A 60948-nucleotide genomic window follows, 5' to 3' on the forward strand; every position below is an offset into this window, starting at 1 on the left:
GAGAAAGAGAAGCCAAAGGAAGATGAGGAGCAGAGATAAGCCATCCTGCCTGTGGACCAACTAGGGTGCACCAAACACCAGGCATGGGAAACCTACTTAGACCATTGTCTTAGTCCATTCTGTGTTGTTATAACAAAATACCTGGGTGCTGGTACATTATAAAGTAAAGAGGTTTATTTAGCTCACAGTTCTGGAGGTTCAGGAGCATGGTGCCAGCTGGTGAGAGCCGCACTGTAGATGGCATCACAATGGTGGAAGTGTGTACGACAGTGACAAACCATGCATGTGAAAGAGGCATTCAGGGAAGATGTCAGGTTCCTTTATAACAACTTAATTAATTATAATCAGATTTTGAGGGAACTAATCCAATCCATGAGACCTTCATTAATCCCTTTTGAGGATAGTAACCTATGACCTAATTACCTTCTGTGATTTCCACCTCTTGAAAGTCCTGCCATCTCATCCTTGCTATGCTAGGGAGCAAGCTTCCAGCACATGAACCTTTGGGAGACATGCTCAAACCACACACCCATCCTGCCTTAGTCAAGATGTCAGATGATTACAGCCTCGTTTCTGATCCCAGGTGAGACTAGCAGCCCTGCTCAGCTGAGTCCAGCCCAAACCGCTGACCCACAAAATCAAGAGTAAATAAAGTGGTTATTGTTTTTAAGCCATTAAATTTTAAGGTGAGTTGTTACCTAGCAATGGATAAAAGACATACCAAGCTAAAACCGTGTCTGCTCTCAAGGCCACATCTGATGATAGTTTGGAGAATCCCATAGCCACCTGCACACTCTCCTTGCTGAGCCAGACAAACTTAGAAGAGAAACAGTGACTTGTGTATTAGTTAACGTGCATCTGTTTCTCCCAGGGGCTGGACAACCTCAGGGCTATAACTCATTCTCCCGCACCTATTCATCCTGTGTATTGTGCTGAGCCAGGGTCTGGCAAACAGCAGGTGCTCAATAGAAATTTACCCAATTAGTGAAATGCCATGGGACTTGTTCAGGTTGTTCACATCTGCTGCTCAGATGACTGTAGCAGTCTCCCAACCAGTCTCCCCACACCCAGGCTTGCTCCCTCAAACCCATCTGCCATCCTAGGAAGAAGACTTTCTAAAATGCAAATCTATCCCAATGTAACCCCAAATTAAAAGATTTCATTGGCTTCCTAATGTGCTCACTGTTAAGTCTTATTTCTTTGTAATAATTTATGAACTCCTGCATTTGTTTTGCTTTGTTTTGTTTTTTAACTATGTTTGATCAAATCCAGGCCCTTGTGCATGCTAGGCAAGTGCTCTACCACTGAGTTGCATCACCAGACTTTAGTTTTTTTTGAGACGTGGTCTTGCTATGTAGCCCAGGCTGGCCTTGAATTTGGTGATCCTCCTGGCTCCACCCTGTGCTGGGATTATAGGTGTGTGCCACCACCTTGCCTGGTGAACTCCTACAAATTCTTGACCCCTATAGAAAGTCCCATCTATCCACTCTCTCTCTCCTGTTGCTCTCTGAGCCTAATCACAGAGATTTCTTTCTGTTCCTTTCAGTACCACACTCTCTGGTGCCTCTGGACTTTTACACATGTTATGCCTTCTAGCTGGAACACTCACCACCAATACCAACACCCTAGTTCCCATGCCTAGCTCTATCCAACTCACCCTTCAGGGCATTCAATTATCCATTTCTTCAGGAATGAGACACAAGGAAATGTGGATCAACACTGATTTCCCAGCAGTGGCCAATGATTTGGCTGAATGCTCCAGGAATCAGGAAGCATAGAATTGGAGGTTTGGTCATAAGGAAAATGGGAAGGTCTTTCGATGGACTTTTAGAAATGGTACAAAATGTGAAGACATTTGTTTTCCAAGTAAAATCTCACCGAAAGGCATTCATAGTAGAAAAGGCTCTCAGTATTCAGATGGACAAGATGGCACATTCTGTAGATGTCAGTCAACCTTTCTTCAGTCTCTCCAGTGCTATCTCAGTGTGCTCAGGTACACTGAGGACATGGTGGCCAGAATGCAGACTATGGGTTCAATAACATGGACCCACATGGTCAAGGTCAATGTGGTCAGTGCCACTGCTGAAGAGCCTACCTATTATCCACAGAGACAGATGCTAAATGCCTAATACAGCATCCCTCCACAGGGGCCCACCTAGCCACTTAATGACAGGTCGATTCTCTTGGACACTTCCCATCCTGGTGGGGACATGGTTTATCCTCATTGACAGAACCAGAATATAAGGTTCTGAAAGTAGTGAGGGTGGGAAGTAGTGAGAGGGCTTCTCTCACTGAGATATATTAGTTTCCTGTGGCTACTGAAATAAATTACCATATGTGTGTGTATATATACATATGTTTCATTGGTAGTGAACATGTGCAGACTTTTTTCTTGTCATTAGTCCCTAAACAATATAGTATAACAGCAATTTACAAAGCATCTACATTGTATTAGATTTATAAGGAAGGTAGAGATTATTTAAAATATATAGGAGGATGTGCATAGTTCATACATAAATATTACACCCTTTTATATAAGGGTTTGAACATCCACAGATTTGAGTATCTGCAGATGGATCCTGGAACCAATCTCCCAAAGATACCAAGGGACAACTGTACTTCCATGGAAATAAATGAAAAGCTATGGCACCAAAGCCATGCGGGACCACTAAGGATTCAGACCCTTCTGGAGTGGATCCACACCGGGCCACTTCACCATGTAAAGAACGCTGACTAGTTGAGGTATTGGCTGAATGCAAAGGGCACTGGAAGAAAGAAATTACACACCAGCCATGGCATGTGACCAACTACCAGATAGAAGTCTATTGTGGCAACACATCTTTTCTTCTTTGCTTGTATGTGACTTGTATGTATTAATTAATTTTTCTTCCCTCCTTCCTTTCCTTTACTATTTCATATAAGGGTATTGTAAATGATTACTAACTTGACTTTAGTGTTTAGTTGCAAGTAAGATTGTGAGTGAATTAGAGGAATAATTAACATCATCCAAATATGGATTCAGCAACTCCAGGAGATGGACACATTTGTTGGATTATGGGATTTTGTGTTATTCACATTGGGGTGGAGGAATAACACAAAGTGTCCTCATTTGTTTGAGGATAGTTTCTTCTTATTAGAGGGAAGCTACTGTTATTATATGGAGGCTTGACTCTGTGTGGGTTGATGTCTTTAGATACTGAGTGTCCAAGGCCTGGCCTGTGGCCTTTATTAAGTTCCAAGTGCAATACTGTGTAATACTGCGGCTTTGATAAGAAGAAGTGGTAGGGGGAGTCTGGGAATGAAGGCTTTCTTCTTCCTTTGCTTCCCATCCTTATCATCCACAGCCAGGTGGCAGTGGTTGATCCCAGACATCAGCTTTTTTCTGCACTTCCAGGTGACCCACACTGTACCCCCTAAAAGCACCAGTCTGAGAGTCCCTCCTCTTCAGATCTCCCAGTGCTAGCACTACTGGGATCCCCCTCAGCAAGCTTGTAGGTTCTTTTTTGTTGTAGTGTTTGGGATCAAACCCAGAGCCTTGCACATGCCAGGCAGGCACTGGCCTATATCCCCAACCCCAAGCTTGGGGGTTCTGATAACCCTAACTTGTTCCTATATTCTTGCAACTCAAGGAGAGATCACTGTATCCTACTACTTTCTCTCCACTATCTCTGTGTTCTATTTGTTCTTCTGGCCCTCCTACAGCAGTACAACCCACTCCCCACAGTAAATTCTCTTTGTTGGAAAACCTACCTTTGTTTCTATTTTCCTGACTAGACAAACTTTGAGAAAAGTGGTACCCACTTTTTTCGTCATCATGAGAGATCAACCTGCCTGAGAGGAAGGCAGAGGCAGGAGAGTTTGCATGTTTAAGCACCTAGATTTATCTGTGCATGAAACCAAATCTATCCCCTAGAATTTTTTATTCTCTGAGCTGATGTTTCATTTTTTGCTTAAGACATACGGGTTGTGTTTTTATTGTTTACAGCAGAGTACAACTGTTCCCACCCCAAAACCAAGAGCTTCACCCACAGCAACTGAACAAAACCAAAACCAACCACCTCCTACTGAAAACTTTAATGAAACCAATAAGTTAATAAGTTAACAAAGTGAGGTACTTGCATATCCGAGAACGGGGTTGGTGGGGGAACCTCGATCGTGGAAGGAGGGAGGGCCTTTTCCCATGTCTCTTTTGGTCACAGGGCGATCCTCTTCTCCTGGCCCTCTCCATAGTTCTGTCTCTAAGTGGGTGGATAGTGTGGCTCTCTGGGGACAGTGCAGTGCAGGTGAGGCTCCATCCAGGGCATGATGGTACATGCAAAGGGCATGGTAGGGCAGAGGCTGGGCACCATGAGGCTGAGCAAGATCCAGCCCAAGCCCTGGCGCTGGTGCATGCAGGTCTCTAGTATGAGATGCAGGCAGCCTGGCCTTAGTCCCTTGTTCCCTAGCACCCACAGAGTGTTACCCTTGGTCCACTACCCCTCACTCTCCTGCCACCTGCATTGGTTTTGCAGAAGAGGAACAAAGGGACCGGAATTGGGAAGTGGTACTGGGGGCCTGAAGTTGGATGGGCACTTATGCCAGTATGCAGGGCTGCTAACTGAAGTGAAGAAGTGGGGCAGAGGATGGTGCATGTGACAGCCAGGTGCACAGTTGGTATAGCCGCTAGATGCATTATTGTTCTCTCTGAGAGTTAGAGTAACTAGGAAGGGTGGTGGGCCTGGGGTTTCTCCACAGAATCCTGGGTCTGAGTTATGCTATAGGGACACTAAGGAGGTCCTTGGGGCAGGCAGAGACTGTAGCTAGAGCTCCTGGAGAAGAAATCTATCTTCTTGAGGAAGGGGAGTTGTTAGGTTCTGGGTAGGGCCTGGAGGGACCTGGGATCACTGTAAAGCTTCCTATCCTTCCCAGAGGGAGCGAGAAGCATCCTCTTAGTGAGCATCTCCCTGCAAGGCCAGCTCACTGGCATCTGTGGCAGAGGCCTGGGAAAGACCTGAGTGGCTCTGTGCTCATGTCTCAGGTGTGTGATTGTGTGCATCAGAGTGAGTGTGAGGCTTTCCCTATAGAGAAACTACAGGGCCATATTTGTGTGACTGTCCATGAAGCACTGTCTGGGAAGTTTGGGGAGAGTACAGAAATTTATGCTGTCAAAGGTGTCTGGAGTGCCAACAATGGGAATGGGCATCCAGCAGGAAGAGGGAGTTCCTGGGAGGTGACAACTGAAAATGGGATGAAAGGCCCCTGGGAGAGGGAAAGGGAGAACCAGATCCCATGCTGAGTGGGGATGGAGTGATAAGCCAAAGAATAGGGTTGGAGGCATGGCCAAGCAGCCTGAGACCAGCTACTGCTGGGGCCCATCTCCCAATGGGGGAGGGGCAGAGGGACCCCATGGGGGTCCCCAAGTTGCATATTTAACATAGTTTGCATATATGGTGCCCACCTGCCTGTGGCAGGGTCCTGTGCTTTGTGGGTACCTGTGGGGGCACCTTGGGCCCATCCCCAAGTGGGGTGGGGACTTGGCGGGAGGGCTTCCCTGCTCTGTCCGAAGGGTGGGCCAGAGACCTCACCTTGCATAGCTGGAAGCTGGGTCAGGGCCCAGGGCCCCACTCCCACTCCTGGGACAGTGCCCCTGCCGGGTGGGCCATGTCGGGCCTTGATGGAGCAGGCAGGGTACTGGGGAGCCCAGAGGCCACCGAGCAGCCGATGCTGCTGCCCTCCTCCACGCGGCCTGGCATCTCACGCTCCTGGGGTGTGGGCGGGGCGGTTGTCACCCACTGCAGGTTATCTGGCCCACCCAGACAGCTCAATACTGCAAGTGGCCTCTCTCTCCGCAAGGGAGCGAGTTCAAGTAAGAGAGGCTCAGTGGGCGGGTCCAATCGCCGGGCCGATTGCTGCCCTGTTCCTAAGAAGCCCCTCAATCCATGTTGGTGCTGACGGAACGAGAGATGCTGAGCGTCTGTGCGGAGACGGAGATGTCCTCGTGGTCCACAGGGCTGTGGTAGTCGGAGGTGATGTCGGGGTCGAAGAGCGGCAATTGCACGGTACCCAGGCTGGCTGACGTGCCAGAGCGTAGGCAGCGCGAATAGAAACCCAACAGCAGGTCCAGCTTGTGCTCGATGGACTGCACCTGGGGGCGGGGTGCGGCTGGGAGGCGGGCTTGGGGCGAGGTTCGACTCAGGGGCGGGACCCACTGGGGGCGGGGATTGGTCAGAAGGGCCGCGGCCGGAGGCGGGTAGGGGCGGAACAGGAGGCGGGGCTTGGTCCAGCGGGGCGCGGTAGGGGCGGGGCGAAGTGTGTAGGGGGCGGGGCGTATCTGGGAGAGGCGAGCCGAGAGCTGTGGCAGGAAAGGCGGAGTTTGAACTGAGGACAGTACGAAGCTGGGAAGTTGGGGCAAGTTCTTGGGAAAATTTAGCTGTAATTGTTTGAGACAGAGCAGAAGACAGACAACTGAGAGAAGAGGTTAAGTGGAGTAGATGGGATTTAGGTGGGCCTCTCTGAGATCACAGCATCCTAGGTCCGGGCTTAGCAGGAGGGCAGGCATACGCGGACCCTGCAGCGGGAGCGGGCGGGCTCTCTGGGAGGCGGGGCTTATATGTGGGGCGGGGCTTTGCCTGACAGGGCAAGCTTGGGCCCTGCTAAGGTGTCCCAGGCGGGTGCTCTAGGCTCTCGGCTGCAGATCTGAGAACCGCACCCTCCCTTTGTTTTGATCCTGAAGCCCTCCAGAGCTTCTCGGTTGACGGCCAGCTCCGCCATCCCAGAAAGTCCATCCTGCACTCACCTGCTTCTCCACCTTGACCACGCGTCCCATCATGCTGATTTCATCCACCACCTCTGAGTCGGAGGGCCCCTTTTCACCCTTCTCCCGACTCTTCCGGTCACCAGGTCCCCTACCCACGATCTGGTCCACCCTGTGGGGAAAGAGAAACATCAAAGGTCCCGGACACACGCTGCCTCTCCCTTCCTTCCACAAGAACTCTGGGTTGTCTACATCGGCGGGAGGGGCAGTTTGAGAGAGGAGGGCATTTTCCTGTCAAATGGAGGCCGAATTAGGGTGGAGAGACCAGCCTCTTGCTCTGGGGGTGTTCTCCAACTGAACGAGCAAAGGGACCATACTAAAGCATGATAAGTAAAAAAAAAAAAAATGCCTGATGGAGGAGAGGTGGAAAATGGTGGAGTGGGAAAGGGAAAGGAGGATGACACGTGGGAGTGTGTGCTGTGATGTAGACAAGAGCTGATCCCACCTTACTTTTCTGCTCTCCTTTGTAGCAAAATTCCTGGAAATGTTATCTTTATCCTCTATCTGAAATTCTTGTCCTCCCTTCCTCTCTAAAACCTACTCCAATCAGGCTTTCACCCCCCCACCATTTCACCAAAACTACTGTTACTATAAGTTCCCAAATGTACCCCATGTAGATAAATTCAATGACCAACCCTTAGTCCTCAGTCTACATGACTTAGTAACAACACTCAACACATCTCATCACTCCTCCTTCCTGCAAACACTTTCTTCATTTGGATTCCCAGTTATCCTACCTCCCTGCTTGCTCCTTCTTAGTCTCCTCGGCTGGTTCTTTCTCCACAATCTCTAAACATGACAAAACTCAGCCCCTGCCTTTACTTTCACTTGTTAGGCCAGGTCTTCAGTTCCATGATTTCAATTCCTCCATACCCTGTTGACACCATTTTCTCTCTCTCTCTCTCTCTCTCTCTCTCTCTCTCTCTCTCTGTGTGTGTGTGTGTGTGTGTGTGTGTGTGTGTGTGTGTGTGTTTTGTGCTGGGGATTGAATCCAGGGCCAAATCTTTATCTCCATCCCATATCTCTCCTCTGAACTCTTATATCTAACTGTCAGATCAACACCCCATTTGGATGGCTGATAGGCATAACAAACTCAGCCAGTCTCAACTCTCTTGACTGAAATTTGCTGCACTCATTGCCTTTCCATGTCAATAAATGGCAGCTCCATTTTTTTTCCTCTTGCTCAAAACAAAAGCATTGTCTTCATCCTTGATGCTCTTCTTACTCTTACACCCCATCAGGAGGGTTTTCTGATGGGGTGTAAGAGCAAGAATACATCTAGAATCTGACCACTTGTCCCACATCCACAACTGCACCCTAGTCCAAGTTTCCATGGTCCATAGCCTGGATGTCTGAAGAAGGCGCCTCACACAAATCTACCTGCTTTCCATCCTTTCTCCTTTATAATCCATTCTCAACACTTCACCCAGAGACCCTGTTGAAAGATAACTCAGATCTTGTCAGTCCTTTGCACACAGCTCCCTGGATGAAAGTCTGCATATTCCAGTAGCCTATAGGGTTTTCTATAGTTCAAGTGCTGTCAGTCCTCTCACCTCATCTCCTACCTCTTTTACCCCATCCATTCACACTGGCCTCCCTGCTATTAAAGCAGCACTCCAGTCACTTGTTCATCTCAAGTCCTTCACACTTGCTGTTCCCTCCGGAAATTCTTCATCTCAGCAGCCACAGGTCTAGCTTTCTTCCTTCAATTTTTCCTCAAATGCCACCTCCTCACTTATTTAATTTGCACACCCCAACACTCTAATCCTTACTCCTTAGCATTTATTACCATATGGTACAGTCTAGTTTTGTTTATTTATCACCATTCTCCTTCCACTAGGCTGAAATCTGCATAGGGCAGAGGCTCTGTTTTGCTTCTGACCATATCCCCACTGTCTGGCAAGTAGTAAATGACCAATGATTACTTCTTGAGTGAATGAATGTATGGGCAGTGAGAATGCAGGCTAGAAGGGAAATCTGTAGGTGATTTGGAGCCTGGTGAGAGGATTCTTCCTCAAGGCTGGGACTACAGAAAAGATCAAGACTCCACAGAAAAGAAGTGGATATAGAGGACAATTTGCCTATCCCCTTGACATGTGGGAGGTCAGTGATTATTTTAGGCCAATTGTTTTAGAGCCGGAGAGAGTCATTGCAAAGAAGTCTCTGAGGCATGCAGAGACATGGGGCTCATAGAAAGGGCCTATAATTAAGTTTTTCTTCACTCAAGACAGCATCCCCCTGCAAGCCCGCAACTCCAGTAAGTCATCGACCTCTAGGGGGCGTGCGCGGCTCCCTCCGGCCTCAGCCCTCTCCCTCCGCTGGGCTCCGCCTTCCTAACCCCTCCTAGGGTCCAGTTCCGCGCACCCACCGAGCCTGCAGGCTCTTGATCCGGCCCAGCATATCCAGATGCCCTGCCGAATACTGTTCGATGACGTCCTTCACATCATATGGTCGCAGCGTCTCCTTGAATTTCCTTTTGGCTACCAGGAACTTCAGAATCCTGTCGGGGCAGGGGGGTCTTAGAGAAACTGTCCTGTTCCAGTAGGGGATTCTTTTCCAGTCCCATCTTTGTCCCTTTGCCACTTCCTTGTCCAGCTCCAGTGTGTCTCCTGTTTGGGCCATCACAGCAACCTCTGCTGGGTGCCCCCACCTCCCTGCCCACCCACCCCAAATATTTGTTTGGTGGGTTTTGTTTTGTTTTGTTTTGAGTGGGACAAAGGTTTGAACTTAAGGCTTCATGCTTGCAAAGCAGGCGCTCTACCACTTTTGCCAGACCTCCAGTCCATTTTGCTTTGGTTATTTTGGAAAAGGGGGCGGGGTCTCAAGAACTATTTGCCCAGGCTGGCCTCCAACCTTGATCCCCTGATCTGTTTTCCAAGTAGCTAGGATTACAGGTGTGAGTCACCAGCACCCAACTTGTATGGTGTTTTGGTTTTTTTTTTTTTTTTTTAATGTGCCTGCAGCTGCAGTCCCAGTAGCCTCAGAGTTGTTGTAGGGATTGGGCCTGGTGTCCCTCAACTAGGTGGGACACAGGGCATCTGTGAACACTAACTTCTGATGATGACAGCTTGAGGGAAGAAATACTGCACAAATCTCCCACAAATACTTGGCACTGCCGTGGGGAGCCCTGAGCACCCAATGGAGAGTGATATTCAATCCCTAGCCTCAGGGCACCCAGGGCTCAGGGTGGGAAACTGAGAAGAGACAGGCAATTAAGGGGTGACAAGGGCCATGTTCAAAGAAGAGAAAGAGAACTAGAGTCATGAGACAGCCTCAGCTGTGAGGTCAGGGGACAAGCCTTGAGAGTGGCATTTTCTGGTCCCAGGGCAAGAGGCAGATGAGGAAGGAAGCTTCCCAGAAACAAAGAGGTATGGAGGCATTCGAGAGGGATGCAGTTCTGGGAGCAGGAACAGGGATACGATGAAAGAGGTCGGTCCCCAGAGAAGGAAGCAGTAGATGAGCCATGAGAAGGAAGCTGGGGAGGACTGTGAGGAGCCCCAAAAATCCAGGACGGGGAGGTCATTCACTCTGCTTCAGCATGACCACTGAGAGCCAGAGTCAAGGACAGGAAGAGACAGACCTGATCTTGGAGAGAGCAGTGGGATGGAGGTAGGGGTCAGCTTTGAGCAAATCAGGAGGTAGGACTGAAAGGCTTCCCAGTCCAGGATGACTCCTGTGGCTGGGGCCACAGATGGTCGTGCTACTGCCTAAAATGGGAGCCCTGGAGGAAGAGCAGTTTTGGGACATGCTGGTTGTGAGGAGTCTGTGGGGTGGCCAAAGATTATTGACCTGACCCTCACAGCTTAGGCACTGTGGCCACAGGAGGGCAGAGGGCAGGGAAAGCGGATGAGAGGATACCATGACTCTGATTTCAAAAGGAACACAAAGACAGGAGGCTATGAGCAGGTACTTGAGCCAGAGAAGAGAGGAGCTGAGTCTAGAAGGCCTGGGGCTCAGGGGCCTGTGGACCTAGAGCTGCAGGCTGAAAATGGAGACCAGGCCAGGACTCCTTGCCAAGGTGCTGGGGCCAGACCCATACTGGGCTGTGGCTATAGTACACAGAAGACTTTTTCCCACTTAACTGTTAAGGCACTGACTACAGCTGAGGCTTTCAAACTTTTCAGACCAAGACCTACCATAAGAGATACATTTTATATCACAAGCCAGTACAAGTACACACACACACACACACACACACACACACACACACACAAGTGCACATACATACACACATGCATGTATACATAAATAACTGAAATACAAATTTCATAAACATTATTTACCCTTAGTATGAGATGCATTCTCATATTTTCAATTTTTTTTTAATGTTGACCATAGCCCCACTAATTTTGTTTCTCTAAGTTGATTTCAAACTGCCTTGACCTATGGTTTGAAAGCACTGCCATGGAGGAAGTCTGGAGAGAAACAGAGAGAGACCAAGATACTCAAAGAGAGAGCTGGTAGAATGGCTCAAGCAGTAAGAGCCTTCCAAGTGTGAGGCTCTGAGTTCAAATCCCAGTACCACCAAAAAAAAAAGAAATTGAAATAATCAGGAAGAGGGGGAGAGAGAGAGAGAGAGAGAGAGAGAGAGAGAAAGAGAGAGATGCTGAGACAAAAGGAGCCTGGGACTGAGACACAGGAATCAGGAAAAGAACACATGGAGAACCCAGGAGAGACAGACAGGTGCCAACACAGAGAGGGAAAAGGAGAAGGAAAAAAGCCTGACATGAAGTGGGAGATAGACAAAGGAGCGAGAAACAGAAAGGTGGGGTGGGAATGACTGGAAGGACACTGCACATATGGGGACCAAAGGCAGCTGTGCCACCAGCCAATGAGCCAGGCTCTCTGGACATAATGCAGAGGAGCAAGCCCTACTGGGAGCCATATGCTACCTGCCCACCCCTTCTGCACTCCAGGTGGGCAGCAGCTGGCACACTGGGAGCTAGGCCAGGCCTGGCTAGGAGGGCAGGCCCAGATGGGGAGCAGCAATAGGCAGCAGGCGGAAGGGGTACTACCTCAGCCTTCACCCTCACCTGACAGAGCGGATGACTGTCTTCACAGCAGGCATGACATCGTCCACTGTGAGTTCACACTGGTAGCTCTTCTCCTCAGCTACTTCCTCTGGCGGGCCCTCTGAAAAGACAGGAATGTCCACATAGTCCAAGTAGTGGCAGCAGAAGGGGCCACTTCCAAACCCCACCTCCATTAAAGGTACTGATAGGAAGACAGAAAGGGCACAGACCATCCTGGAGTAAAAACTAGCCCAAGCTCCTGCATCCCTGGCTGTTGCCCCTTGCTACCCTACCCAGGATGGAAAACCCTAGGGTGCTACATGCTCATCTGTCCCTGTGGCTGGGCAGGCCAGATCTGCCTGGTGCCAGGAGAGTGGCAGCTGCTTTAGGGCACATCTAGTCTGGCCTGGGGCAGATGGGATACACACAGCCCTACAGGAGGTCCCACTGATCCCTGCATGCAGGACAGAGGGCGCTGAAGAAATGGCATTTAGTGTTCTGCTCATAATCATGTGCAGTCTTATTCTCTAACTAGGAGAGAAGGAAGCCCAAGAATGGTTCCTCTACCCAACTCTGCTGCCAGAGAGGGCCCTTAAAGATAGAGACAGCTCCAGAGCTGGTACCCTGTGCCAAAAGAGAGGTGACACTCTCCTCACCTCCCAGGAGAAGGGGGCAGGGAAGGGAGGTCCCAGGCATAGGCCATGCCCAGGCTTCCATGGGTCAGCATCCCAAAGACTGGTTTGTGGAGTTCTGTAACCTTCCAGGAAAAGGCTCTCTCAGCCTTTTCCTGAAAAAAGCCTGGGCATTTTGACACAGCATAAGCAGAGGTAATGTAGCTGGTCCCCCTCCCCCCAAGGCCAAAGGGGCTTCCTGTCCCCATTCTCCATCCTTTCACTCACACCCTCTTTTCCCAACTGGGCCCTATAGCATGTCTTGAAACTAGGAGGGGTCTTCCAGAGATCTGGGTGCAGACCTATCATTTTCCAGAAGAGGCTGCTGAAGCACAGAATGGAGTAGCCTCCTGTCTACATCATGGTGCAAATTGCAAGCAGAACTAGAACTCAAGAAAAGGTCCTCCTCTAATAGTGGAAAAAAGACACCCCTCCTTGCCCAGATATCCAGCCACATGTCCACAGGCTTGTCTGGGTATGAGGGAAGGGCCTAGTGTGGACTTTAGAACTGGACAGATCTACCTGGGGATACTCTGCTACTCACACAGTGAGAATCTCAATTTCCATGTCTGCAAAATGGGGCTAAAGCAGGGTCGTTGAGAGAAGCCAATGAGATAGTCTAGTGTGGGGCTGTATACAGGGCTTGTGACATGTGACAGACTCCTGCTCCTTCTGAAGCACCTTTGTAACACTGGCTTTTTGAGCACTTACTTACTATATTCCAAACACTCCTGTTTGCCTTCCATGGATCATCTCACTTAATCTTCACAATAATCCTCTGAAGCCGATACGACTATCACAACCCTCCCCCTTTTACAGATGTGGAAAATGGAGCCCAGGGAGATGAGGTCACTTGCCCAAGATAAGTAACAGAGCCAGAATTCAAATCCAGGCACTCTAGCTCCAAAGCCTGTGCTCTTAACACTACCAAATGCCATCCTCCACATTTTCACTTGAGGCTTCTACAGTTGGTGCCTGAGTTACAGCAAAAAAAAGTATTATGATGCCCATTTTATAGAGTGGAAGACCCGCCCTTCCATCTTCAGCAGGTCCAGAGCCCCAGACTTCGTGTGGCTCACCCTCCGCAAAAGTACGGGGCTTGAGTCTTAGAGAGGCCCGGAAGCGGGTGCGGTCGTTGAAGCTCCAGCTCTTCTGCACCTTGGTGGGGCTGGTGGCCTCGCCCACCTGCTCACTGCTTGGGGAGGTCGGCATTGGTGGAGGTGCCAAGTGCTGTTTGGAAGGACCTGTCCGCCGCTGGGAGCTGCCCATACGGATGCGGTCTTTGATACCCATCCGGCTGCTGGCAGGGCAGGACAGGTCGGAGAGAGAACCAAGTTAGCCAGTGCAGGGCAGGGGGTGAAGGAAACAAAGCTAACCTAAGACTTGAAGGTAGCTATTGGGCCTTGATTCCCTACGAAGCAGAGACTTCTTGAGGTATAGTGAGGGGAGCCCTGACCCCTACTAGAAACTGAATCAGGGTCAGTCAGAGCATATCCCCTTCCCAGCCCCACCTCCCACCCCACCCCCTTACCCAGAGAGATAAGGAGTGCACAAGAAACAGATGTCAGAGTGGAAGGAGTGAAAGAAACTCAGAAGGAAGTCAGAGACAGACAAGAGGACAGAAGATCTGGGCCTGGCCCAGGTGGGTGGTTTGGAGGGTGGAGATGGGGACCCTTTGCACACAGGCAGGCTGCTGAGGGACAGAGCTATCCCATCTCACACTGCTCAGGTCAGGGCTTTAGGACCTGGCACAGCAGTGCAGGTAGTATACTGCAAAACAAGTCTCCATCACACAGACTTACATGTGATGGTACCCATATCAGTGTGCAGTACGATGGTCTGCCGAGGGCCTATGAACGTCCAGGACATGCCCAGTGCCCACCATCCCAGTGAGGGCCTATGTTTGGTAACCTGTTTTTCTGTGGTCACCCCTGCCTGTTCACTGGGACGAATGTGGCCTTGGACGCCCTGGAAGACCTACCCCAACCCTCTACACCACCTACTGAGCACACATGTGCATGAGTGGATGTGTGCTCTGACTTCCCCTCCTGCACCCAGCTCCCTACCACATCCACAAACCTTGGAGGAAGACAGATAGGGGGAGGTTTCTGGCTCCCCTAGACAGGCCCTGTTTAACCAATACCTGGTAAAGTAACTCTGTGTCCAAGAGGTTCAAGAACCACTCTTGATGTTTGGGTGGGACCTATGCAAACATCTTCCACACCACGGCCTATTGCATCCCTGCTGCCTCCCCAGTAGTTTGCAACTAGAGGACCCCTGCAGACATGTTTGAGAACCTCCATCCCAAATGTCTGAGACCCTGGCTCAGAAGAGTCAGCCAGTCTCAGAGGAGGCCTGAGGCCCAGTAGGAGTGAAGGAACAGTGATGTCACCTACTCTCGGGGCTTTCGGATCAAGGGTTGAGCAGAGGTCAGATTCTGGTTTCAGAATTGGGTAGGAAGCATGGTCCCCCATGCCCAGGACATGAGGTAGAGGGTGGAGAACCAAGGTGCTGAGGTGAGGGAGTTCTTGAAACCAGGGGTACCTTCGAGAAGGTGGCCCAGATGTAGGGCCATCCTGAGGAGGAGGGCCTCTGCCCAGAAGGAGAGGTTTTAGGTCAAGGACTGGGGTCAGGGATGGCTACCAAAATCGAGCATGCTCTTTACCAGCCCTGGATCCCCTTGACACATCCCAAAGATTTCAACTGAAGTTTGAAGGCAGCTTCCCCAAACTTGCCTCTGTAGAGCCATTCCTGTGGGCTCTCATGCTGGCAAGCACCCCACCTGCCCATCCGTGCAACCCCACTCTGTCCTCCACTCCTCCAAGGGGGAGAGAAGGAAGAGGCTGGAGAAGACCCCAGCACTTCCAGCCAAGGGCCTGGAACTCTGGATCACTGCACCCAGCATATCAGGTGCCAACAGCATTCTGGGGAAGGGGAACCTTCCTCTCATGAGAAGTTGCAACAAGGCTGAGCTTGTACTCAGCAGGACTTTGAGAAGAAGCAGGCTGAGACTTGCACTAGAGGCCTTGAAAGGTCCCTTTCCGGCTCTGATTCTGTGATGGAGGAGGGAGTTTCTGGCCTGGTTGTGGGATTCTGTAACTTTCCAGCCAGTCAGAGGCCTTGGCTCCTCTTTAATGCAAGAAGACACTTTTTCCCAGGAGTGGCCCTGGATTCTAGCTTCTTGGGCAGGGCCCAAAAAAAGGTTCACATCTGCCTCTCTGGAGCCTGAAAGCTCACAAAAAAAAAAAAAAGAGAGAGAGGAAGAAAGAAAAAGAAAAAGGAAGAACCTGACACACAGTAGGCACCAAAAAGCTCTCTCCCTTCCCAGGTTCTTTGGAGCACACCAATCCTGCCTATCGGCCATGGCACTTTCAGTCCTCTGAACCACTTTATATAGGGGACTCCAAATCAGCCATCCCTATTTTACAGATATGGAAAGAGGGGAAACAATTTGCCTGAGGTCACAGAGCTTCCATGGGACACAAAAAGGCCTGGACATTTCTCTGATTTCAGAGACTGTGTTCTTTTTCAGGGACAAGTGGTCAGGGTGGAGACTAGGGCAGTAGTCCTCAACTGGGAGTGATCTTGCCTATCAAGAGACACCTGCCAACGCCAGGAGACATTGGATGGAGGTTACCCTGTGGGGTGTGCTCCTGGCATCTAGTGGGTATTTGCCAGGAATGCTGCTAAACATCCCATGAGGCACTGATAGCCCCAAGTAACAGAACTATCTCATTCAAAATTCCCATGGTGTCAAGGTCAAGAAACTGTGGGCTATGGAGCTGTTGGTGCCTAGAAGGATGGTATGGGCTTGGCTGCAGCTGTCCTGGGAGGAGGGAAAGCTCTGGCATAGGCTGCCCTCTGACCTCTGACTGCCCTGTGGGACCTGCCCAAAGAAACATGACTATTGAGTAGTGACTAGATAGTGGTACAAGCCCACATTTCTAAGGAAGGCTGCTTTGGGCATATAGAGGGGCTCTATCCCTCATCTCCAACTTCAGGGCTCCAGAGGCACCTGGGGGAACCCAGGGTTCCATAAACCCAGGCCTTTGGGAAAGGCAAAGAGGATGAAGTTCACACTGGACTATGAGTTCTCCATGACCCGGCCCTGCCCTCACCCTCAACTCTGACATCACATTCTCAAATATGGCTCCAATGGGCTATGGGCTTGTCTCCCATGGCTGTGTTTTCTTGCCTCTTTGCCTGGTCTGTGCTGCTCCCTCTGCCTGGGAGTCCTCCCTAACAGCTGCTGCTTCCAGGGCTGCCTCTGGGTTAAGTGCCCAACCCAGGCTCCACAGCCCCTCTGCTTCCTCCTTTCATTGAGCTCATCCCATGGAACTGCAATTACTCTTTGCAACTCTTTGGGGACAATGTTTTATTCATCATCATGTCCCCAGTGCACAGAGCAAGGCCTGGCACAGGGCAGGTACCACAAATGTAGTGGTGATACAGCTAAAAGAGCTGGGGCTCTAGAATCAGTGAAGGAAGGGCCAGCTCCAGCCCCTTTAGGCATCTGTGGGGTATCCAAGTGGGAAGAGGGGAGACAGAAAAACCCCAAGATCAGGCACAAGTCAGAGTGAGAAGGACCCTCAGATAGCCTCTAGTTCAATCTGCCCATTCCACAGATGGGAAACTGAGGTCCAGAGAAGGGAAGCAATTTGGCCAAGATCACACATGGGTTCTGTGGCAGAACTAGTACGCATCCCAAGGTTCCTGCAAGTGTCTCTTCTGGCACACTGGGTCCATGCCCCAGACTTGGCAAAGGCATCCCCAGGTAGGCAAGAGGCTCATTAGATCCAAGGCAGACAGCAGGCGGCAGGCACATGCACCTTGTCCTTGGCTCATCCTGTCCCCCTCTCCAGCCCCAGAAGTGAGGGGGCAAGGAGGAGTGAGGACAGGAGGAGCAGGCGAGGGGGTACCTCGGTCTCCAGCTGGCGTGGATCCGAAAGAAACTCCGTTTATTACTAAACATCTGGCTGGAAAGTTGAGAACAAGACACAAACAGAGGTTAGTGACAAAGGGGCAGGTGGGTAGAGCATAGGGAGCTGCCAGGATGGGACCAGCCTTCTGTGGCTGGTAGGAGAAAAAGATCCCCACCCAAGTCACCCTCTAGCCCCATCCCCAGAACACAGAAGCTCTCGAGCTTTGCATAAGGATCTCCTGAGAGCATGTTGAACTGCAGAACTCCGGGTCTCTTCTCCAGAGTCAGACTCTGAGAGCCTGGAGAGAGATCCAGGTGTTTGCATTCTGAACACACACCCCATGGGATGCTGATGCAGGCAATCAGGAGACTGTGCTTTGAGAAATTCATCACAAAACCCTAAGAGAGGAGATGCTGGCCTCCAGTACCCAGGAAATTCCTGCTCCTTGGAGCTTGACTTCCTGGGAACATGCTCGGTGTGGCCCATCCCCAAGCACCACTGGGAATGTGGTCAACCATATGGGCTGTGTGTGGGTGTGTGTGTGTGGGTATGTGTGGGTGTGTTTGGGGAATGTCCTGGTAGGAGTACCCACCCACAGGGCCCAGGAAGTCAAAATTAAAGAGACTGCTACTTGTCTTAGCCTAGTGACAAATCTAGAATTCCCATCTCAGCCCCCTGGGGTCCCTTGGAAAAAGGGACACTTGACCACCGTCACCACAAGTCCCAGACATGCAGACACTCCAGGACAGATGGGCAGAGGTAGAGTTTGTGGCGGCCAAGCCCTCAGCAGTAATCTGTTCCTAGGCTCAGGGAGCTCAGGGACTCGGGGACTGGAAGTGAGCCTGGAACCTGGAACCTGTGCCTTCCTAGTCAGTGTGGGAGACCAGGGTGAACTGGTGCAGGGTCCTGCACAAGGTAGCTGGAACACTAAACCTTTTAAGTTTCTACCTATACATCAGAGTTTGGCAGGGATGGGGAGAACACTGAAGGGCCTTCAGGCAGGGCTGGGGAATCCAAGTGAGGCCACATGATAGCCTTCTCTTCCAGGGAGCTTCCAATCTCCCTCGAGCTCCAGCCCTGGAGGGGTTCTCCCTCTTCACCCACCTCCTGTTCAGCCCTGGCCCAGAGTGTCCTCAATGAGGACAGGGAAGGGACGCTGCTCCCCACATTCTTTACACCAAAACACTCATCATCCCGTTCTCCAGACCTTTTCAGCCCAGGAACTCAGAGAATCCAAAGCTCCTGATCAGCCTAAATATCACTGATTTTCTGCTAGGGGCAGAGTGACTTGATGACTTTCTCAAGGACAAACAGCATCCAGTGACAGAGACAAGCTTCTACCATACCTTCTTCTGGGCGCTGAGGGGCTCACCTCTTCCCTGATGCCTTGTTCTAGGCCTGGGGCCCAGAATTACATGGAAGGCTCAAGGCCCAGATGTCCTCCTAGCTGGCTCAGGGACAATGTGTGATGATGAGGCAAAGCAACAAGGTAGGTGAAGGATGCTGGAGGCATGAGGGGGATTGAACCCTTGACCTCAAACTAAGCCCCTAAAGAAGCAGCCACTTTTTCCCATGCTATTAGTGGTTTCCCTTACCCCAATATGCCTGGAATTCCTCTATTAATGAACATTTGCATAGAATAAGCATGCTCTTTCTTGGTTCTTCTTTCAGGATGCAAAAGCTCCAGAGAGACAGGTCAAGGGGAAAGAGATGGCTGCAGGTAGCAAAGAGTACCTCAGTAAGGAAGAAGAGAATCCCAGGAGGACCCTGTGCACTAGCAAAGCTGCAGACAAGGTTGCATAGACAAGGCATTATTTGCTGGCTGAGTTTACGTAGGTCCTACAGCAGTCTTAGCCACAGAGCTCTTTTCCCAGCTGACATCTGGTTCCCAAGAGGGGAGTTCAGTGTCAAGCCCTCCTAGAGCGACATGCTGGGGGAAGGGGTTCCCTGCCCTCACACCCCAGAATGGTGCCCGCGATTACCTGAGCCGTAAGCACCTGGGGCCAGCGGCCTCCTCCTCTCTCCAGCTTCCCGGGAGGGATGGGGGTGCAAGGATGGAAGAGTGAGGGAGACGAGGAAACAGAGAAAGAAGAGGACAATGGCATGAATGGAGGAGGTGACAGGAAAGGATGGTACGGATATCTTCTCTCCCTCTCAGACCCTTGGAGTCGCAGGTGATAAAAAAGATGAGTCCAGCCTGGCCTCTTCAGAGAGGCCCTCAGTCTGTACCTGTCTTGACAACATGACAATCATGAGGCCCAGGAGACCCCAAAACAGGCCCAGACACCACATGGTGGCTGAAGGCAGGTCTGAGAGAGGGTGAGACAGAAAATGGAAGAAGAGGAAGAGAAGCAAGAGGAGGTGGCGGCCCCATGGGGCCCCTACCTTTCCCCAGGGCAGAAGGAGGCACTGCCCGGCCGGTGGCAGGTGGCAATGGGAGGGTAGCGGGAGGGCGCTCCATCAGGTACCGGCGCCCGCCGCACCTCCAGGGGCCGTAGGCCCCCATTTCGGGCCCGTTGAACGTGCTCAAACAAGAGGGCCAGCTCTCTGCAGGAGAGGGCGCCATCAGCCACAGACAGGGCCCTGGCATCAGCCCCCTCCCCCCTTAACCCAGTGGGTACTAAGCTCCTAAGCTCAGATCCTGCCAGGTCTTGATCCACCTTCTAGGGGTGCTCACAAACACCCCAGGCCAAAACAGATGGAGGTGGAGGGTAGGAGAGACTGCCTTTCTTCCTCCCTTTCTAAATGCTAGTTCCTAGGAAATTTTCAAGGATGCCAAATATGGTTGTGCAGGTTGGGCACAATTCAAGAGCACCTGCATGAGGCAGTAAGTGGGAGGTCAAATCCAGTTGACAGCTTATCAGGCCAACTGCCTGGATATAGAGTTATGCCCCCAAGAAGGGTAGCAGCAACCCAGAATTCCTCAGTCTCCCAATCCAACTCTGGATTGTAGCAGGGAGACTAAGGCTGAGGATGAAGATCTGGTAGGGTAACTAGCCCAGCTTCCCTCCCCTGTGGCATCCACTCCTGCTGCAGGATTCTTGGAGATTGATTTGGGATTGTAGCTGCTCTCTAACTCTCCGAGCATTTCCTATTGTCATAGCCAGGTACCCCCCAACCCCACCTGCCTTCCCACTGTATGGGTGGGAAAGCTGAGGTCCAGGGAGCAGAAGGCACAGTGGACCCAGGATCTCCAGACCAAGCACTGTTCCTTTTCCCAGGGGACCCAGACCATCCCACTCCAAGTCTTCCCTCCCTCACATCAGTTTCTAATTGTCCAGCCCCTGCCCCTCTTCCCTGCATGTGTCCTCAGGTCTGCTCCTGGCAAAGGAGGCTTCTTATCTAGCCACCATCTCTGTCTCTGAGGTGGGAGCTTGCCTCTGCCAGGTGGGGAGAAGGGGTGGAAGGCAGAGTGATGTGGGGAGCCTTTTCCAGTCCCTTTCTCCTGCTTTTCCCCTGGGAAGCCCATGGGGTGGGGAGGAAGCAGGAGGGGACCAGGTGCAGGCCAGTGGGATCACACAACAGCTACTCTTAGAGAACTAATGAGGCAAAGGAGTGCAGAAGCGCTGAGCACAGCAGCCCGGCCCAGCTGCACACTCCTGCATACCCGCCTGCCTGCAGGACTGAACCAATTGAGCAGGCTCTGCAGTCTTCATTCCTGCCCCAGGGCTTGGCCAGACACCTGGCCACATGTACCTTGGTGATGCTATTAATAACCCCCTGCATGGACCGCCCCCATGCAGCCTTGGCCTGGTGGGGAGTCAGTGGGGCAGGCTCACTTCTGGCCACTGAAGCTGCTGCCTGGCAGCAGCGGGATCATAATCATGCATGGGCTGGCCCATTCCACACGAAGCAACCAGCTGCAGTCCACCAGGCTGGTAAGGACTAACAGTGCTCCCACTCATGACTGAGGGGAGATGAGCTGCCTGTGACACTGCCTTGAGTGGCATCACCTGTGGGTAAGCATGTGACCTGCCAACCTTCCAGGAGTTGGAGCTCCTGGCGCAGTGCCCTGTGTTCACAGGCACGACAGGGTCAGGGACAGAAACTACCAAGGTTCTGAATGATATGGGACCAGCCCAGGATGCTCCCTTGGGGGCTGTCACCCCTCCCCACCCTCAGGGCTGAGACCCAGTTGCTTGTGCTCACCCGCCCACTCCCACCTCAGCAGGACCTACCTGAAGGATGGGAGGATGCTGTCATAGTAGTACCAAGTGGCTGTCAAGTAGGCCCGGCTTGAATCAGTGGAGTATAGGCGCCATGCGGCCTGGGGTATGGGGACATGGAAGGAAGGGGGCATCAGAGAAGCTCTAAGTCCCCACCAGCCCTCTGCCCCTGAGGGAACCAAGTCCTTGGCCAGCTAAGGATTATGTAGAGCCAGAGGCCAGTTCTAGCTCCATAGCCATAGCCAAGATACCAAGGCCTAGAGAGAAATGACTTCCCCAAGGTGACACAGCAGATCAACACCAGAGCCAAGAGCCTTGGGGCACCACGGTAACAGCTGGGGGTTTATTATTAGGTGGCACAGCTTTTCTTCTTTTTTTTTTTTTTTTGGTGGGACTGGGGTTTGAACTCAGGGCTTCAAGCTTGTAAAGCAGGCACTCTACTTCTTGAGCCACACCTCCAGTTCATTTTTGCTCTGATTATTTTGGAGATTTTGGGGAGGGGGGGTCTCTCCAACTATTTGCCCAGGTTGGTTTCGAACCTCAATCTTCCTGTTCTCAGCCTCCCAAGTAGCTAGGATTTCAGGCGTGAGCCACCTGTGCCCAACTGGGCACAGGCTTTCAATCCCAGCTCTGAAGAATGACCAGACTAAGGAACCTCTTTTTTAGATAGATTTTTTTCTAATTTTTATTATTATTTTTTAGTGAGACAGGGTCTTGCTATGTAGCCCAACTAGCCTTGAACTCTCCATCCTCCTACTTCAGCCTCCTGAGTTCTGGGATTATAGGCATGTAGCACCACACCTGGCCAGAACCTTCTTCACCTGCAGAATGGATTGGATACTGCTTATCTAACAGGGTGTTGTAAGGAATAAATGGGCAAATGTCTATCCAGTGCCAAGGTCAGTGCTGGCACATAGTAGGCACTTAATGCCAGTGCCCCTGTTAAACACTCGTGTTACTTCCATTATCACATCTGATAAATATCCACTCACTGTGTGTCTGGTTAATGTCTTTCTCCCCTTACACCTTAAGCTACATCTTGGTCACTTAAGGTGCCACGTACTGTGTCTGGCACATGCAGGTGTTCTGCAGATGTTTGGAAAGTGAATGCTGACTGAGTGAATTATTATTACTAAATTCCACTCCATCTTTCTCAGCTGCCTGTTGCTGCCTATGGACTACTAGGGACTGACGAGAGGAGGAAAGCTCACTGTCCAACTCCTCAGCATCCATGGACTTGCAGGGCTTCCTCTGCAGCAGAAGGAATGACGGTCCTTCTCCCTCCAGGTAAGGAAGAGCCAGGGAGGGACCATGAGCAGACTGATGAGCCAGAGCAAGGAGACATAGTAGCTACTAGGCAGGACAAAGCAGAACTGGGCTCTGGATGCCCCCCTTCTTTGGGTGCCTCTTGTCCTTAAGGGGCTGCCACCGCTGACCTCACCAGCCAGGCGCCTTCCCAAGACAGAAATATTTTTACTTCCTGCTTGCCTAGGTCCCTGGCATGGACTGGGGAGCAGCTGCCAGGTCTCATTAATTATGGGCACCATAATACCAGCTGTCTCTCGGCATGGACAGTGCCAGCCGCCTGCCTCTACACCGCCCCTCAGAAGGCCAGCTCCCAGGGGACAATGGTCATTGTGCCCCAAGGGAGGCTAAGAAGAAAAGGCTGGGCTGGTGGCTGGAGATAGCAGGGATGGGGAGGAGGGTTCCATTCTCTCCTGGGAAGGAGAGATTAGGAAAGACTGAGTCAGGCCTAAGTTTGGGGTCAGAGGATGGCATGCTGGGGAGCAGGCAGAGGTGGGGCTGTGACAATATCCCCCAAAGCATTTCCTACAAGGAATTCTCTTGCATATGCCCCTGACTGAAGAATAACCAAGGTCTCGTGACAGGGTTACAGAAAATCAGGTCCCTCGCCTCAACCCACCAGCACACAGATCATCCGTAAACCTAAGGGAAATTGAGACCATATGGTTCCTGGCTTTCCACCCCCTCCTCTGGCTGCTCCTTCACTGGCTCCTTTCCCACTTGGCCACTAAATATTGAAGTTCCTAAAAGCCCAGTTCTGGACCATCTTCTCTGCATTTGTGTGACTGCCTGAGGAATTTATGAAGGAATCAAGGTGCTGGGAGTGGAGTGGGCTGACTGACAGCTGCACAGCTGAAGGATGGCATAGCTGGATCTCCACCATAGGCTGGGAGCCTCCTGTCCAGGTTCCATCCACCCCAGGCCATGGATTGCTGTGACCAGAGTTGGCAATGGAGTAGCTCTGGTGAGCCCCAAACAGAGCATTTGATGCAGGGGAAAGTTTCTGAAATCTCAGGCAGCATCCTGGTTTTGTCTGTGATTTGGCATGTGACCCTAGAAAAGTCACATCCCTCTCTGAGCTTCAACGTGGAGTCCTAGTTATGTGACTGGGACGCATATGTCTGCACACAGGGCTGACTGACAGGTCAGTCTGGGGGTCGTGTACCTGGATGAGGTTGGCTGCTGGCATCCTCCGCTTCTCAAAGTGCTTCTGCCGGTGCTGCTCTTGTACCTTCAGGGCGAAGCCAGAGCCAAGGATGCCCTAGGGAGACAAATGGTTGAGGGAATGTGAGAAGGGGGTCAAGAGGCTGTGAGCGTGTCTCCATTCCTGCCCATCCAGGGCACCCCAGGCTTCCCAGGCAAATTTGTGACAGGGGCTGAGCAAGTCTTTCCCCCAGCCTCCCTCACCAACCCAGCAGAGGGGAACTCACAGCAGGCAGGGCAAAGAAGGAGATGCCCAGTAAGGCGAAGCCAGCAGCCAGGACCCTGCCCAGCCATGTATGTGGCGTTTTGTCACCGTAGCCGATGGTTGTCAGTGTAATCTGGGGATGCAAATGAGTTACCCACAGGACTGGGCACAGGACCACCCACAAGAACTTGTTGGGCACAGGCAGGTAGGAGGCTGATAGCAAGAGAAGGGCTCCCCACTACCACTTCCGTGTTCACCTACAGAAGCTGACCATAAGGACTCATGCGGGAGCAGGAGGGGCAAGGATGGATTCCCCTCCTGTGCTGGTCACAAGGGCTTGAATGAAGGGCTATATGTGAGGGCAAAGCAGATACTCAGAACAGGACGGGGGTTGGCATGGTGGCTGGTCACAGGGGGTCCCTAGTGCCAGAAGACAGTGACAGGCCAACCCTGAGTGGAGGACAAACCTCAGGAAGTTTCCGGGGAGGGTCCCAGGGGTTAGGGCGGCCCTGCACAGACCCTCACGCACCGTCCCCCACCACAGCGAGTCGGCATAGGAGGAGAAATCCGAGTTGGCGTCCTTCTCAGCCAGATAGACGAGGAAGGAAGCGAAGATGAGCACCAGGAACCCGATGTACCAGGCGGTGATCAGCTCCTGGGGACAGGTGGGGTAGTATGAGGAGCCGTTCTCCCTGGAGAGGAGAGCGGCTCCCAGAACGGTCTATGGGCTGCGCCCTGAAAGGGAATTAAGTACTCCACATCTCCAGTCCCTGGCGATGGCTGTGCTCACTTTTCCTTTCTCAGCAACTAGACCCTGCCCCGCCTTCTCGGAAACCATCAGGGCCCTGGAGTTCCAGACTCAGGACTCCACCCACAGGCCCACCTTGTCCCGCCCTCTAAACCCTCCTTTCAGCCTTAAGATCCAAGTCCTCATCTAGTCCCTTCTCAGCCACACCCCAGCTCCCCACTTGGCGGTGCGAACAGGAGGCTTCCAGGTTAGACCGTCAAGCCTCATCTCTCAGACCCAGCCTCCTACTCAGGCCTAGACTACTAGACCCTTTCCCCACCCACAGGCCTGGCCTCCTGCTCTGGTCCCGCCCCGGCCCCGCCCCTTCCTGGCTCCCCGCCCCCTCTGGCCTCGCCCCCCACCTGGGCCCTGCCGCACACGCCCTCGGGTTAAGCGCGCGGTCTCTAGCCTCACCTTGCTGTGCGCGTAGACCACCGAGCCCAGCAGCTTCCAGGTGCCGCCGCGGCGGTCCATGCGCACCATCCGCAGAATCTGCAGGAAGCGCATGCTGCGCAACGCAGACGTGGCAAAGATGTTGCCTTGTGTGCCCGCGGCGATGACGGCCACCGAGGCCACGAACACGATGAAGTCTGCAGGGCGGGGTGATGAGGTCACCAGCCCACCACGCGTCAGGACCCAGGGCCGGGAAGGGGAGCCTCCTGGGACCGTGTGGAGCTGGCGGATTGGGAGAGTCCGCCGAGTCTGTCGGTAGCCAGGGACGGGGTCAGGGACGGGGTCAAGGTGCCAACCCTGGGACTTGGGGTCAAGAGTAAGGCCGACTGGGGAAGGCCTTGTACCGATGACACAGAAGGGTTTCCTGGCGAAGCGGAAGCGGCCTTGCCATCCTCGGTAGCGGCAGCAGCAGCCAGCAGACCAGACACGGATAATGTACTCCAGGCCAAAGACCACAATCATCACGAATTCCTGTGAGACCCGGGCCTGAGCTCTGGTTCCCACTCTTGGGGACCAGGACCCAGGTCAGACCCTGACCCAGTTAGTCCTGGATTAGGAGCACCAGCACTTCCTCAGATCCCTCCAGGAGGGATTTAGGGGAATTCCAGAAAGGCAGTGACCCCTTGCACATCCTCTAAGGAGACTAGAAATCCAAGCCTGTCCTCCCCTTTCTGCCCCATAAATTGCCTGGGTTTCTCCTCAAACTGACCTCCACCCCCAGGCCATCCCGGACTTCCCAGCTCTGACTTGGAGACATAAAGGGGAGGCTGCTGCTGGCAGTCTCACCCCCAAGGGGCTGGGGTTTAGCAGTTTTTATCCTGAAAAGGGGTGGAGCCTACTCACCTAGATTGCAAGGCAGGCGCTCTTACTGCGTGAGCCAGCCCTTTCTTGCCATGGGTTTTTTAGAGATAAGATCTCTGGAACTATTTGCCTGAGACTGGCTTTGAACTGCTATCCTCCTGATCTCTGCCTCCTGAGTGGCTAGGATTACAGGTTTAAGCCACCAGTGCCTGATTGGGCATATCTTTTTTAAAGTTGCATGTATTTCTTTTATTTTTCTTTTTTTTGGTGGTACTAGGGTTTGAACTCAAGGCCTCACACTTGCTAGGCAGGCACTCTACACTTGAGCCACGCCACGAGCCCAACTTTATTTTTGTCTTCACACATTTTCATTAGTGCATATTAATTGTATAATGTGTGTGTGGGGGGGGTCGTTGTAGTATTTCCATACATGCATATAATATACTTTGATTATATTCACCCCCTCTATTAACCTTTTCGTTACTGGGCCTATCATAATGGCCCACACAGAGGCAGGAAATCCCTCTACACCAGCTATTATAGAGTGGGGAATGATGCCCAGAAAGGGGCAGCCACTAGCTCAGGGAACACGGCACAGCAATCTGCTCTCTGACTCACAGTCTCAGAAGCCTCTTTCTACTTTCAGCCCTCAGCTCAGAGATGCTACCTCACACAGACTCTCTCAGATGGACTGACAGAGACCCTCAACACTCACCAAAATGAGGAGACACTCGTTGGCAAGTTCCTGGTGCTCCTGGATAGTGGACAGTACAGACAGCACCAGGCAGCTGAAGACCAGCAAAAATCTACAAATTGCAGCATAAAGGGGAAGGTTAGATGGCTGGAGGGAGGCTGGGAACAGCCGAGGAGCCCCTAGGGTTGCAGTCAGGGAAGGAGGGAAGCACTGTTTGGGGAGAATTCTTTGGAAAGCAGAATCTGAATCAGAATTCTGGGGAGCATGGCTCTGTGCTGGGCACCAAAAGCAGCAGCCCCCAAGCTCCAGCCTACTGAGCTCACCTCCCCACCCTCTCCATGGCACACTGACTCAGCTGTGGCTCAGAGAAGAAGTCACTCAGCTGTGAGAGGCAGTTATGTCCCAGAAAGCAGTGGGAACACAGAAGCTCAGAGTTCCTCTAGGCTCAGCAACCCACAAGTGGTGGCCTCGGCCCCGGCTCAGTTTTAAGGTTGTCTTGAGAGAAGTGCCCCAAGGTCAGCTAGGGCTCAGGAAGGTCAGCAGCTGAGCACCTTCCCTGTACATCCAAAGTAGCAGGACCATAGCCTCATCTGCAGAGTGGAGATGACTGCTCTGCCTTCTCAGGCTCTTATGGAATTCATTATGAGACAGCTACCAAAGGATAAGAGATCAAAGAAGACAGGCAGCAAGGGAGGGAAGCAGAGGAGGAGGTGAGGGAGGAGGGTCAGGCAGCGCCAGTGTGGATCTGGGCCACTGTGCCCTGGAACTCCCCTGTGGACAGTGGGAGGCTACCAAATGGCACTGAACTAAACATTTAGAAAGAAATTTTAGAACGTAATTTATTCAACACTTTTCCCTCAGTTGTACACATGAAGAAACTGAGACCCAGAGAGAAAAGGGGATTAGCCCAAGGTTTCCTAGTATTTGCACGACAGACCTGAGATTTGGGAGAAGGATGCTGACTGCTCAGTGGAGAGGAAGAGGGGAAAGGCCATCAGGTGTGCCTTGATGAGTATGTGCATATGAAGGGAGGTCCAGGGCTGCAGATGCAGCAGAGAGGAAGGAAGCTAGACCCCAGTGAGCATGCTGCCGTGGAATAGGGATGTTGGAGAGTGCACATACCCAGGAAGAGACTCTGGAGTCTGGAGGGAGCAAGCTTCTCTGGAGTCACATCCTATTGCACTGACCCACCAGCCTTCCCCAAACCTCCCCGGAGTCTCCCCATTTCTGCATCATTGCTGCCTAAAATACCTCACCAGTTGAGCCTCTGCACACCCTTCACCTCTACATATGGCTACCTGTTCTGCTGAACCTCTGTGATCCCCCATCCTCCTAGTGCTCACCTCCCTATATTTCAGCCCCCTTTTTTTTCTTGCATCTTTTGGGACAGGATCTCACTATGTAGCCAGGGCTGACCTCAAACTCTCAATTCTCCTGCCTCGGTCTCCTGAGTGCTGGGATTATAGGCATGAAGCACTACACTCAGCCAAAGTCACTTTCTACATGGCTTTATTTGGCAAGGACATGGGCATGGGTTCAAGATCAAAGAGACCTGGCTTAGGGTCCCAGTCCTGTTTACGTGTGAGGCCCTGGGAGAGCCACCTATCTTCTCAGAACTTTCTTATCTATAAAACGGACTGATGGCAGGAAAGACAGGTGTAGGGCCTTGCTCTGCTCTTGCTCAATTACATCTCCTTTGAGGGCAGGGCAGGATCTGGGGCTATGTCCTAGCAAATGCCCCTGGATTAAGGAGCAAGTTGCAGCTGTCAGTAAAGGACTTCAGATGAATGAGTCAGAAGGAGGCCTTCTTGCCCAGTTCCGGCCTGCAACTGAGTCAGCAGACACAAGGTAGGGAAAGGAGCAGAACAGAGCCACTGCTCCTCAGATTCAGTCCTTAAACACAGCAGAGGCAGAAGCCAGGCCACCTGGCATGGGGACTGCAGTTGATACACGGTACAGAGCATGAAAGACCCTCCCTGTGGTCATCTCGTTCAGCACTGTCCTCTGGGATGGGCTGGAGCCAAATCTTTGTGGGCTTTCACCCTACCCCTTGGCAGAAATCTTCCAGCCCGTTTCTCAGCTGCCCACAGGATCTCAGGCAGCAGTGGGCATGCAGGCCTCCCTACTGGGCATTTCCAGAATTCTTTCCCTCAATGTTTTTCTTCCCATATCAGTAGTTACACATCTATCAAGTGTCCGCTTCACAATAGATTAAGTGGAAAAAAGCAGATTTATAAATCCTCAAGGGGCATGGATTCTGATGTTTAAAATACAGAGGCTCTCCATACATGTACAGAGCATCTCTGGGTGGCAAAATTAAGCGATTTGGCTTTGCTTTTGCTTTTTTTTTTTTTTTTTTTTGCTTGTCTGTATTTCCTGGTATTTTTTAGAATATGGGTTGCTTGTTATAAAACTAACATATTTTAAATGCATTTCCTTAAAAATACAAGCAAGAGAAAAAAATCACTTTTAATCCTGCTTCCACTTCTTACTATGATCACCTTTTGCCCTTAGCAGCTGTAAGGGCATGGCACCCACTCCCAGAAGTTCTGCTCACATGTCCACCTGCCTACCTGACATCTTTTCTTGGATGTCTGTTGCCCTCTGAAGCCAAGCATGTCCCAAACCAAACTCCTGATCTGTCCTCAGGTCTTCCTCCTCTCCAGCCTACCATCTCAGTAACAGCACCCACAGTCTTAGGCCAGCTGAGTTATCCATGCTTCTTCCTGTCCTTTACTCTCCACATCATGCTCTGTAGCAACCTCTGTTGATGCTACCTTCAAAAAATATCCCTGGACAGACCAGTTCTCACTGTCCTGACCAAGCCATTATTGTGGCTCCTGAAATGATCTCCATGCCTTCACTCTCGCCTTCAAAGCAGCCAGAGCAATCTTCCTATAATGCAAAGCTGTAAACCATCACTCTGCTTGGAAGTCTCCACTGACTTCCTATCACACTTAGAGAGTGAAGGTGAAGCTCTTCAACATGACCGGCAAAGCCTAGAGAGGTCTAGCCCCCAGGCTGCCTTTCCAACTTGGATCTTCTCCATGCTCCCGGAGAGCTCACTGCACTTCTACCCTTCAGGCTTCCTGGCTATTCCTGGAACATACCTAACATATGTCCAGCCTCCACTCTTGTTTGCTGTTTCCTCTGCCTTTGCTCCTTAACTCATCCAGGTCTTTGCTCAAAAGTCACTTCCTTATAGAGGACTTCCTCAGCCATTCTCTCTAAATAATGGCCTCCTCCCTCATCTCTCTCCCTTTACCCTGACTGATTGATTTCAAAGCACTGTTAAAAGGCTGAGAAAATGAAGAGCAGGAATTCACATGAAGCAAACATCAAAACACCACATCACCAAACCAACACGTCCAATTTGGACCCACTGAGGCAGTTCCCAAAGCCCCAGGCCCATCCAGGATCTTTCCTAAAAAAGCATGCTCTAACCTTAACCAGCCCCGCTGGCAAACACTGCTTTAAGAGCCCGTGAACTCCACTTCCCCTCCTTAGTCCACTGGCGGGGAGTTTCTTTACCTTGGAGGTTCAGTTCATTTGAAAGGATGTACTTGGTCTGATAGAGAACACTCTGTGATCCAGGCACCTGAATAAATTATTCCCATCTTCCAGATGAGGAATTGAGACTCAGGGCCAACAGGCTTGCTCAAGATCATACAGTGATTTAGGTGAAAGGCTGGGGCTAGAACCCCAGTACCAGCTGACCCCCAAGCTGCCTTGGCCTTGGTCCTCACACAGAGACCTGCTCTGGGTGAAGCAGAGCAGGTCAATGCCTGGAGCCTAAAGATGGAGGAGACAGATAGAAGGAGCCCCTGAGCTATGGTCTGGGTGTGTCTACCACCCAGTGTGTGGCTTCATCATATAACAAATAGAAATGTCCAAGGCCCCTTTAGGGCCTCAGATTCTCCATCTATACTTGTACACAGGAGCTGGCTAGCCTGGGCCCTCTGTGATCTCCACAGTAGAGAACCAGTCTGGCAACTGCTTTCTGGAACATCTTTACCCATCATGTCTGCCTGTAGTCTGGGCCCATGTTCTCACTTGCCTATTCCAAGAGACAGAGCTGGGACAGATTGGTGCTGCCTGACTGAGCTTATCATGAGGTTTATCACAACATTTCCTGTCCCCTCTACCCCATTCTGGGACTAACCCACTCATCTAGGAGGGCAGCAAGAAGATGAGTGCTTGGATTACAGACATGTCCCATGACTCCCAGCTAGCACTTGCATTTCTACAAAGTTCCCCAGTGATACAATGTTGCTGTTCACAGTTTGAGAATCACTAGCTCAGCTGCTGGAGTAGTTTTAGCTGATTCAATTATTATTCAATTCAGGGCTTTTTTAAACAACTGTAGTTGTTGCTGTAACCTCATCCACACCTCAAATCACTGTTCAGACATGGCCGTGGGCAGTGGGGAGAGGGACTGCTGGGGAGGCAGGTGTTATGCCAACATTGGCTCACCCCTGATTCACTGAGTGACCCAAAAAAAAAGTAACTGATCCTCCTGGCCAGGGGCTTCCTATTGGTTGGACACTGGGCTAGGCCATCCAACCATGGATGTCTTATTCTCCTTCGTTCCTTCCTCCCTCCACCTCTTCCTCCTCCTCTTCTTCTTCAGATAGGTTCTCATGTTTTTGCCTAGGGTGGCCCTTCCAATCTCTACCTCCCAACTACCTGGAATTACAGCTGGGTGACTATGACCCATCATGCCCAACCTCTTCACTGTTTCTTTTAACAACCCTATGGCAGCAGGACCATGATTACTGGCAGTGTACAAGTGAGGAAACATGCTCAGAGGGTGTACTGTGATGGCTATACAACTCTGTGAGAACACACAAGATCCTGAAGTATAACTTTAACAGGGAGACTTTATGGTCTATGAATTATGTCTCAATAAAGTTGTTACTCAGAACCAAAGAAAAGACAGAAGTTATATTAACTTTTCCAAAGTTATAAGGTAGAAACTGAACCCAAGACCTCCTGGACCTCTCTGGGCCTTAGTTTCCCTGTCCTCAGCAGAAAAGTCGGGGACAATTCAATGATGGCAAAGGCCCCACCAGTCTGGTGACTCTCCAGCAGTGGGGTGGAAAGGAGAGGGTCAGCCATCAGCTCAGTCCCAGATTCTCTGGGGCTGTCCCTGGAAGGGCAGAGCTGAGAGGCTGGCGAGAGTGGGATTTGATGGGCAGAAGAATGACAGAGAATCTCACAGCCACGTTCACATAGGAAATATTATTACCACATTACCTACAATCAGTCATTTATTGTAAAGCCAGAAATGAGTAATACAGGTCCCAAGAAATTAACAAGTATCACAGTGATGACAGGCTGGACAAGGTAGTGACAGTTTTCTAAAGGTACTGGGACAGCCCAAGAAGACTTGAGCTCAGCCACAGTAAAGGGATCAGCGAAGACTTCTTGAAGGAAGTGACTAGACACGTTTAGGGATGCCTGGGCAGAGGAAGCAGAATGTGCAAGCAACAGTGATGTGGGTGTCTGTGGGAGGAGCAAGGACGGCCAGTAGTTCTGCATGGCAAGGGCCTACAACTAAGGGGAGTGTGGAGAAACCAGACAGGGTCAGGTCCTTCAGTGGCACCCTCAGGCACATGAACATTATCCTAAAGGAAATGAGGAGCTATTGAAGAGTTTGAAAAGAGGGAATGACATAGTCCGGACCATTTCTCAGGGGCACTGTGGAGCACTGTGGGAAGTAGGACTTAGTACTTAACTGGAAATGAGGAAAATGAGGAAGAATAATTTTTCAATTTCTGGCTAGGGCACTGGCTGGGTAAAGGTGCCATGACTTAATGCATGGAAGATGGGAGACCTGGGAGGAGGTGCAGGTGTGGGGGATGAGATCCACTGCGTCCATGTTGAGGGAGAGGCTTAGGCACCAAAGACACAGGGCGGGTGGGAAGTACAGATGCAGGGACATCCGGTAGAGGTGTGACTGAAGTATTGCTGAGACATCCAGCAAGCATAGGGTGAATTTAAACAAGGACTCAGCAGAGCCCTAGCAGTGGGAGGGAGGAGAGACCAGGGAAGTACAGCCAGGGATATGGGAGGGAACTCTGAAGAGATAGGCACCAAGAGGCCAAGTGAAGCAAGTGTTTCAGGGAGTGAGGAGGGGACAGCAGTGTCCAATGCTGTGCAAGAGGTCAAGTGAGATAAGGCCTGAAAAATGTCCATTGGATTTGGTAACATGATGGTCACTGGGTCCCTTGGCCAGAGAAGCCTTGGAGCAGGCTAGATGGAGTGAAAAAGGAGAGGAGTGGTGAAGAAGTGAAGACAGTTAAGACAGAACTACTTAGAGATGTCATACTGCAGAGAGGAGAAGGCAGGGTGAGCAGAGAAGGGATCTTCTTTTTAATGTGAGAGCTGAAGTGGAAGGAGCCAGGAGAGCAGAAGCTGAAGCAATGGCATGAAGTCCCCAGGGAAGCTGAGAAGCTGCCATCCAGGATGAAAGGGGTGGTACTGAGCAGAAAGGAACCCCCTCAATGCACCAAGTCAGGCAGGGGTGAGGACAGAGACAGGTGACAGGTGGGTGGGAGGCTGGGCTATGACAGGGAAGGAAGCTGAGCACTCATACCCAGGGGCTCTGTGAGACAGCAAGCCCACATCTCAGAGGTGGGAGCAGGTGGGATGTCAGATCTGAAGACAGGGGAGGCTCTGGTCAGGCCATGGAGAGGGTACTACAGAACACAGGACCTTTCTCCCCAACAGAGAGGATCGTGTTCAAGACCTGGAACATCCGAGATACTCAACACAATGACTTTGAGGTTTTTGTTTAGCTTTTCTGTTTTTAAGGCTTCATTATCCAGTGAGGAAGCAAATGTGTGGGATAAGGTGGCACATGCCTCCCTAAGGCCCCCTAGTTCCTGGCCCTTCCTTCCTCCAGGACCTCTTCCTTCCCTCCTGCCCACCAGGGAACCTCCCCCAAGAATGAGCCTTGCCAGAGTCTGCAGCCTGCCCAGCCACCAGCTGGCTTGATTTCTGACTGGCCTGGAGAGTGTGTGACTCCTTCCTTGCTCCCCAGACCAGGGCCCCAGAGGCAGGGCTCTGTCTTCTCTCAGCACATCTATCCTGACTCAGGCAATGTCAAGATTCATGGAGGGCAAAGGTCATGACCCCCACCTCCTACCTGCAGAAAAGGGCCTTTTTCCTTTCTTTCTCTCTTCTTCTTTTTTTTTTTTTTGAAAGACAATGTCTTGCTGTGTAGCCCAAGCTGGCCAGGATAGCCTCAAACTCGTGAACCTCCTGCCTCTACCTCCTGAGTGCTGGGATTATAGGTACGTACCACCATACTTGTCTTCTTGAAATAGGCTTCTTAAACCCCAAACCAGAGCTGATTCTGAAGAAGGGACTTCAGCTAGACTTGATAGGCAATTCCTGACGATGGGGTGCAGTGTGGCCTGGAGGGCCCCATAAGTCCTCTAGGAGAGCAGCACTTACTTTTTCTTGCAGGGGGAGAGGAGGAGGGGCAGTATGCAGGCCTCAGAGAGAGGCTCTTTCCAAGAATCCTCAGGGGCTGGGAGGAGAAGTTTCCCCTGATCCAGCGATTCTAAATATGGCAAAGGGAGCAAGAGCACGTGATCCAGGGCCCTACACCAGAGCTGCTGCTGTGCGGCTGCTTCTCTGGGCCAGAGGCCTGCACTGGGGCTCAGGGCTGGGGCGAGGTCTTGACAGAGCCTTAGTTTCTCTGTTCACAGCATAAAGGTGGGAAACAACTGAATGATGACTAAGGTCCCTTCAACCTTATGACTCTCCAACAGTGGGGTGGGAGGGACAGCGCTGGCTCTCAGCTCAGTTCTTCTTTCTCTGATGATGTCTCTGGAGGGCCAGCAGCTGCCAGCACATAGTGCAGACTATAAGAAAAACACCCCTTCTTGGAGGACCAATTAGAAAATGCAGTGCCTTTAGCTGGACAAGTTGCAAAAGCTTGACCCCTTCAGCTGGCCTCATTAGAAATGGGTGTCCCTTGCTTTGGGCTAACCCCCCTCCCCCAAGCCCAGGCTGGATTCAGGGCCATTTGAGTGCTCTCAAGCCCAGTTCCTTTGCAGAGCACTGACTACACAGAACTGTGTGGCAGCCCTACAGATGGCTCTATGTCTCTTCTGGCTGCCACTAGTCCCTCCAGGCCTGAAGTCTGACCTAAGAAGAGTCCACCTTCAGGTTGGGCTGAGCCAATCAGAATCCTTCTTGGGATGGAACTACGAACCATGGAGAAAAGTTGGCAGAAGTGTAGAGAGCAATGGCAAGAAGGCTACACTGTCCTGAAGTATCATCTCTTGTTCTCTATTCTGTGACCCAAAGACATACTTCCTGCCATGAAGCATCTGTGATATCGTTCTCTATCCTTACCACAGCTGTCATCCTCTTCTGCATGCCAAGCTATGTAGAGCTACTTCACATGGGCTCAGTCCCACAGGACACAAAAGGCAGTGTCTTCTGGACAAGCTACTTGATGAGTGCTGTGGTTTGAATGTGGTTTGTCTTCCAAGGGTTCATGGGTAGAAAGCTTGGTCCCTAGTGTGGTGCAATTAAGAGGCGGTGGGACTTTTACGAGGTGGAGACTGGTGGGAGGTTGTTAGATCATGGGGGAGAGGGAGTGACCTCAGAAAGGATTAACTCTGGGCTTTGGCTTCCTGTCTCACAATGTGATCTCTCAGTCTCACATGCACTCCCAGGATTGTGATGTGATCTGCCTTGAGGCCTTCTCCAGAGCCAAATCAATGCTAGCACCAGGCCTTTAAACATCCAGAGCTATGAAATAAATAAACCTCTTTTCTTTATAAAGTATCCAGCTTCCAGTATTTTGTTATAGTAACAGAAAACATACTAATATTATAAGTAGCCTTGCCCTCTCCTACCTGGACCAGTGCCAAAACCTCTGACTTGTTCTCTTTGCTTCCTTCTACCAAGCCATCCAGACAACCTAATGCACCAGGTGAGTAAGCAGAGCAAGATTCCAACACAAACCAAGGATGGAACAAGGAAGGAGCAAGGACCTTCCATCTGTTGAGGACTTGCCAGGCAGTGCTGACTTCTCAAACAGGGAGATATGGGCCACCATTGAAGTGAAGGAGAACTAGGGGCTGTAATATAGGCAGTCAGGATTTGAGAAACTGAAACAAAATGGCCAGTGAAAACCTTCCCTTGGCTCCACTAAGCAGCTCCACATGCAGTCTAGTGGCCCAATTTTACACATTCGGGTTCGCATAAGATTTCATTTGAACAAAGAGCTTTATTTTTTTGTTTTGTTTTGTTTTGTTTGTTTTTTAAGTGTGAAATCCATCAACTTGCAGGCTCAGGCTCAAGCTTCTTAGCATGGTTACAGGAAGGCCCTACCCACCAGGCCACCAATTCTTCATCCCCAGGTGACCAGTCTGGCACTGGATACTCCTTTAGTGTAACTGTCCCTCACCACATCAGACAAAGCTTTGCTTTTTCCTCACCTTTTTTTGTTTCACTTCCTCATCTCTGCATGCTGTGTGTACCCCTACCCTGACTGGGTTAGGTAGGAGGCCTCACCTCATGTTCACCTCCACATTAGGTATCACAACACGTGAAAAGTTCTTTTTGAGTAGCTGCCTTCCCAAGACCCAGAGGCCCTGTCCTCGAAACCCTGCAGGCCCTGGTCCTGACCCAACTGGGTGCTGAGTAAGTTTCCTGCGAGGAGTATACCTTCTCATTGGTACCACCCCCTCCCCAGTGTTCCCTGCTGGCCCCTCCTGGCTCCACACCTCAATCTTCCCTGAAGCAGGAGGGATTATGGGGAAACCACACAGCCCAGAGCCACAGGGCACTCACTCACCTTCTCATTCATTCAGCCAGTAACCATTTCCTGAGTGCTCCCAATGGGCCCGGCATAAAGCCACATGACGCCCTGTCTTCAGGCAGATTACATTCAGAGGGAGGGGAGATAGTAAATGAGTAAAGGTTCAAGTTGTCAGATGAAGACGGGAAACAAAAGTTGGAAAAGGAGTCAAGGACAGCAGTGTGGGGATGGGGTGTTCAAGGAAAGCAGCTTTGAGAAGGTGGGCCTTGAGCAAAGATGGAGGCGGGAGTGAACCATGTAGGCATCTGAAGAGGAGGAAAAAGTCAGTGCAAAAGAACTGAGCCAGAAAGGTGCCTGATGTGTTCCAAGACCATCTAGAAAGGAGTGGCTCCCCCAGCAAGGGGGAGAGTGTGAGGAGAAGGGGGCAGAGAGGCAGTAGTGGTGCAAGCAGACATCCAACTGCTATGAATTCGGGCCTTTACTCCAGGTGAGACAAGATGGGGAACTGTAAGCAGGAGCAGCAGGATGTCACTCTAGGCTGCACAGGGGAGGACAGACTGTGCATGTGGGGGGGAGGGGTTAATCCCACCTCAAGTTGAGAAGCTAATGGTACAATCCTAGTAAGAGGTGCCAGTGACTTGTTCAAGGGGAAATGAAGGTGGCAAGATGTGATCAGATACTGTCTCCAATATTTTGGCACTAAAAGATCCTGTAGAGATCCACCAATCCTCTTATTTATAGATGAGGAAACTGAGTCCCATAAAGGGCCCTGGCATACCTGTGCTTATACAATACAGAGCTAGGACTGGCCCCAGATTTCCCAGTTCCTAAGTAATGTTTTTTTGATTTCTCCTTTTTTGAGATAGGACTATACAATCTCACTTCAAAAAGTTCCTTATCTTGGGTCTGGGATAGGCCCTGCCCTTGTCCTTCCTGCTTCATGTGACAGGGTGGCACTGGGTTCGAGGAGTTCACTGTTCCCAGCCACTTAAGCCTGATAGGGGTCAGGGTCACCTCTAAGGAGGCTTCTGTTCTCTGAATCAGCAAACCTATGTGAGTGGGGAGGGAAGGGAGGGCAAAGCTCAGTCCTGACATTTGCCACTTGGTTCTCTACTCCCAGAGCTGAAAGTGCCAACAAGAGCTGACAGAGTGGAACAGGAGCTTTGGGGAGGGCAGAACCCCCTTGGGAGCTCAGGCGCCAAGACTGAGCCCAGCCTGGGAGTTCTGCAGACTCAGCCATAGAGAATCCCACCCAGGGGGAGGTTTGTGGGTAGGAGGGGTGGAGGAGGGGAGTTTCAATGCCTTTGCTACCACTAAGCAAAGCAGCATGCAAACTCACAGGCCACACCTGGGGTAGCTGGTTACAGCTGCTGAGAGCCACGTTCCTGGTGGGAACCTCAAACCCAGAACTAGCCAACCTGAATTCAATGAGCCCTGCAAGGTGGGAAAGACTTGCTGTGTGACCTTGGACTATGAGTTCGGCTGTCTTGAGCCTGTTCCTTTCCTGGGCCTGTTCCGTAGCTAAGGAGATTGGGAAGGTCTTAAGCCAGAAGCTGGGAGGACATCTTCAGACCCTTTCTCGGCTTCCTGTAAAGGGCAGACTTGACTGTCCAATCTGCAGCTCCAACAGACCCAGAGTCCTCTAAAAGGCAGAAACTTGTTTGGTGGTTCTGAGACAGGAGTCTGGATTGGGGACAGCAGAGAAGAAAGCACAGAGGAGTAGTGGGCAGAGCTAGGAAACAAGGCAGACAGGTTCTCTATCCTAACTCTACCATCAGTCAGCCAAAGGGTTAGGAAATAATCTTAGTTCACTCCTGGGCTGAAGGGTTGAGTAAGGGCCCTCATTTTCGATGGCTCATCTGGGACTGGTGTCTCCAGTTTCCCAAACGGGAAGTGAGGTCCTGGACAGTTGCTGAAGCTGCCAGTCCTCTGGGACTTCAATGTTCTGGAGTCTCATGAAGAGGGTCTTTTACATTTAATTTGCATGGAAAGTCTAGATGAGACTTTCCTCTGCATCTAGAACTCTCCCATAATTAAATAATGATATCAAGGAGGAGTAAGAGGAAGTTCAAAGCGTAACTTACAATAGCTCATTAACCACAGAAAGGGTGCAGATCAGGGGAAGGGGATAAATTCCATCTCTGGTCAGCTCTGCTTTGGCTGTGGGACCCGGAGTAAGTGAACAGTCCTCTCTGTGACTCAGTTTCTTCGTCTATCTAATGGGGTCCAAGATCCCTGGTCCAGCAGTGTGGAGGCAGGGCCCTGACCAGAGGCGGATGTAAGACTTGGGTTCACCTCGGGACAAGGAGGCTGACACCAGGCGGGGCTCCTCGGGAGAGGGAGGGGCTCTATCCTGGGGACTCCATCCCGGCGCCCCTCTGGGGTCCCGACTGTCAGTCTCTTGGTCTCGGCCTGGGCGGGGCACACTGGAGGGGGCGGGGCTCCGAGGTGGGCCTGGCTCGGGGCGTCTTGGGGGCGTGGCCTTGCCGACTCCAGGCGCTAGGCGCGCAAGGGGCGGGGGCCGTGCTGCGGCTCGGGTTTCCTCCCCGCCCGCCCGGCTTCTTTTTCCGTTTCCAAATTAACAATTGAAAACGCGGCGGCCTGAAAGGCGAGCAGCGGGCCAAGCGGAAAGTGTGAAGGTGCCGCCGCGTCCCCGAGGCCGGGGACAGAAAGGGAGGACGCGACACCCCAGCCGTCCGCGGCTCGCCCACCCATCGAGGCCGGATGCGGGGACCGAGCGCCTCGGGACATCGAGGTATCAGAGCCTCCTGAGTCGAGTCCTGCCCGATCCAGGCCCTGGTACTGCCCTAGCCAGGGTCGTAGAACCCAGGACCAGACCCAGGATTGTGCCAGCCCCCGAAGGGACAAATGAGGGGTGGAAGGGAGGATGCTAGGACTGGGTTTCCACTCTCAGGCTGAGTGCCCAGGAGGGACAGGTGCCAGGCAGCACCTCAGAGCACCGTCCTTAAGGGTTCTCGGTGTCAGGTAGTTTCACATGTGACATCACACAAGGCATTTCACCTTGCTGAGACTGAGTTTCCTCATCTGGAAAATGGGGAAGATACACCTACATAAATCCAGCAAACAGAGCAGCATGTGAGGAATAAATTGAGAAGGTACTATGAGACTGGCCCACAGTGAACATAATAGGCAGCAGCTATTAATATCTGTTAATAATGACAATATTGAATCCTTGCACCTCTCCACACTTCCCACCACCGTCAAAGGTGCTGCCCACTAATGGGGACCTAACCCCGCCCCCCAAAAATTCACTTAACAGATAAGAAACCGAAGCCAAGAAGGTCCTTGTAAGGAGCTCTGCTGCCAGGTTCTGACCCCCACACCCAGGCTCCTCCTACAGAGGGAGGTGATCCTGGGCCTGGCATCCTGAGCCTTGTGTCAAGAGTAGCAGGTGCTGACAAATGAGTGTTAATGGGGAGAGTTCCTTCCTGTTCTCAGGCACCCAGGGATGGGACACAGGCATAGAGAGCATAGTTTCTGGTCCTCTTGACCCCAGCAAGGTAAGCGCTGAGAATGCAGGGACTTTGTCTTACTCACTATTCCTTCTCTAACACCTGGAACAGGCTTGGTGCAATGTAGGTTCTCAGTATTTATTTACTGAGTGAGTGAATGAATCAATGAATGAAAGCACAGGTCCAGTCAACCATGGAAAGCGCCTGTGGCTCCTGCCTGGCCCCTGTGTGAAGAGGGCTACTTTGGGGAGGAAAGGGTTAGGGTAAGGTTCCCACACACACCCTACAAACCTAAGGTAGTGGAATGGCAGAAGAAGGAGACAAGTAGAGAGAAAGAGTCGAGCAGAGGCATGGTGCCAGAAGACAGAGTTAAGATCACTTCTTTTTCCTGGCCACCCACTCCTGACCAGCCCAGGACTCAGCTATTGCCCTCCCTCCAGCCAGCCTCTTCACTCCCATTCTCTCCCCTACTGACAACCCCACCAGTGGTTTTTGGTCAGCTCTAAACCCAAGCTCCTCAGGCAGCAGTGGAGGCTGTCCACACCCTAAGCTTTGAGAATACTCTACTTCCCCATGCCATTTCTACCCTGTGACTTTTGTGCCCTCTCCTCTCCTTGGGACCCCTCTTTCACCCATTTTGCTTTGGGGAGAAGCTCTCCTCCAGCCACTGGCACTCTCAGGATCCCTTGTCACTTCCTTCTCTTATCGTCTGTGCTTAGGCTGCTCCTCCCTCTGTCCACCCCCATGCCACCCCCTCATTAAGACCCATCCTCTATACCAGGGCCATCTCTGACTCTTCTAGATCTCCCAGGCTGGCCCAAGTATTAGGAGTGAACAGGAAGACCCAAGTCACCAGGGCCTTGAATTTCAGTGACCTAGAACTTTCACCCTGGCTTGTGAAGTCTGAGGATTCTGGAGAAGGCTGGCTGTCTTGGGGTTTACTGCCAGGGGTGGGTTAGGGAGGGCTGATATAAGTGCCACCCCCCCCAACACTGGCAAGGACTGGAAAGAGTACAAATGGAGGTCCACATACTATAAGTCTAAATATTTAAAAGTTTAAATCAAGTTAACAAGCTGTTAAAATAAAACATGTTCTATCCTTCCTGACACGTATACCTTCATAATGATTTAGAAGACTAAGTGTGAATTTAAATTCTGGGACTTCCTGGATTTCCATGCAGTAATTTGGCAGAGAAGGGACAGCCAGCCCCTGCTACCCTCTGATCCTCAGCTCAGCCCATGGTGGGTCCCCCATTCTCTTCCTACACTGGACCCATCTAACCAGGAGGAGCCCTGGGTTCACACCTGTACATGCCTCAGTTTGTGTTGGTCCTGGCTCCATCTACACTTGCAGCAAATCAGCTGCCATTGGGTTTACATATCAGTGGCTCTGACATCCAGTATTACCTGGAATGTGTTCTAGAATAAAGAAGGCACCTGTGGCATGAAGGTCAGTCCATATAGGTTGAGGGGCAGAATTCTGGGCTGTCACCATCGATTCCACCCAAATCAGCTGTGTTTTGGTCTACTTTATATATGTTTCATGCTTCTGTGTCAGGTTTCAGTGAGATAACCAGATTTTCTGCTTAAAGTAGGTTGAAAGGCCCTAATCTAGACATCCCCTGCCCTGCCGATCATGGAAAAAGTGAGGTTATCAGGCTGCCTGTGACCACAGGTATGCTCTGGGCCAGGGCAAATCCAGGCAGTCTCCAGGCTCTGCATCCCTCCTAGACCTTGGCCTCCAGGAGCTACCAGGGCCTCTCTGACCAACAATACTATCTGGGACCTCCAATGGGACAGGCCAGTCAGTCCCCACAGGATGTGTGCAAGCCTGCTACTTGGGGCCTCCTGCTTTAATGGGGGCTGGACCCTTGACATAGATCACCCAGCTCAGGGATGGATTGAGGAGCCAGACCAAGCCAGAGAAGGAGAAGGAGTCCTGGTATAAATAACAGTGGGGGGCCGGGCTGTTTGGTCATCTCCTAGACGACAGCCGTGTTTACTGCCCAGCGATGCGGGAGGGGCATGGCCCACACATTTGCCTCCCTGACTTGTAGCCAAATTCTCCAGGAAGGGGTGGCCCAGGATCAGCCCCAAACACTCCAGCTCTGTACCCTCACTAATCTTCTGTCCCGATATAGGCCCTAAACCTCCCCAACACTGCCCCCATCTTCCAGCCCCAAATGCTGCACAGTACCGCACCTCCATCAGCCCCAAATACCAGAAGTCCCACTTCCACCCAAATAGTGGGAGGGTAGGCACATGAAAAGGGCAGAGGAAGGCCCATGCAGATAGTGGGTATGTGCCAGCATCTGAGCTGGGGCCACTGGGCATGGGGCAGGGACAAAGCTCTCCCACGGCCCTGACCAAGCAAAGGGAGGGCTGCAGCCCCTGGATTAGGAGTGTGCAAATCCCTCTCCCCAGCCTAGGGCCCATCCCATGCCTGTCATGTGCAGGGCATTAGATGGCCAGAACCCAGCATGGGAAGGGCTGGCAGGTGCCCTCCTGGTCATGCTTTTGGTCAGTTACCCTTTTTGGTCAGCCAGGCCAAGGGAAAGAACGTTAATGAAGAAGGGTGAGTAAGAAGGCCCCTTCCCATGGGACAGCAGCTGTACCAGGCCTGAGCATAGGGCACAGAGTTTGGTGTAAGTTGAGTGCCAGCCAGCAGGGCTAGCCCAGCCTACCACACACACACACCCTTACCCAGCTGTCCAGTGGGTCCTGCTTGGGACACTAGCTGGTTAGCTCTCTGACCCAGCCTCAAAATTGGAGCTGTGTCCATCAGGGGTCCTGAACAGGCACCCAGACACCTGGGCTTCAGCCCCATCTCAGCCACTTCTCACCAAATGAAGATCCTTTCCTAGCCTGTGTGAAATGGTGCAATAACATCTCCTCCAGGACTACTTCCAGAAATTAGTGGAACTTGTTGAACATGCAGTAACTAAAGCCTGTAATGGGCAGGTATGCTTTAAAGTGCTTTGGGGTTCAAACCCCAGCACCAAACAAAAAAATAAAGAGTGGAGAAAATTTATTTAAGCCAGGTGCTGGTGGCTCACACCTAGCTATTCAGGAGGCAGAGATCAAGAAGATCGCAGTTCAAAGCCAGCCCAGCAAATGGTTTGTGAGACCCTATCTCAAAAAAACCCAACCCAAAAAAAAGGCTGGTGGAGAGGCTCAAGTGGTAGAGCACCTGCCTTGAAAACATGAGGCCCTGAGTTCAATCCCCAATACTGCTTCCCCCCCACCAAAAATAAGTAAATAAATACAGTGCTTTGGGGACCAGCAAGTGGGAGAGGGGACCCCCTTCCCAGTACAAGGTAGCATTTTGGACCCAGAGGCTAAGGATTAGGGAGGTTAAGAAACCTGCCCAACACCACCCAGATGTACTTGAGTTTAGGTCAGCCTTGGTGAGGCTCTACAGAAAGGCTGTTTTTGTTAGGTTGGTTGGTTTTGGTTTTGTTTGTGTTTATCATTGCTGGGGACAACTAAGTCTCTTGGAATGAGCCCAGGTTCTGGTCTGGGCTTCATCTCTGATCTGAGTTTAATCCCTGCCTAATTTGGAGCCTCAGTTTACCCATGAGTAGAAGGCAGGTGCAGGGTGAGACCAGTGATTTCACACCCTGTTGAGCTGTGAGAAGGGAAGTAAGAGCTAAGTGGGAACTATGAGCTACCTGGGCCCTGTCCCCCTCACCACCATCTGATCCAGTCACACACGCTCCTATGGGGCTGTTCTGGAGACCCCTCCAGACAGATCCCAAGCTCAAATTCCCACACCCCTTTCCAGCCTCAGGGCCTGCGCCTACTCCTCAGCTTGCAAGGCACCCCCAGCTCAGCACTCGCCTGCCCTAGGCCAGGGTTTGCATATGTTGTGGAGCTTTCCCTACAGGCAAAGTCCTAGGGCTCCAGGCCAGCTCGGGGCAGCCAGGTTCTGGGCAGGGTTAGTGGACAGCTGTGGAGGAAGTGCTCAGGGGTCTGGGCCCTGCAGGGAAGCAGAGGAAAAGAGAAGGCTGAGTGGGATGGCATTTTGAGGGGGTCCCTGCCAGAGTCCTTTCACCCTCACCTTTACTAGTCCCCGAGAGAAGTTTTTCAACAGGAACCCACCCACCACTGCCATCTTCAGTTCCTTCTCGTCAGTTTCTCTAAGTTGGTGCTCCTCAGCCTGGTGCTGTTCCCACTAAGCCTGGCCCTGCTCATGTCCCTGGACAGCCTCTCCTTTGGATACCTCTTGTCTCCCCGTGGTTCCCACTCTTCTGACTTCTTGCTGTCCGTTGCAAATGCCACGCTTGGCCTCACTTCTGGATCTCTGTCTGTGCTCATCCTTCTGCCCATTAACACTGTTCCTTGTTACCAATCCATGAGCATGCATGACAGTGCTCTACTCCTTTGCCTGGCTGGCTCTGATGCCTGCTCATCTTGCATATCTCAGTGTAAGCCTCTTCCACCAGGAAGCCTTTCCTGCCAGCTGAGCTTGGCCAATTCTTGCTGGGCTTCAGCAGGACCTGCACCGCCCAGGTACAGTGATATTTGTCACTCTGCCTGTTAAGTGCCAGCCTCTGGCAGCAGGGAAGGGTCTCATTTGCTGCTCTGTCCCCCACCTCTGGCATAGCACCTATCCAAAGGGACTGTCAGTGAAGCTTCCCAAATGAGGAAGTGAGTCTCCACAAAGAGGGGCGGGAGAAGGACCTTAGACTTGAAGGCTGGATTCCTCAGGGTAGCCTCCCAGCTAGAGAGGGCTGTGTCAGGATGAGCTAGGCAGGTGAGATCACAGCCTTTAGAGCCAGACTTCTGGGTTTGAGTCCTGGCCCTGCTACTGTCACCCAGGCAGGTTACTTACCTAACCTCTTTGTGACACAGTCTCATCTGAAAAACAGGCCCAACTGCAGTACCCATACTGGAGGGCTACTGAGGGGACCACATGAGAAAAGGCAAGCAAGTTCCCAGGGCGGTGCCTAGCATGAGGTGCACGCTCAGTAAACACCGGCTATTATTACCTTTTATGTTAGAGCCAGAGTGGGGGAAGGCTGAGCCTTGGGCCAGGAGATGACTGCTGGGAGCCACTCAGCAGAGTCCAGCCCCTAGTGCGCACTGTGAGCGCCATCACCTTGTAGCTCTGCAGCTGCTCTCACCTGGGTACAGCATGGGGTCCCCACACACTCAGGCACTTTGGGAACTCCCATACTCCAAGCACTCAACACTGCCAGCCACTTATTGTCTGGATGACAAGGACACCTGCAAGCAAGTCACAGTGTCCACTTCTTAGACAATGGAGACAATGACAATACCTACCTCATAGGGCTCTTGGAGGAATTCAGTGAACTACTATGTGAAAACTATTTAGTACAATACCCATTACAGATCAGATCAAGGATCTTATTACTAAATGCTAGGCTGTGTGCTTAGGACTCCTGAGCCTAGCTCCTGGGGAGGACATTGTTTTCCCAGAGTTCCCAGGGCCTCAGCCTGGCGTGTCTCTGAGCTGCTGTCCAGGGATCCTGAGGAAAAGAATTTGCCAGTCTGCCCAACCTGCTCTTCCAGAGCCCATCTACCCCTTTAATGTCTTTTCCTCAGGGCTCAAATCAGTGTGGGTGAGGAAGAGACAGGGGCCCAGAGCCAAAAGGAAGTGGAACCTTGTAATGGGAAGGTAAAAATATTAAGAACACCACACACCTCTGTTCTTCAGAGTACTTTGTAATTTACCAAGCACTCAATTCAGGAGGCATCCCTGTGAGGTGGGCAGGTGGAAGGAAACTGGTGCCTCAGAGAGGTTGGGTAACCTGCCTGGGATCACACAGCCTTCAGAAAGGAGAGGCAGAAGTCAACCCATCTTGGGAACTCCTGGTCCAGTGATCCTGATTCTAGCTAGCCCAGTCCCCATACCCCCCCAGGCCCCTGAGCCCAATCTTGGAAAACAGCCCTGGGCTGGTCCTGGAAACCAGGGCTTGAGCCTCCTCTATCCACCCCCACTCTCTCCCCTCTGCTGGCTCCACTGCTCAGCTGGAGGAACTCAAGGATTTCATGTATTGGTAAAATTCCCAAAAAACACTTTAGGGACTGTATAAGGTTGTCAAAGTTTTATTTTGCTAAGTAAGGACACTTTAAAATTCCCAACCCATCATTTCATAAAAGAAAGGCCATAAGCTCAGACTAAAAGACAGTCCTTTAAACAGAATAAATTTACCTTTATGAAAAAGTCACCATATTGTCCTTAGTTTTGCCTTAGGCCACTGAAAGCCACCCTAGGTCTGCTAATGTATCAGAGAACCATGTAGAAATTTAAACTTGGGAACCACAAAGACATGTGTTCAAACCCTGGCTCTGCCACAGACAAGCCGTGTAACTTGAGGTGCCTTATTTTCCTTTTCAGAGCCTCAGTTTTCTATCTGAAGAATGGGAATAATACTGCCAGCCACAGATCAGAGACTGGAAGAACTAGACAACCTAGTGTTTGCAGAGCACTCACTCAGGAACAGATCAGTCAAGCCCTGGTTCCCATCTGTGTCCCTGGCTGGCCTGGCCTGCCTCTAACTCCCCACTGTCCTCAGGATAAGGGCTGCCTCCATAGCCCAATGATCAAGGTCCAGCCCTCAGCGGCCCAAACATCCCAGACTACAGACCCTGCAGATGGCAGGACTCTGAGAGTCTCACCTCAAAGCCATCACTCTAGCTGTTCCTGCCACCTGGAGCCACACTTATGGATAAAACCACCAGAGCTTGCTGCACACAGACGACCCAGGGGTCCTTCATCCACTTCTCTCCAATTGACAAAACCTTCCTCTTTAGAAACTGTCCTCAAGCCCACTATCATATCCTCATTGGTTGATATTCATTCATTTTCAACAACATGTGCTCACCCCTCACCTACAGGGTCTCACCTCCCAAGGTGGAAGAAAAAAAACACATTGAGAGAGGGCTAAGTTCTAGGGCCATTGAAGTGCCCCATGTTGACCCTGGGATGGGTTTAAGAAGAGATGGTGTTTGAACTGGACTTTGAAGGATGGATAGGAGTTAGCCCTCTTCTACTGCAGTCAGTAGAGCTGATGTGCAAAAAGCCAGGGAACAGTAAACAGCACATTTTGGGTCAGTTGCTGGGGAGGAGCAAAGGAGCAAAGGATGCTTGTGGAAAGGGTGTCCTGACGTGGGCACTGGGGGTGGAGGGAGGAGGACAGGTGTGGACAGACATGCTGAGTTTGAGATGTCCAGGGAGCGAGGTGCTACAAAGGAAGCTCAGGATGAACTGTGGAAGGGGAGGTTGTCCTTATGGAGCTGAGTGTGTGAGACTACCCATTACAGAGAGAGGGGAACCCCAGGCTAAGCCCCAGCACTCAAGGGCAGAAAGAGGAAGCAGAGGAGCTGATAGAGCCAGAGCGGCAGGTGAGGAAAACCAAGGGCAGTATGTGCCCCAGGTAATGTCCCCCTGCTTAGGGGGTAAATGGTGAGGGTCGGGAATGGAGGGCTTGCTTAGCATGCATGGCCCTGGGTTCCATCCCCAGTACCACCAAAAAAAAAAAAAAAAAGTACACAAGACGGGCCCTTGGGGAGGCAGTATGGTAGATAGTTCAGTGCCTGGCTCCCAGGGAGCCTTGTTCTGGGTTTGAATCCGACTTCTACCACTTATCAGCCACATTGACCTTGGGCAAGTCATTTAACTTCTTTAGTCTAATTCTCTTATCTATAAAACAGGTTGTGTGTGTGTGTGTGTAGAGAGAGAGACAGAGAGAGTGCTGGGCAGGGTGGGCCATATCTATAATCCCAGTGGCTCAAGAAACTGAAGTAGGAGGATCAAGCGTTTTGGGGTCAACCGGACTAGAGAGAACCAAGGTCTGAGTTGGGGGCATGGCTCAAGTGGTAGAGTACCTGCCTAGCACTGCCAAAAAACAAAAACACCAAGGACTGAAGGCAGAAAGTCAGGGGAGTGGCTCAAGTGGTAGAAGGATTGCCTAACAAGCTGGAGGCCCTGAGTTCAATCCTGATTACCTCCAAAAAACAAAAACTGCACTTGCCTAGCAAGATGCAAAACCCTGGGTTTGAGCCCCAGCACCAGGACAAAAAAAGCCAACAAAACAAAAAAAGATAAAAAGTGGGGAGGAGGAGTTGATACCCTCACTCAGTCTTGTTGCATCCTCAGGTTGTACTATCCTCTCTGCTGAACCATGGGTCACCCTCTCCCACAAGGCTGCCACCAATCCCAGAGGTTGGAAGGAGAGATGGTGAGGACTGGGGCAGCAGGAGGCAGCATTTCTCCTATACTACTTCAGAACAATTCCCTATTGAGCTGTGTCCTCAGGCAATCAGGTTTCTTCTTCTGGCCTCAGTTTCCCCATTTGTGAAATGAAGGTATGGATCTTCAGGTATTCTGAGGCCTCTGCTCTGGAGTTGAGTAGCAAGAATATGAGAGTAGAAAGGTCTATTCCCAAACTATGGTCCTGTCCCCCTTCCTGGGGCCTGGAGGCCTACTGTGCCCAGGGGCTGGTTAGGCAGGAGCTGAGACACCCTGATTGTGCTGACAAAGTTGTTCTTTCTCCAGCCTTCTCTCCCTACCCCTCCCCTCCCAGGGGACAGCCAAATCCAGCAAAAAATAAACCCACAGACAGTGACCTGGACAGGCTTGAGGCTCCTGGGGAACAACAACAAGAAAGGGAGGGTGAAGGAGATGTAGCCTGTGACTTCCACCCCCCACAACCCCAAAGCCAGCAAGTCCTGATCTGATTCCCCCCTTCCAAAGTTGGGTTCAAAGGGAACAGGCAGCTATCGTCCATTATCCATGCCTTAGGGGAAGGGTGCCATTCCGTGGCTTGACAGGGACAATTGGAGTGACTCTTATCTAGTCCTACTGGATGGAGTCTCCAGGTCTTAGAAAGAGTACCCCAGAAATTTTCACTCTACCTCCTTTTTATTGAGCAGTCCTTCCCGCTGTCTGACCTCCATCCCTTATGTTCCATTTATCTCCAGTAAGCTTTCCTCTGTCCCACCTGCCTGGCCCAGGTATCTGAGGAATGAGGAAAGTGGTCCTCAGGATTTCCCTCCAGCCCCTAGGCCAGAGATCCCCTTTCCCCACTGTTCCCCAATCTCTGGGATCAAGGGAAGGGTAAGTAATCACTGAGCTCCCTGCTCCCTTTGCCTCCTTCCCTCAGGCACTGCCCACAGATTCCCAACCCAATTAGTCTGCTGCCTGGGGCTGCCCCTCCTGATCCTCACCCCCTCAAGTGCCAACCTTCAGGGCACACGGATCTTGCCCTGGGGATAGAGTTGCCCATAGAGCCTGGAATCCTGGGGTGGGGGGCACTCTATGCCGGGCCAGAGGTCTGATCAGCATCCTCTCCCAGCCTGCAGAGCTCCTATTGAGCAGGCAGCCTCCTGGCTGCCCTCTGAGTGCTCTGCCCCACCCCCATCTCTGGTCCTGAGACAGCAGGTCCTCTTCTTCATCCATACTGCTCTGTGCAGGCAGCCCTGAGTGTGTGATCTACTTTCCTGTTAGACCCATTTTATAGAGTAGGATGCTGAGACTCCAGATAAATGTGGAGTGGGATGAGCACCTTCCAGTCCATTAAGTGTCGGAAAAGATCTCTAAGTCTCCTTTGGACTCCTTGCTCCAGTTCTTGAGATAAAAGGCTCAGGAGGCAGGGAGATTGCCTTCCTCTCCCAGGGGCTCCTGGCCACTTCTCTGAGCTCCATGACTCTATCTTCATCCCCTTAGGGCCAACTAGTTGCTGGGGTGTGACTGTGAGGCCCCAACCTCAGTCACAGTCTGACACACACCTCTCCCCATGGCACGCAGACACATTCACACCCACATATAGATGCTCTGAGGCCCTGGGACAGAAGACATCAGAGCCCAGTGGTCCTGCGGGCTTGGCAGCCTCCTTGCAAAGCCCCACCCCTCAAGGCAGTGCCCTGGTTCCCCAAGCCTGGCACAACATTGACACTAGTTAACGATACTTGTCAAATGAGGGAAGAAACAAATCCATGCATATCCCAGGGACCCAGGCTAGTGCCTCCATCCTCTAGCCTGAGTGCAAGTGGGTGATGTCCACTTACTCAGCCTCACTCCTCCTCCAGTGAGGGTGGTGGTTCCCACCTGCTATAGTGTCTATGAGGGTTAAATGAGAGAATGCAAGAGGCTCGGTCAGAGGTGGGGTGTCATACATCTGTGGTCCCAGAGACTCTGGAGGCTAAGGCAGGAAGATCCCTTAGCCCAGGAGTTTGTCAACAATCTGTGTAGGATAGCAAGACCCCATTTCAAAAGAAAAAAACAAGATTTAGATGGGCCTGGTAGATATTCCATGGAAGGCCACAAAGACATAGCCTCAGGTTTCCCCAAAGAATCATTCAGACCAGCTGAGCCAAGGATACCTGTCAGAGCTCCCCCAGAGGCAGAGAATGATGACAGTAAGAATGGCATAATTGGGCTGGGGCTGTGGCTCAAATGGTAGAGCACTTGCTAGCACGCACCAAGGCCTTGAGTTCAATACCCAGTACTGCAAAAAGAAAAGAAAAAAAGCATCATGATCTTCATAACAACAAGGACTAATACCTGTGGCCAGCACAGGCTTCAATGCCCTGACAGTCCCCTTTCTCAGATGAGAACACCAAAGCTCACAGACGTGAAGTAGCTTTCACTACTGCTATGAAAGAACCTGGAATGATCCCAAATCTGTCAGACTCAAGCCCATGCTCTTCACTCGCAGTGGGACAGGCTCTGAGAACACGAAAAGTTCTCCCCTAGCCCTAAATTCCCATTTAGGGGCTGCCCCCAGATCTGACACTCAGAATTCTCTGCTGGGCCTGAAGCCACAAGAAGGGAAGACCCACCTCGGTGCAGAGGAGGATGCAGAAGGGAGTTGAAGGGGTAAAAAGTGGGGGTAAGAAAACATCAAGCAGCTGCCTGGCTCCTTTGGGGCAGGCCCAAGCTGTAATCTCCTCTCCCTGCTCCCAGGCAGCCTCAGCAACTTGGATGGCTCAGAGATCCTTAAATTAATCACCCACTCAAAGTGCTGCCATCAGCCTGGGAATAACCACCTTCTGAAGTATGCCTGGCCCAAAGGATTTGCGGAATAGGCTTCTGCAGCAATGGGGATTGAAGTCAGACCTCCAGCAGTGCTTCCTCAATGGGATAAAGGAATGTACTATGGAGCTGGGGTAGTGGAGGCTGACAATGAGAGATCTAACCTGATCCCAAAGGAGACCTAGGGGAGGAAGGAATAAGAAGTACTGGGAGAGAAAAAAGGGGAGGAAGAAGGCGACTTAGGAATAGGATGGTTTCTCCACTCTCCCGCCTCCTTACAAAAGCCAAACAAACAGCCTGGAGCTGAAAAATAGCAGCATAAAAAAATGTGGGTCACACTCCAAGACCGTCCCAATCCCAACACAAAGTTATTGGATGACCAGTCTTCCCTGGACTGGACTGAAGAACTCTGTTGTCACAATTCCTGAGCAGGGAAGCAGAGGCCTGGGTTCTGGCACGGTCCTACCACTACCTCGATCAGTGTGACTTGGAGGAGTGAGGATGCCTTCTGTGCATCGGTTTCTGCACATTGGCCCTAAGATACTCAGAAGACCCTTGGGGAGGAGCAGAGACCAGCAAACTTCTAGGAAGCCAGCCACTTCGCTCCTCCATGGTTCTGAGGCTGCCGTGAAAAGTCAATTCACCAATCTGCACAGATCCAGAGGGCAATCTGCAACAGTGTGGACAGCTGAAGGCAACTCCAGAAAGGGAGCTAGCTTGGATCTGTGCTTCGGGTCAGGGCTGCAGCCCCAGGACCAGGCATGTGTCTATGAAACGAATGAAAAGGTGGGAGAAGTTGTGTATTACATTCCTTTTCCTTGGATGTATGCTGTGTGTATGTTTGTGATATCTGCAGGCACATGTGGCAAGGCTGTGGTGTGTACAGGAGACACTTTCACACACAATGGGGATATGTGTGTCTAATGAAAGCATGACTATGTTGGATGCAGCTGGACAGTCTCCATTCAATTCCACAAATCTGTTGCTGTCCCACCTCCTGCTTGCTGGAGTGCTGGATGCTGGAGACAGAGATGAATGACAGAATGGGCACGGGGTTGGGGTGTTAGCTGTGGCTGAGGAGCTCTGAGTCCAACCCAGTTCTGAGCTGAGGCTCTTCCACCTTTGCAGACTCTTAGTTTCCCCAGCTGAGAATGGGGAGGATAACAGTGGCTGCCTCTTGAGGCTGTTGAAGGACGTGATGAGAGTGGTTTAAGAGTGCTTAGTATGATGCTGGGCACACAATGGCTGCTGCACGCAGAAATTTCAGCTCAAATTCCCAAGGCCACGCCAGGCAGCTACAGGAAGCAGAGGAAACAGTCCCGAACAGAGTCAGAGTCTCAGGGTCTGCTCCTCGGTGTCTGCCACCAATTTACCACATGACTTTGGTCTCCAGAGCCTTAGTTTTCTCAAAAGCAAAATGGGGCTGTCAAAATGTGAGGACCAGCCAGGTGGGGCTGTGTGGGGCTCTGGGTACCCTTTGCTGGGATTATTCCAACCCTGACAATGTTCTATTTCAGATGTTTGAGGTGGGAGGTTGGGGGGCTCCAGGGTTAGGAGTCTGAAGGCCACAAGAGCTACTGCTACCTCCTCCCCTCCCCATTCCCACAGCTTCTGACCCCAGGGACAAGGCTGAGGGAGGATGTTTACAGAGTCCTAAACCTTCACATAGAGAAAGGCTTCTGGGTAGCTGGGGGCTGGGAGCACCAGGCAAATGTGTCACAGTGGCTTGGGAAGTTTTGGGGCTTTGCTATGTAACAGCCTCTTCCAGCCCTGGGACTCCATGGAGGCTGGTTTAACCTCTGAGAGGGAGAGGCAAGGGGCGAGCCTTCCATTGGGTAGCAATGGATACTTGGTAAACTGCTGAGAGTGGGGTCAGCGAAGGGTTGAGGACTGACATCCATTGGAGTTGGGGCACAGGTGGGTGGAGGACTTGGAGGCAAGACCAAGGGTCTAAAGAGACAGGAAGAACTCAGAGGAGTCCAGCAACCTTTGGCTCTGGCTCTTAAACAGACAGAAGCCAACAGTTCTCACTTCCCAGAGACATAGCTGCTGACAGAGAGGCAACTTAGGCTTGTCCTATGAGCAACTTCCCCATCCCTAGGTGCCAGGAAAGGTGCAGGTTCTGTGTGGGACCCAGAAGGGCTGGCTGGCAGGTGTGAAGGAGATGTCCTAGTCCTCTCCTTTGCAGCCTTTTTCCAGCCTCTTCTGAAGGGCCCTCCTGCCACAGGGTCCTTCTGAAGGACCTCTGTGAATGAGGTTCTAATGCAGGACTCCCCTCATTTGGTTTCACTCTGATGGAGATTGGGGAGGAGAGGGCTAGAAGCCCAGCGGCACGAAACACTTCTTGGCAAGAGCACACAGGACCCTGCAATGAGTGGCAAGAAAACCCACATCTGGAGCGCCTCAAGACCAGGAAAGACTTCTGTGTGGGCCCCTCCCCCCCAGCCCCAATAATAACAACCATCCCTCATCCTCAGGCCGGCCCTCGCAGCTTACCACACTCTTTCCCACCCATTACTTCATCCAAGAGGGAGACCTACAGGTTGAGGTTTCTCCCACTTTGACAACCTACAGATCTAAAGCTCAGAGAGGCCCAACAACCAGTACAAGGTTACAGAGCACCCAAGAGTTAGGCTCCTATACCTTCAATATCCTTGACCTCTAAGACGGGTGAACAGTTCCCTGAGATCCCTAAACTTCCGGACATTTGTTTTCACACCACATTTCTTCCCCCGGAGCTCGGAGAAATGCCTGGGCCCTAGACTCCTGGAGACAAGTGGTCAGAGACAAGCATGCCCCTGGCCAGGGCATTCCTGGCATCCAGAAAGGGCAGGATGTGGGGCAAAGGTGTCAGCGGATTTAGCTCCCGGAGAGGAACAGAAGGCCCTGACAGAGGAGACAACAGCAGTGACAGGTTGGGGTTAGGTAGCAGATCCTTCAACTCCAGTGACCATCACAGGGGGCAAAGAGGCCAGCCAGGCAGGGGCTAAGGAACTCCCAGAGCTAGATTGGCTTCTTTAGGCTCAGCCACACCTTGGAAAAGTCCCCTCCCAAGAGGAGTCTGTGGAGGGCACAGTTGTGTCCCATGATTGTCTCAGCTCCTTGGACACCGGAGTGGAGCTCTGTTTGTTTTGCAGTGCTGGGGATGGAACCCAGGGCCTTACACACACTAAGCAAGTGCTCTACTTCTGATCTCTAGCTTTAGTCCTTATGCAGCCACTCTCAATGAGCAGTCCCCACCTCTTCCCCCCACCCACCAGCAATAAACTTCACAGCTCCTTCAGTAACTCCTCTGAGAGCTCTGGGGGATAGGCTACTGCTCACCATTGACTTGGACCCAAAGGCTGACCTTATGTTCTACACAATCTCAACATTCTTTGGAGTCTCTGCTTAAAGTCAAGGCTGCTACTCCAGGCGCCCAATGGCTCAGGGAGTTCTCTTCCTCTACCCTTCCCTGTGTGGTCTTCTTCCCCTTCACCTCTGAAACTCTGAGGGCCTGGTTCTGATGAGACAGAAGCAGGCAAGCAGGCACCAGCAGAACAAGCAGGAAGACAGACCAAAAGGCAGGTGGAAAAAGCCAGGTGCAAGAGTGCCCATTAAGTGGATAGACAGATGGACAGACAGGCACATAGATACCACACAGGCTCAGGAAGGAAACAGGCCAGCAGAAAGACTGCCCAACAATTGGATGGACATGGCTAACACACACAGGTAGAAACTGAGTCTGGCAGAGGGACAGCCAGCCAAGACTGTGAGAGGGACACCCAAGACACCCTAAGACCCGAAGACTCCAAGTCTCTGGTGGTGGTGAGAAGGGATTAATAGCAGTACATTGTGTCTCCCTGCCACCTCCGAGCATCCCAGCACCAGGCCCAGCCCTTAACTGATATCAGCGGGGCCTCTCATGTTCCTGGCGGGGCCAGGCTGTCCTCTAAGACCAAGCTCTGAGCTGCCAAAATTCACTCTTTACATCCAAGAGGGGTCAGTGTTTTTGAAAGTTGTAGGAGCCTGGAGAGAAGGAGGAGGAGTCAGCAGCGTCAATGTTTCCAAACATACCCCTCTCCTCTTTCTTTTACCCCATGCCCAGAGCCAGGCCTGGTACAGTCAGCCAGCAAGGCAGGAGAGCTGGGCCCAGCCTTCAGAGCCCGGCCAGGCAGCGCAGCCAGGGCCGCCCGCTGCTGCTGGGAACTTGAGGGTAGAGGGCAAGACTAATGAAAACACAAAGTCAGAAACTGCACACAGGCCTGTCAGGGCCATGGGAACCCTCAAACACCTACAAGCTAGCCCTGGACAGGAGATGGGGTATTTCTGAAGAAGGGCATCTCTTAGGGAAACCTCGGTGAGAGTCTATCATAGCTACCAAGCTGTGGAGGAGGTGGCAGAAAGTGTGGGGGCCAAGGAATGCTCTTTGTGCCTGGGACACAGGGAGGCAGAGGTGGGGAAAAGGAAAGGACAGCCCAGCATTAGTGGCTCCAGACTTTGCCAGGTGGTGGGGGACAAGAAGCTGGATGTGGGGAGTACCTGGAAGAGAGGAGCAGGGGTTGGCGTTGGCGGTTGGGATAGAAATATCGAGAGGCCAGAAGCGAGGGCAAGCAGGGGTCAGGACTGGGAGATACCAGGTTAGGGTCAGGCTGGGGCTCAGGCCTGAAAGGGAGAGACGCGAGGGTCCACGCCTGGCAGGGGGGCGGGAGGTGGAGCCAGGGAAGGACAGCCGTCCCCCGGGAACCCTCCTCGCGCGGGGGCAGCGCCGGGGCACGCGAAGGGTCGCGGGGGTCGCAAACTCACATGAAGACGTGGTAGACGAAGGCCCAGCCGCGGGGCCGCTCCAGCACGTTGTAGACCCAGTTCTGCAGGCGGCGGTAGCGCTTGTGAGCCGCCGAGGAGCGCTGGCCGCAGGCGGAGCCCGAACCGGAGCCCGGCCCAGGGAGGGGCGCGCCCGGAGGCAGGGGGCTGCCCAGAAGGCCGAGGCGGCGCGGGGAGCCGCCCCCGCCCGCCTCACCCTGCTCGCTCTGCACAGCCGTGAGCGCCACCAGCTCGGCGCGGGGGGCGTCCCCGGGAGGGGGACCCAGGCCGAGGCGGCGCGGGGGGGCCTCGGCCATGGGCGGCGCCGGGCGGGGGGCCGGGGCCGGGCCGGGCCGGGGAGGGGGCGCGCTTGGGGCGCTCAGCGGCACTCAGCGGCGCATGACTCGGACCCGGGGCCGGCGAGTCGACCCGGGGCGCGCGCGGGCGGCGGGGGCTAGGGACCGGGCCGGGACCGCGCCGGGGCCGGGGGCGGGCGCTCGGAGCCTTGGGGCCGCGGGAGCCCGTACTGACCGCCCGCTTCCCCGGCGACTGGGGCGGCTCTTTCCGACTCCAACTCTCTTATTACGCGCTCCATGCCGCTCGCCTTTCCACCTGCCGCCGGCGCGCCGCTCACATGTCACCCTCCCCCGCCCCGCCCCTCCCCCGCTCGCCCCCGCCCGCCCCGCGGCCGCCTTCCCAAATCGGGAGGGAGCGAGCGAGCGAGCTAGGCAAGCGGAGGGAGGGGACGCGACGCGCGCAGAAGGCGGTGGGGCAGGGAGCGCGGGCCGCTGAGTCGGTGCCCCGGCCGGTCCGCGTGGCGGGGGCAGCGCGCGGGGCCGGGAGGCTGGGCGTGTGCAAGAGGTGTGCGCGGCTGCGGGGGCCAGTGTGGTCCTGAACGCCGGCCGGGGGTGGATCGCCTGGTGGGCGATTGTGGAAAGCGAGGTGTGCAGTTGTGGCCGCGGTTGTGCATGGGACACTGCGTCCTGTGGAGTTGAGGTGCGCGGGGGCGGAGAAGTGTCTGAGTGTGCAGAACGGGTGGCTGTGGATCTGGCGTGGGGACAGTGTGTATGCATGCGAAGTTGTGCAGAGTTCGGGCCGCGCTGCGGGTCGGTGGTGGAAGCGAGGATGTGTGCCCGTCGGGTCGCGCCCTTTGGGTGTTGTGCTGCGTGCTTAAAGTATGCCCGGTGCTGAATGAGTGCGGCCCGGGAAGCAGCTTCAGCTTCGCCGGTTGCTACCTGAAAGCCCAGGCGCCCTGGACCGACCAGATATACCGGGGTGTGTAGCACAGTGCGCCCCGGGTTCAGGTATATTTCCTGCCCTCTCTTCCCTTCCTGGTGATGGGGGAAGAGCCCCAGCTTAGCCGCCCTGCCCAGAAGAAGGGTCTTCACTGATCCATGAGTCTGCCCCCTCACCCCACTCCGTGAGAGACACCCCCACTCTACCTCATTCACAGGTCAAGGAATCGGGCTCAGGGTAGATGGAATGTGGAAACTTAAGCGCTGAGCCAGCGTTAGGGGAACCGGACACTCCCCTCCCAAAGACCCACAGAATCCCATCCCAAAAGGGAAGACTTTTTCCTAGAGCACCTCTTCTCCAGCTGAAAGTTCTCTTGCCCGCCCTCTCTCATTTCCTTTAGCCCTCCCGGCCCTACGAGGGTAGAAATTCGGGTTTTCTGAACCTCCTTCCCTCTTCCCCTGCCTACAGCTGTGGTCACACCAGCCGCTCCCTCCGCAGGCCCTGCCCCAGGGTGAAGCGCTTCCGCAGCAAACTCTTCCCAGTTCCTTCGGGAGGATCTCGGGGGACACAGCGAGCGGGAGGGGCGGGGGAGGGGGCGGGAAGGCGAGCTCGATTCTCAGCTGTCAGCAAAGGCAGCATTGATCTGCTGAGCGCCAGTGGGGGAGGGTGGGAGGAGGGCTGTGGGCGGGTTGGGAGGGGCTGCTGGGACTTGGGGGGGGTCCCTAAGCTGGGCTTGGCAGCCAGCCCATACCAACCCCCTAGCGACCCTTTCCCCTCTGCCAGCTGGGGAGCCTTCTGAGGTCTGACCTGAATCTCTCCCACTAGGGGTTCTAGGGGTGTGTCCCTGGGCAGGTAATACCCTGATCTTCTATTGGCAGCGGGAGGAGTTTTCTAGACCCCAGGGCCCCACTATGGATGTGATGCCTACATTGGGTTGCATCATCCTCTCCTATAACCTGAAGCCAGTATCCCTTCCCCCTAATGTGTGGCACTGCCTCCTTTGACTGTAACTGAACATCCTCCATCAGGGACTTGGGGCAAGACTCAGGTTTGAATATGAACCTGACGCAGGAAAGGGGCGGCCAGAGGCGTGGGGTCTTGTGAGGCTCTTCCTCTGTGGTAGAAATGGAACTTGAATTCAGGTTGCCCTTATCAGCACCCAGAATATCTAAAATTGGGTCTGTTCTGGGAAATCTGATGCTCTAGCTCAGCATCTGAACTCTGTGCCTGTCTTTGAAGTCCCTTGCCAGGGACTACAAAGGTCCTTTTCCCAGCTTCATGTGGAGCCCTCCTTGCAGGGACAGGGTCTCATATCACCTTTCTCAACTCCAGCTCCAGATTGCCCCTCAAAGGCAGATGAGACTGTAGTTGCAGCTAGAGGGATGGAAGTTAGATTGCAGAAGGCCTGTTTCTCCACAGTCCCTGTCTAATGCAGGGACAGGTCCACTGCTGTTCAAAGTGGAGAGACTGGAAACTCTTCCTAAGGTGGGAGAAGGAATGTGGGCAATAGTTCAAGGAGGCCTTAGCAAAGTTTAGTTGGTGTGTGTGTCCATGGGAAATTGAAGGAGGCAGAGGGGAAAGTCCAGTTCAGAGAGGACAGGTGGCTACTCTGAGTGTCATTCTGTGGCTTTCCTGCCCTCACCTGGATTCCCAGGACATGACTGGAAAGGCGGACTTTGCCCAACCACAGCCTTTAGTGACTAAGACACTTTTCTGAGCAGACAGCTGTCTCAGGCACCCTTGATTGGCCCCTCTGCTAGAGGGTGGCAGGCTGTACTGTGGTTTGCCATCCTCTTTTCTCCCTTAGCCTCTTGGCTGTCCCTGGTGACACTGCCCAGTCTTTTCTGATCTACTCACACTTGCTCACTGTTCCACCTGCACAACTGCACCCCCCCCCCACCGAGGGCTTCAGTTTTCCATCTCTACAATAAGAGGGAGACCAGCTCCATGATCTGCTGTGGTCCATCACTGTCCCGTCATCCATCAATGGAGCAGGTATTGATTGAGAGGGAGGGCAGAAGAGAGAATGCTCCCATTTGCTGAGCACCACCTGTGTGCCAGGCTCCATCCCTAAGGGACAAAAGGCAGTCCTTCTCATGTGAGAAAGCTGAGGTTTACAGAGGTGCATCGACTCGCCTAAGGATACACAAGCAGTCAGTGACAGCAGCACTATGACCTGGGCTTTCTCTCAGGTTGGCACCTGCTGTTGGACCCTGGATTGCTGGGATCAGTGTTGGGGCTGAGGAGAGCCATACATGGCCTATCTTTGTTCTCTAGAACTCAATTCTGCCCAGGGGTGGGAATCCCAGGTCTGAAAGGAATGCAGTATGGAAGTGGGTGGGACGTGAATCCTTGGGACCAGTTCCTTTGTGACTACAGGTCATTCATAGGCTCAGATTCTTCTCGAATGAAGGGGAGTGATTTGAGTCAGTGGATTTCAGATCTCCTCAGCAAAGGGAATCCTTTTTACAGACGTAATCATAAAGGTAGCACACCAGTGTGGGAAGGTATTCAAGCAGAAGAACTCTGGCTGAGGCAAGGGGATCTAGGTTTCACCCACCTGCTTTTCTCCTCCTTCCCTGGATCCCCAAACCACCCTGAGTTTTCTTACAACTCTGAGGTTGCTAGAGGTCCAAAGAAGAGGAAGTCACTGGCAGTGGCAGAGGGAATCTTCTTGGCGACAGGAGTAGAGAGGATTTGGAGAGGGTCAGAGAAGTATAAGCAATAATGCCAGCAGCTAGATACTAAGCCTCCTGCAGGAGGTGTTACCTGCATTGTCTCTTTCAGCATCCCAGTGACCCCTGTGAGATAACTTCATTCCCCCATCTTGTGGTGCAGAAGACATGCTCAGTGAGAGGCTTACCTAATGGAGCTTTCAACCCCTGTGTTGCAGTGTGGCTAGGTAGGTAAGGTCCAGGGATAGGGAAGATGTTCCAGAGCATGGAGGAGGAAGAGCAAGTATGGCCAGGAGCACACAGGGGGCTTTGAATGCCAGGCAGAAGAGTCTACTTTGATTGGATAAGAAGCAGGAGGCCTGGCCAGGGCCCAAACCTGGGCACAGTGCCAAGGTTGAGGCTCCCTAGGAGAGAGTACAGGAGGGGTTGGGTGGGAGGCCCCAGCACAAATGGAGTTCAGCAGTATGAGGCACAAAGAGCCTTGAACTCCAAATCATAACTGGGTTTCCCATCCTGCCTCCTTCCCACTTCCAGCTGTCACACATGAAAAAGTCACAGATCATCTGTACAAACGAGCCATTTCTCTTACTGTTCTTCAGGTGAGGATTGGCACAGAGGGTGCTCATGAGGTGATGGCATTACTGCCTCTGGGAATCTACCTCACAGAGAGCAGAAGAAAGTGTGAGGGAGACAGAAGGCCTTCCTTTTTCCTACACTGTCCACAAAGGACCAGAGACTTAGGCCACCCAACAGGTAAAAGGGGCTGGGGGGCACTGGGGAGTTTCTCTTTCCCTAGATCTGGTGTGCCACTGACCTGCCCCCAGCCTAGACCAAGCTGGCCTGGCAGGTTAGCTCAGAAGTGGGAAGGGAGCAATGTCGCTGAGCTCAGTGAAAGTGAACCCCCATTGATCCTAACGGCTGGAGGGGGGCCCACCCAGAGAACACACGGAGGGAGAACAGGATGTGGAATGAAGGTCAAAG

At 52.4% G+C, this 60948-nt stretch overlaps 1 protein-coding gene across 2 annotated transcripts; it reads right to left on the minus strand.

Moving 5' to 3' along the window:
• Positions 1 to 3987: 3987 nt before the first annotated feature.
• Kcnq4 (potassium voltage-gated channel subfamily Q member 4) lies at positions 3988 to 56373 on the minus strand. Of its 2 annotated transcripts, XM_074080456.1 has the most exons (14): positions 56060 to 56373; positions 27034 to 27124; positions 25862 to 25988; positions 25479 to 25654; positions 24807 to 24932; positions 24300 to 24410; positions 24035 to 24130; positions 21577 to 21665; positions 19784 to 19945; positions 13556 to 13776; positions 11827 to 11926; positions 9162 to 9293; positions 6776 to 6905; positions 3989 to 6124 (listed from the first exon to the last, which is right to left on the minus strand). In XM_074080456.1, the coding sequence occupies exons 1-14, from the start codon at positions 56371 to 56373 to the stop codon at positions 5912 to 5914; spliced, it is 2088 nt and encodes a 695-aa protein (XP_073936557.1). In that variant the 3' UTR covers positions 3989 to 5911. The 2 variants fall into 2 exon arrangements, with proteins under 2 accessions (XP_073936558.1, XP_073936557.1); XM_074080457.1 differs by lacking the exon at positions 9162 to 9293 and having other exon boundaries at positions 3988 to 6124.
• Between the last annotated feature and the right edge of the window lie 4575 nt (positions 56374 to 60948).

The sequence above is a fragment of the Castor canadensis genome, chromosome 7 (genome assembly GCF_047511655.1).
Source record: "Castor canadensis chromosome 7, mCasCan1.hap1v2, whole genome shotgun sequence".
Taxonomy (NCBI): domain Eukaryota; kingdom Metazoa; phylum Chordata; class Mammalia; order Rodentia; family Castoridae; genus Castor; species Castor canadensis.

Bases quoted from the DNA above. Each gene is read 5' to 3' on its own strand.
- Kcnq4 (XM_074080456.1), bottom strand. From the start codon at position 56,373: ATGGCCGAGGCCCCCCCGCGCCGCCTCGGCCTGGGTCCCCCTCCCGGG. The intron at 25,655-25,861 runs GTACAAGGCCTT...CCCGCCCTGCAG, and splicing joins GAAACCCTTCTGTGTCATCG to ACTTCATCGTGTTCGTGGCC. The intron at 24,131-24,299 runs GTGAGTTCCCCT...TTGTCTCCCTAG, and splicing joins CCTTCTTTGCCCTGCCTGCT to GGCATCCTTGGCTCTGGCTT.